Below are 72,089 nucleotides of genomic sequence, written 5' to 3'. Positions count from 1 at the left end.
TAGTCTGGGGAGGGCAATCCAGTTAATGGTTTGGTATTCCATTTCCTAACCAACCGCTCCTGGCTGATCTTTTTGAATTGGATGCTACACTTCTTAATTACTAAATTTTAATGGGTGTTCACATCCACTGCCAGGAATCTGTTTTAATTGGTCCACTATTCCTGAATCTGTGTCTAAGGCTAATTTAATCTAACTGATACCGTTCTGAGTCCTCTGGCATTTTCCATGTATACCTGCGTCTTTTGTGGTGTCTAAACCAAGTGTTGGTGATGGCTAACCCCTGTCTCCTGCAGAACTCAACTGCTTTCTCCCCATAGTCATACCTCATACCTAAGCAGTAGTCCCCCATCTCAATACCATCTATTCCTTTGCCTACCATTGCGTGCCAATCCCTAATCACTATCAAACATTTCCCTGCAGGAACAAATGCGATTATGTCCTTGAACTGATCGTATATCCTATCGGAAATCCTATCAGCATATTCCTATTTATGATTGCGCCATGGCATGTTTACCTTAATAATGACCAAGTTCATCGGTTCTGCTTTTACCTCTATTAGTAATATTTTATCCGTTGCTTGTTCTATGTTTACTACGCTTCTTCCTACCTCTTTATTCAATATTATGGTAACCCATTGTTCACTATCTTCACTTCCACTTGTACATGTATTCTGTAGCGTAGGCATAAGTCGTAAGCAGGGTACACAGTGCATCTGGGCCTTGAGGTCCAAGAACTGAGGTGACTGGGGATTTTCAAATTTACCAAAACTTGTTCAGCAGTTTATTATTTATGTTATTTAGTTGTCTCCACTGAAAAGAGGTATGAAGTATTTGTGGCTTCCCAAGGTACTCAGCAAAGAAGAATTAAATCCCCTCGCAGAGGTGGTCATTGTGGATCTGCTGTCTGTTTACAGAAGTGTCATTGGATTTATCAGTCTTGCATGGTAGAATTATTCCCGGTCGCAGAAATGACGTGTTTGCGTTGGCAGAGTGTCTGTAGAAGAATGTACCCATCAATGCTATGGCAATTGAGGGAAAAAATGTAATAATAATAATGAGTCAATCGTACAAAAAACATTATGGCTTTTCAATGCAATAATTTCAGAGTGTAAAAGTCATTCGCCTTGACTCTCTGAAATTGTTGCATTGAATTGCAAATTAGCGGATGACTCCGTTAAAAGTTACTGTTGCGGCTTCTCCCGCAGTTTCTTTGGAATTATGAATATTGAAAAGGATGTTCCTGACCAAAGGGTGTGGTGAAGCCCATTGGTCAGGATATCACCGAGGCTATAATGCAGTGGCATACATTGGTTTATAAGCCAATCCAAGAACCAGAAAGGCATTCAATACAATCCTCCATGCTTGATTCATTAAAAAACTACATAGAATGAATTTAGACATTTAGGTTTAATAGTGAATTAACAACCTTAGAGCCTTAAAGCAAAATAAGTGACATATTCAATGAAAAGGTAGGAGTGACCTTGGGAGTTTCCCACTGTTGAGACAAAGTTGATCCAGGTGATGATTGGAGAAAAGTATAATGGAAAAGTGAAATACCTTATAATAATCATCGTGAAATCTCTAGAGTAATCGTTGTAAAGGTCAGTTTGATAGGCAGTGGAAATCCTCGTATGCAATTTGAGAATGGGAGGACACCATGCCAGAGATGGCCAAACTGCAAAACCTTTCTCCAGCTAATGTGGTGGCTAATGAACCTGTCTATTCTGAGAAATTAAGATGATTTATTTATGGAATGTAAATAATATATTTTTATTCTTTTAGAATGCAATACAATACATAGGTGTTGCTATGGAAGATAGTGTAGATTCACGCTGTATGAAATGTTAATAGTATACACAATGTGCACATTGCCAGTAACTTGGAGAAAATGCATTAGCCTCATAAAAATGTATAAAATATGTATTTGCAATCTCTTTAATGCCTCACATCTCCTTCCTTTGAGTCATTTAAGAACTTTGAATTCGCGGGCAGTAGGTCCAATCTGACAATCTACTTTATGGACATAATGTGGAAGATAAAGCATGATCATTTATAGCATTATTGATGTATCAACCAAAAAATTAAAATTCTCTAAATAATAATAAAATGTGAGGAACAGGGCAATGTTTTAAGAAACCTTTGCCAAATGCTCCTCCGAAATGTGCTTACAAATGAACCTTGTGGAAGAGGACTGGAGAATAATCCTAAGTATTATTAATAAAGGCAATTAACTGGTTTTAATAAAGCAAGATAAATACTTTTTCCAAGGCCCTCATGCTGTACTACTGGATATAATTTCAACAAATGCTTATGAGTCAACATGGATAACAACTGATCAAATTTGGCACTCATAGAATGTAAATTGTTTGAGGAGAATGTATTTATTACTTAAAGATAAGAGCCTTATATCACTATGGAACTACTACTCCAGTAATCCCTGCTATCCTTCCATCACATCTCGCTCAGTCTGAAAACATTTCTATTTCCTCTCTATCTCTCTCGATCTGCCACTCTGTAGTTTCTAATTTTACTGCTCTTATTATCATCCTAACATTTCAAGTTCCTATTCTAACTAATTTGGTCTTCTTCTCCGCATCTTCTGACCTGCTGCTATCATTTTACCCTTGCAAGAGTTTCATGGGATTTCAACCGCATTAGCCTTGCCCCTCCCGCTACTGGACACAGCCAATTGGGCCAAGTCCCGTAGTTACCAGGACTCATATTCTCTATATTGTCCATCATTATGTTCGTGGTAATGATAATTGAGGTTGTTTCCAGTTGCCTTCCTCAATAGTGTTTTTAACGTGACACCATCACTCAATGGCCAACTCACTGAGGAACAGACACTGTGTAGACTACCTTTCGTCTGGGTCCTACCTTTTGACCTATGTATCTGGCATGGGTGACCCTAACAGGAGCAATTATCATTACTCTTGCCAGCACAGAACTAGGGGTCACCCCCAGTTAAGTCTGTAATCCATGAGAATGGTTCCTGCATTAAATTATCTTATTTATTTGTAACCAAAATAAATATATAAATCCAAACACTTCAAGTCTTTGAAGGATTCTGCATTCTCGGGTTTCAGCATGTTGTTGTTTAATGCTAACAACAGTTTCGCCAAAGTTGCATTCAGCGTCTTCAGGTCAAAGATGAGGGACTCAGATTTTTGTTATCCAAGTAATCTGAGTCCCTCATCTTTGACCTGAAGATGCCGAATGCAACTTTGGCAACTTGTCAGCATTAAACAACAATGCAGTGAAACCCGAGAATGCAGAATCCTTGAAACCACCACCGCGAAAACCTATGCAGCCATATACTTCCAAGTTTTTATTTTACCAGTATAAGCCCTTGTTTTGTCTTTTGTGCTGCTGCTGCTATCTAATCACACTTGCTAGGTTTTGGTGATGAGATATCCATGGAAGCTTTGTCTTTCCTGCTTCCAGGCACAGCACATGACACATTGGGCCTAGGCCTGTGGTTGCCAGGATTCACATCTTTGCTTATGCCCTGCAAAAATTCATGGGATAATTATTTAAGTGTTGCCTTCCTCAATGGTGTTTCCATTGTGACATCATCACTCAAACGGCCACCACACTGGGCTCAGAGGCCTTGACGGCCACCCCACTGAGCAAATATTACCTTTTTCCAGTCCTATTAGTGCAGGATGAATGCAGTCCATGAACCCTCCCCGACACACTGCGCACACCCCCACCCTATCCTCTTCCCACCCCTCAGAACTCCTCTTGAGTGCCTCACGTACATGCACAATACCATGAATGGCATTCATTAATATTTAATGGCCTACAGTTTAAGGCTGGTTTTGGATATACATGTTGACTGAACACCATTTAATTTTTTAGTTTTGCCGATCAAGACACAATCTGATACCCCATACCACACTTATTCCAAAATGTTCTGCTTTCTCTCCCAAAGCAGTAACATTGGGAGAAGTGCACTTGCATATGCTGCCAGTTTTTCTACTTTAAACAACACACCCATTATTTAATATAAGCAATTAATAACCATTTCTGCCTGAATTCACTAATCTGCCTTATTCAACTGATGGCCACCATAGGGATATACAATTTGAAAAATGAGCTTGATATTGACCGTATAAGTGGTGCAAGTGGGCCTCCACTCTAGGCAAAAGATGCTGCATTGGTGACTGACCAAATTCTCTGATGGCTCTAACTTGGATAATAGAAAAAGTATGGTTTGCTTGCCTGAGTCTGACCCTGCAGGATATTTAAATAAATAACTTCAACGTTTTTCTGGAAACGGAAATGAAAACTATTCCAATACCTCTTTTTAGCCGAAACACTCAATGGATGATGTGTCACCTAAAGTGGTAATGTGGGGGGTTATGGCAATGCTCGAGGAAATAGTTGTATCATCCACTTCTGGATTCATATTCACATTTTTCCTTAAAATTGGCTGCAGGATTGGCTCAGCATATTATTTAAATGTTTATGTTTGTAATATTTGGTCATCACCAGTCAGCAGATGACATTTAAAAAGTACTTAAGTTTTCTGTCCAATGGCATTAATGATGAATATATCAAACTGTGGTCAAGGTCTTGAATGATTGAAATGTTTTGGCCCTTGCCATTGGCTGCTCTTAACTTCGTTCTTTCTGCATTTTGCATGTTAACAAAAGTTTCCCATGGCTGTTATATTTAAGTCACATTAGGAAATGTAAATGGTAGGTAATTTTTGACTTAAAATGTGGCTAGATGTATGTCAACATAACTTCCATCCGATAAGAAATATTCAGAGAGTTTTTCCAAATAAAAAAGGCAGGTATGAAAAATTTTAGTCTTTGAATTAATAAAGAACCTTCTCTACCCATTCCAAAGATGCTATGTGTGTAATACTTTTAGCAAATGATCCTCTGTGTTTGTGATTTCCTGCTGGTGTAGTTGTTGGGATCAGCCACTGAAAAATTTTATACATATTATTGTAATAGGGAAATGCATGCTATGAAAATCCTGCATATTCATAAAAATGAATGATAAATAATTATTAATAAAATCATGGTCAATATCCTTATGAATATGGCATAAAATGCTGACATTGATGGGAAAATCTTTTAAAAATCTGGAATTAGCCTAATATGTGATAGTTAAATCATTGGTAATAATGAGAACTCAGTAAGGCAAGTGATTTGCAGGAATCATGAGCTCTTATTGTATCCAGATTCCACTTTTCTTTTGTATTGGATGCATTTGATCTTAAAATTATGAGCAATTAATTTAGATTTATTTGTTAGTGTCAATTAGCTTTGAATTCACTTGGAATGACGTATCCTTTTCCCCAGCTCCATTTGGGAAGAGGGGATGGAAAATGTTCTACTGCACCCTAAGGGACTTGGTCCTCTACCTGCACAAGGATGAGCATGGTTTCCGTCGTGGGAGGGAAGGTTCAGCCATGTATGAGAGCTTCCACAATGCTGTTCGCGTGCATCATGCACTGGCAACAAAGGCAGCTGACTACACAAAAAAACAGCATGTTTTTCGGCTGCAAACAGCAGATCAAGCAGAGTACCTCTTTCAGACAAGGTGAATCCACGACAAAAACAATGTGCCTAATCATGATATTTAATTAATATGTGTGACATTTATTTATGTCCTTGTAAATATAATGAGTCTCATCCAATTGAGAATTATATCATAAACTCACTAGAAATTACTTTGAAAGATCAAATAAATGTCTTTATCATGCAAAATATGATTGGTCGTATACATTCAGTCCTAAAGTGAGGTCGCATTACTTCCACTCTGTTTTTAGGTTGCAGAGATGGACTGATGAGTATCTCTGATCAGCAATTCTGGGTGCATGTCACGAGTATCCCTTTGCGCCTTGATTGCACAATATCAGCTCTCGGGGTGTGTGAGCAATTTCATTACGCTTCCAGACTTTGTTGTGTTAAAAAAATGTGCTCTTTCTTATTAAGCGTGACATACTGAATAGCCATGTCATACTCAAAACAATGCCAAACTCCTTCCCACCCATGCCTCACTTCAACATTTTTACTTCAAGAGCACTCCAACAGCATGTGAGCACATTTGCATGATGTGATAATGCCATTCGTATGATTATAGGGTTTCAAAAGGGCGTTTTACTTTGTAGTAGTAGTGTTTAGGGGAGGCAACCGAGTGCTGAGGTCATTTGCACCATAGGGGATGGACAGGAAAGGATGAAGGGCGGAGAGAAACCCGGCGTTGGCATTAGCCTACTCTTTACGAAAGGCGCCAAGGGGTCCGCAGCTTAATGTCCCATCCGACGGACAGCGTACTCATTCAAAGTGCCTTCCACAAAGCACACCTCAAATAGGGATCGAGATACCTCTGGAAAATATTCAACACCGCCGGGATTGGAACCCGAGCCCTCTGGGTGGGAAGCCAGTACGTTAGCCACCGCACCATCTCGATCCCCGCATTTTACTTTGTTTATGGGGATGACAAAGAGAGACACTTGGGTGGAGAATGTTGAAATCACTCACTTTTTGTGTGCAATGGGGAACTGTGACCACCCAAGTCTTCCCTCTCGCAACCATGGCCTAGACTAATGATTCTTGGGTGCCGAAAACATAGGGGAAAGGCATGATATCATCAATTTGAGTGCTCACCCTGAGGAAAATGGATGGTAACCGCCTAATGTGTGTATTGCAGATGATAGGGTGCTTCACATTAATATAATTGGGAGAGCAAATTGTGCTCAAGGAGAAATGAGTAATTCAATCAAAAACTGAAGCTACATTTCTCTTTTTCTCTTCTAATCGTGTAAATCCATTGCTGTTGTGTGGAATCTTAATAATTTGTACTTTGTCGTAAACTTGAGTGTTTTTTACCTCTCTACAAGCACTCGCTCTATTTGACACCGGTGAAGTTACAATCCCTCTTAATTTCCTTATTTATAAAAGATGGTTCCTTCCTTCATCACAACACTTCTCACATTGACTGCAGTCTCCACACCCTCCGCAAAGCAATGTAATCATGGCACAACCTCCCTGTGCACCTCCATGACCCATAGTGAAGGCCTTGCTGGACTTATGCATTCCCTTCTCAGCATCCAACTCCCCACGTTCCCTCCTCCAATTTCGTCCTCATCATTGCTCAAAAGTCACATTGGGCCAGGTCTGGTGAGTTGGGTAGGTAGAGAAGCAGAGCGGTTTTGTTTTTGGCTCAAAACTAATGAGTTATGAGAGACAAATGAGCCGGCACGTTGTCATTCTGGGAAAACCACTCACCGGTCCTGCAAAGTTCAGGCCATTTTTGCTTGATCCTCTTTATTAGGTGTTTTGTAACCCCCAGGTAATACTCCATCTTAATTGTCTGGCTTTTAGGTTAGTATCTGTGATGGACAACCCCTTTGGCATAGGGAAAAACACTCGGCATCACCTTGACATTCTACTGAACTTCTCAAGCATTTTTTGGGGTGGGGGGATGTTTCACCAATCCATTGCACTTTTGTTTCGATTTCATGACCATAAACCCCTGGCTCATCTCTTGTTATGATCCTCTACAAGAAGATTTCATCCTCTTCAGCTTAATCAAACAGTTCCAAACAGACTTTAACCCAGATGTTGTTTCTGATCTGCTGTCATCAGGCGAGGCATGAATTTGGCAGTGACCCAATGCATCCTCAATTTATTCTGTCAGGATTTCATAGCACAAACCAATCGAGATGCCACACTCCTCTGCTAATTCCCTGACAGTCAAAGGTCGATTTGCACAAACGAGATCATTCACTTTCTGGATGTGAGGGTCATCAGTTGACTTTGATGGTCTACTGAAATGCTAGTCGTCCTCCGCTGATTGCTGCCCCTTTTTGAACCGGGTAAACCACTCATAACATGCAGTTCGTTTCATAGCATCCTCACCACAAGCTTTGGTAATCAACTCAAAAGTTTCCGTGAATGATTTGCAGAGTTTCAAAGAACAACCCTGCTCCTTTGGAGAGCTCATTTCCGTTGATCTGATTTTTTGCCGTGCCCCACAAAAACCCCTTCACATAAATGGCCGTAACTAATCAACAAAATAGGATATCAAGGAAGTGGTTGGTGAGGGCTATTCTGGAGGTTTCCTCCAAGCAGATTAAAAAAAATAGCCAACTAGAGGCACACTATTCAAAGTTTGGGAACTTTTTAAAAAGAGGTAATAGTTTGCATTTCAGCTTTCAATAGCCCTTTTATGAAATATTTCTATTCTTCCTCCTTAGATTCATGTCCAATCCCCGACGCATTCTTTTCTGTACAGACTGCTGATTTTCCTTTCTTGTCAATCCACTTAATGCATCTTCCATCCATTTCATGACCTGCTGCCCCTGCCTTATCTTTTCAATCAGACACTGCACTTCATAACTGCTAAATTGTGGTCGGAGTCTGCATCTGCTCCTGGGAATCTGTGTGAATTGACCACGCTCTTCCTAAATCTGTGCGTAATCATAATATAATCTAACTAATGCCTTTCTGAGTCACCTGGCATTTTCCATATATATGTATGGCTTTTGTGGTGTCTTAAGTCAAGTTTTGGTGATAACTAAACCCTGTCTCATGCAAAACTCCATTGCTCTACCCCCATGGTCATTCCTCATACCTAAGCAGTAGTCCCCCACATCATTACCATCTATTCCTTTGCCTACCGTTGCATTCCAATCCTCATCACTTTCAAATGTTTCCCTGCAGGAGCGCACACGATTATTTCCTCTTACTGATCGTATATTCTATTGACCTCTTCCTCCGTATGGTTGCTCAGTGACATGTATACCTGAACAATGACCAAGTTTGTTGGTTCTGCTTTTATCTCTACTAGTGACATTCTATCTGATGCTTATACTCTGTTGACTACGCTTCTTCCTTCCTCTTTATTCAATATTATCTCAACTCCTCATTGAAGCTCGTCCCCGTTTCTGTTTATTACTCTATAACTATCTCTCCAGTATTTCCCGTTATCCTTCCATTTCACTTCGCACAGCCCCAAAATATCTGTATTTCCTCTCACCGTCTCTTGCTTAATATTCTCTAATTTTCCATTCTTCAGCGTTGTCCTCACATTCCAAGTTCCTTTTCTAACTAATTTGGTATTCTTCTTCTGTGTCTTCTGTGCTGCTGCTGTAGGTTTTGCTTTGTAAGGGTTTCTTGAGATGCTGACCGCGGAAGCCTTGTCTCTTCTGCTGCTGGGCTTGACTCTCAGCCGATTGGGCGTAGTCCGTAGTTGCCAGGATTCATTTTGTCTACACTGGCCATCATAGAAAACTTTGGATTAATAAAAGAGGTAGTTTCCCATTGCCTTCCTCAGTAGTTAATCGTTGCAGGCATAATGTCAAAATAAATCTAAGTAAATCCGCATAAAAAATAAACTTAAATGTGACCCAGGTTTCACTTCAGCATCAGTGAGGTGTTGGTCATAGCAGTGAGAAATAGAACACTGCCTTGCTTGTGGCTTTATCTTGACTTTTCTGCACACAACAGTGATCCTTGCCTGAGCTTGCTGTACAAATTCTTGCATCGGTGAGAATGAAGGTGTTGGACAAGAAGTGTGTGTGCATTGAATCTTATGTAAACTCAAGAAAAGTGCAACTGAAACTAATGCAATGATTCAAGAGGTATTCGGCAATGACACCATGAGTGGGACACAGTGTTCTGGTTGGTAAAACCACTTCCAGTCTGGACAAATCTCAACCGATGAAGAACGGAGAAGGACAACTGTCAGCATCAACAAATAATACCCACATCAAGTATGAATGATTTAGTGCATGCCAACCGTAGGTTATCTGTCAGGGCAATTACCAATGAAGTTGACATTAGCATTGGATTTAGTAACCATTTTGGCAAATTTTGGGCACGCAAAGTGTTGCGTCCAAATTGGTGTCACGAGTGCTATCAAATGAACAGAGGCAAAAACATCTTGACATCAACCAGGAACTGCCCGATCATTGAAACAGCAGCCGAAACTTCTTAAAAACAATAGTCGCAGGTGATGAAACTGGGATTTATGGCTATGATGTTGAAATCAAAGCCCAATCTTCACAGTGTCAGGGGCTATTTCCTTATGACCCAAAATAGCTCAGATGTCGGGACAAACCTGAAGGTGATGTTGCTCGTTTACTTCAATTGGGAAGAGATTATTCATTATAAATATGTCTCCAAAGGACAAACAGTGAATGGGCAGCACTATTTAGAGATTATGAGAAGATTTAGACATGCCATGTTGCTCTTGTTGGTTGCGCTTCAAACGGGTCAAACGTTGTTCATGCATTTCCATTCCGCTGTGTTTGTGATCCTGCATTAAAAGTTGCGGCACCCATCTTGGAGATAATTTTCTCATAACCAATTCCACTGTCAAAATGTGATAAGCTCATTCAGCTGACATCCCTATAGCTTGAGTGATTTCTTGCACTTTCATTAGGCAATCCTCAGTGAGCATTTTATGCATTTTTGCAATAATTTTTGGGATAGCAGCACATTTTGGCTGACCACTGAGCGGATCATCATTGAAGCTATTGTGACCAAACTCAATCTCATTTGTCCTCTTGGTCGCCGTTGAACATGAAGGAGCAGAGTCTTCCAGAGTGTTCTGAGAGTCAGCATTAATTTCCTTTGCTTTCATACCTCTCTTCACGAAGTATTTAATCACTGTTTGAATCTCAATTTTTTTGATCCATGCAAATCACTCCATGGGAGCAATAACAAGGAGGCGTCCATACCACAGATCTCTTCCTAGAACACAGACACGTTACATGTTTACTCATATAGGGTTTCCTATTATCACAGGGGAAACTCATTGTGCTAGCACTGACCATTGATTGTGATTCCAAGAACCTTTCAAACTACCCCCGTATGTCCTTAAGAGTCCTAATTCATGTACAAATATTTAAGCATCTATCTCTATCAAGACTACCACACAGGTTTTTAAAGGTGTGTCTGTTATGCATAACTCTGTCAATTTGTGCTCATGAATCCCCCTCATTTATGGTGAATGTTTCTTTGCAGTGATTCTAAGGAGCTTCAGTCTTGGATTGACACAATAAACTTTGTGGCTGCAAGTTTCTCTGCACAACCTCTGGCCAGTGCCGTGGGATCTCAGCGGAAGTTTCAGCGTCCCCTGCTCCCCTGCAGTCACACTAAACTCAATCTGGTGAGCATGGAGACATTTTGTTTTTTCTATCACAAACTCCACTGCAAAATTGTGGTGGGATATTCTTTACAATTTTGCATATGAATGTGTTTCATTCACTCCGTTTAATTTGAACAGTGTAACACTCACTTGAGATAAGAGACATGTTCGCAATGCTTAATTCATAGTTTAAATTGAATTATTTTCCAATTCTCTTTTAATTCAACCAGTTCACCAAAAAATATCATTTGTAACGCAAAATAAAAGGGTCATATTTATGCATATGCTTCTAAATTTTCACTGCTACAGAAATGGCTGAAGGTATTATCCCAAGTATGCAACTTTGTTAATTACATTTGGCCATTTTATGTACGTAGAAATTGAAAATTGATTTTCAAGTTAATATATACCATATTTCACAGCTCATAAGGTGCACCATGATTTTTCAGGTTAAAATCAACAAAAAATACTTGAATCAGACAGAAAAGATCAAAATATGTTGACATTTAATTCAAAGAAAATTGAATTGTTACTTTAAAAAGTTAGCACCTACACAAATCTGCATGACAATATTTATTCATCATGGAATCCTGGAAATCAATTTTCACTGGGCCAACATGTCTTTCAACTGCCTTGTTTTCGTGTCCTGAAACATAGTTTACAAATTCAAGTTTAAATGCAACTTTATGAGAATATGCCAGGACAGTTACTGGCCCCGATGTCGGCAGGGTAACGTCCTCCCCTACTAACTCAGAGGATGTGGGGTTGATTCCAGCCTAGGTGGATTTCTCTCCATGTAGGGCTGGGTTGTATGTAAATGTCTTCAACGTAATGTCTGTAATGTAAGGGATAGGTGGAAGAAGAGACTCTCAACCTTGCCCAATTAAGTCAATAAATAAATAAATAAAAACTGACACATCCCATTTTTATTCATGCCAGCAGCATTATCAGATAGGAAAATTCGGTTGTGCTCCAACCTTCACCAGCAATGTGCGCTTTGGGATTGGACCCACTACTGATGTGGTGCTGCACCATTGTATTCATGAAAGTATATCTTACTGCATCCTCAAATATACCTGTTTTTATATAGTTTAAGATGCATAAAGTTGGTGGTTTCATTTGTGCTCTCCTACTGGGAATATTCTGAATTTCTTTCATCACTGTCTGACTTTCTTCTTTCTAGCGTGAGCAGTTGAGAGATCATGAGGACCGGGTTCAGAGGCTGGAAGCAGAGTTGGATGAGCATCGAAGGCACCCACCAGATAGAGGCACCAAGTCCCTTAGTGTACAGAATTACAGAGAAAAGGATGCATTCCTGCATTTTGAGGTAAACAGGATATTATCTTAGTCCCATATTTTATGACTGTAAGAAGCAATCATTAAAACTTGTTTTTCTTGTGCCATATCTTTCCCAAAATAAGCTGATGTTCATGCCACCTGCATTGAAAATATTACCAAATGATTTCAACCCACATTAAGATCCATAATTTGATAATACAAATGAATTTGTATAGATACCACGTGCGCCGGGCTTCATAGTTATCTTGAATGTGTATAGATGCTGCTCATCTGTATATATATAATTATATATATATATATATATATATATATATATATATACATACAGTATACATATATACAATATTATATATTGTGTATATTATATATATATATATATATATATATATATATATATATATATATATATATATATATATATATATATATATATATATTATGTATGTTTATTATTATTTGGTAATCTACTGCTTAAGGTAGGTTTTTGGATGGACGTAATTACTAATTAAATAATTAGTGGCCCCTAGCAAAACACAACACCCTACTCTACATCAGGTCCCTCTTCAGCTCTGAGTACTTTCTTCCTCCCTTCATCCCGTCCAACATCCCTATCCTGTTCCTTCCCTTTCCTCGTTTGCCTAACATTCTCCTGTCAAATACACTCTTCAACATCCTGCTGCCGGTCAATACCCCCTTCAGCCACTTTTCCTGCCTCCATAGGATTGCTCCCAAAAAACCCCTCTCTTCACCCACCATACCAAGTACTTCCTCGTTTGTTTTCTTCTCTGTCCATTTCACTTTCTCCATTCTTCTCCACACCCACATTTCAAAAGCCTCCAGTCTACGTCTATCCCCCTGCTTCAATGACCACGTTTCCGCACCGTACATAGCTATGCTCCATATCAAAGTCTTAACAACTCTTTTCTTAATATCCTTACTCAACGTCATCAACTCCCTCCTCCTTGTGGAAACATCTTTGCCTAGCAGAATTCTTCTCCTTAATTCCCTACTATTTTGACCGCGTTGGTCCAAAACACTACTGAGATACGTAAACTGTTCTACCTGCTCCAGTTTTTGCCCTCCTATATTTATGTTTAGCTTAGCCTTTTTCTTTCTAGAAAATCGCATAACCTTTGTTTTATTAATATTGATTCTCATCCCATACCTGTCGCACTGAATTTCCAATTCACTAAGCAATGCTTGCAGCCCCTTGGCTGACTGACAAACTAAAGCTTGGTCATCAGCAAACCTAACTGATTTTATGAATTCCCCGCCCACTTTCATTCCTACCTCCAGTTCTTCCCATGCCTCTTTAATCATTTCCTCTGCATACAGGTTGAACAGCAATGGTGATAATGGGCAACCCTGCCTTACACCTCTTCCTAACACTGCCCAACCTGACACCCCGTTTCCCACTCGCACCTGAGCAGTCTGAGACGTGTACAGGTTGCGGATTAGCCTCCTTTCCCTCCAATCTATTCCTATTTTCTGCAATATACTCATTAGTTATTTCCCAATTAAATCTATCAAACGCTTTTTTGAAATCTACGAAACAGGCAAATACCTCCTGGTTGTATTCTATATTCCTCTCAATTAATAATCTCATTACTGCAATGGCATCACGCGTACCTCTCCCCTTCCTAACCCAAACTGATCATCCCCTAAGTAAACATTTGCCCTACTCTCTATCCTTTTGTTTATGATCCTGGGAACAACTTTAGCTGCATGGGATATCAAACTTATCGTCCTGTAATCCTCACATGATGTAGCCTTTACCTTTTTCGGAATAGGAACTAAAACTGATCTCACAAAGTCTTCCGGCCAGATTCCTTCCTCATAAATACTACGGATCAGCCCATATAGCCTATTCCTCCCACATTTTCCTAAGCCTTTTAAAATTTCCATGGGAATGTTATCCACCCCCATGGCCTTATTTAGCTTCATCTCCCTTAATGCCCTTTCTATCTAATCGTCGAGTATGCCTGGACCTATGCTATCTTCCTCTGCGTCATGTTCCTTTTCTATGTCTAACTTTGTTGGCCTAAATTCATTACTATACAGTTCTTCTATATATTCCTTACCTCTCTCTTGGATCTTTCCTTTGTCAACTATTATCTTATCCGCCTTATCTCAAACTGTTGGCATAGATCTTCCTTTCTTACTTCCCGTTAAAGATTTAACTTTGCTGTACAGCACACCAATGTCAGCCTTCCTCTGCAGACTTTCCATATCCTTGCTCTGCGTCTTCCACCATGCTTCTTTTGCTTTATTGGTTGCCGCCTCAATTTATTATTTAATTCTTTGTACTTCATTTTGCCCAATTCTGTATTTACATTCTTCCATTTTCGCCGCTCATCCATCTTTGTAATCATCTCATCTGTGATCCATGGTTTCCTAGTCCTTTTAGCGTTAACGGTTCCAATAGTGTCTTTTGCGGCTCTAGACAACCCATTCTTAATACTTTCCCATTTTTCTTCGAAATGCCATATTTTGATTTTGCCGATTTTTACACTCTGAAATTGTCGCATTGAAATGCACATTAGCGAATGACTCCGTTAAAAGTTACTGTTGCAGCATCTCCCGCAGTTTCTTTGGAATTTGTCAAAGGATAAACACCATAAGTGTTTAAAGTTGGCTTTAACCTCAGGGACTGTGGCGCGTCGCGCACGACCACGAATGCCTGTGACATTGTATGCACATATGACATTTCGTCACAACATCTAGTTCCTTTAAAAGCCCCAAAATTTCAGAGTTTAAGAGGATGCCTCGGTAGCTTAAGTGGCTAAAGCACTCGACCGGATATTGAGGGATCTGGGTTCGAGCAAGTTTGCGTAATTACTTTACGAAGACCACTTCACAGTATTCTCAACATAATTTTTGGAATTTAATACTCTTTTTTCTAGGTTTCGTTGGTTTAAATTAAATAAATGCCATCACGTTTTCTGGAGAGTCTGAAAATTAATCAGATTGACAAGAAAATGCAGCAAGACAATTGATGACACAGGTGATTCAAATAAGGAACAACTAAATTTAAATGGAGTAAATAATTAGAAGAAAAGCCATTTGGAGCATTTCATGTACAGAGAAGCCCATAATCCTGCATGAGTGTATTGGATGTACACACCATGGATATGCTAGATCAGCTTCAACAATAGGCTTTAGGTAAAGAATACTAAAAAAATCAACCAATAAAAAAACTTAAAAGGATGACAATGTTTATCTCTCTTATGTATAAAATACATGGATATTATAAGCAAATTTTTCTGTTTAATTAGGAAAAGCTAGGCGCGAATTACATACCGCGTCAATCCCGCAAATAAAGAAGATACTTGCATATAGTGTCCAAACAATACGAGGCAATGTTCATTTATGTAAAAATCAGCTTTCGAGGTAGTTTTATACAACCCAATGAAAGTATTGTGCAATATTATCCAACGAAATTAACCGTGCTTTAGTATTTCTGCAGATTATACATCGATATAATTATCTTTAGTGTGGTTATTCATTTTAATTCGATAGAATTCCGACCAAAACAGCTATTTAGACTGATAAAAACTGGTATAACTGTAACTGAAAACTTTTCAGTAAAATTCCATCAACTCCCAGGGTAAGTTTTACAGTTCATATTGCATGATGTAGCTATTCTTTATTTTGATAAAAGTTTAATTTTTTGGTACGGATGTGAATTAAAATCCCGTTCTCAAGCTACAATTTCTCTTGAACTTCATCGAAATGCTCCCAACATTCCCAATTTGGTTTCCTCATAGAAATTTGTGAATTCATTTAGACCATTGCAACGTGTGGCATGTGATTAAAAATAGATATTTCCTACCATACCTATTGTTAATATTCTTGGTTATTTAACAGAGATGTGTAGACAAAATTGAAATCTGCATAGCTGAATGAATAACTGATCGTAACACCTTTCCACTTGATAAAATGTTTATTTTACAACCGGGTTACGGTGAGGCCTGATGATGATGTAATATATCGTAACCCGGTCGTAAAATAAAAAATTAATCTAGTGGAAAAGTCCTACGCTCAGTTACCCATTATGTTCAACCTCCACCACATCACGCCTGAAGCTACTCAATTTGTACATAGCTGAAATTTCATCGTAAAAACTACTTCATTTCAATTTCCTTATGAACCCTTAATTCCACTAGAAGTTAACATAGACATATATATACATATATATCTTCGAAATACAGAGACACAAATAGGACAATTGACTCTCTGTATATATATATATATATATATATATATATATATATATATATATATATATATATATATATATATATATATATATATATATATATATATATATATATATATACATTCAAACACGAAATCCCGCCAAACGGCGAATAAATACTCATATATACAGAAACAGATATAAGGAAAAGGGATAGGAACACATATAAAGGACGAACACAATAGAGGTGGGGAAGGCGGAATCGAACGGATCACAAGAGTAAAAATATTTCCTCAACCGGGACTCGAACACCGGATCTTTCCACTTGCCGGGCGGATGCTCTTAACCACTTGAGCTATCGAGGATAGTCAATTTACCCTGAGATCCGTGGGTCTAATATGTCGCCAAGCGCCCCGATTCTTTCAGCCAAGAGATGGCGTCAGGGGGCAGTTTCACCCACCAAAGGAGAAATAGACAATACACAAGGAAAGGAAAGGACAGTGGGTTAGAATTCATACAACATCATACAGGAAAGGAACAGTGCGTTTCGTGGCACGCATAGCCAGAAGAAAGAGATGAGCCACATTGGCCAAATACACATTCAAACACGAAATCCCCAACCCGTTCCAAAATCACTCCCATGCCATGCAATAAACCCAGATGTAAAACATGCCCTATTTTCAAAACCAAAATCCCATCCCTCTCCCACCCGCTTTTTAACTCTGTCCCACCAATTCCCTTCTCGTAGTAGTAGTATTTAGGGGAGGCAACCGACAGCTGAGGTCATTTGCGTCATAGGGGATGGATAGGGAAGGATAAAGGATGGAGAGAAACCTGGCATCGGCATTAGCCTACTCTTTACGAAAGGCACCAAGGGGTCTGCAGCTTAACGTCCCATCCGACGGACGGCGTACTCACTCGAAGTGCCCTCCACAAAGCACCTCAAGTAGGGATCGAGATACCTCTTACTTGCACATCTAGCAATGTAGTGTACCTCCTGAAGGACCAACTTTGCCCTGACTATTACATTGGGCAGTGCACCACACCCCTCAATATCAGAATTAACGAGAGAAACATACATATATTCATATATCCTTAATTGATATGCTCCCAATCCCCAAACACGCCTCCGAACACAACACTCCCTTTGATAAATGCTATAGTGTATCCATCATAGCATCCCTCCCACCCTCTGATCCTCCACTGAAACTGAAAATATTAGAGCAATCCTTCATCTGGCTCTTGGAGTCCTGGAATTGGCCAGGCATCAATATTAGGCATTAATTACCCTGCTCCAAATATATTTTCATCCCCTTTCCACCCCATCACCTTCTACATTTCCCCCACCCTTCTAACGCTGCCCCTCCAAACCCGTCCCTTCGGAATTCTCTCCCCACCTTCCCCTTCTATATATATATATATATATATATATATATATATATATATATATATACACACAATATACATATATACAATATTATATATTGTATATGTATATACAAATTCAAATACGAAATCCTGCCAAATGGCGAACAAATACTTATTTATATAGAAACAGACATAAGGAAAAGGGATAGGAACGCACATAAAGGATGAACACAGGAGAGGTGGGGAATCCAGCAGATTACCACTGTAAAAATATTTCATTGCCCGGGATTTGGACTCCTGATCTTTCCAGTTGCCGGGCGGAGGTTCTTAACCACTTGAGCTATCCAGGAAATGTAAGTTACACTGAGATCTGCGATCCTTTATGCAACCAAGTGCCCTGATTGTTTGGCCAAGAGATGGCGTTAGGGAGCTGTTTCACCTACCAAAGGATGTACATATATATGCACGTAAAAATTATATATAGTGTGTGTAAAAATATGTCTGTTTTAATTTTTTCAATTTGTATTACATAATGTGTTTCATCATTTTATCGATCATCTGAACATTTTTGTATAGATAATGCACGTGCGTTATTGATTGGGAAAATACGGTAATACTCACCATTCACACCCTCTCCCAAAACTATCTTCTGGATCCTCTTCCCATCCCTTCCCACCACCTCATCTTTCACATCCAGTAATGTCATACATTTCCTCAAATTTCCCTTCTCGTTGAACCCCACTTCAGCAATAACCCAAATATGCATAAACTCTGATTGAACATTTCTCTAAACACAGAGAAAGGACACTTGCATGTGTATTTGACATTTTTTTGATGGCAAGGCCACCATCGACAGAATGTCACTCCCTGGAGAAGAGCGCAGAGGAACTGTGGTGTTGGGGGAAGGAGGCAAAGGGTGAATGAAGAAGGTGGTGAGAGGGCATGGTTGACCATTGGATGATTTCAGTCTGCTGAGCTCAGACGAGGAGGGTTGAGCAGGGTAAGGACCCGAGGATTAGCGGGCCATCGCTCGTGTTCTCGCCTCTAATATACTGCCTGCGGATTCAGGAAGGGTTTCAATCACTGAAACAGAGAAGCAGTCATCAAAGGATTGATCGTGTGTAGCTGTGTGGGTAGGGATGGGATACTTCAGGGAGTTGGGAGATTTGGTGGAGTAGGTTTACAGGATTGAGTGAAAGTGGTGCAAATCTTTGATGTTAGAGGGGAGGGAATTAACTTTGGTGGGTTGAAGAGAGTGGTCCATAAATGTGGAGATTTGTTAAAACTGAGTGTCCTTGGTTAATTGTGGTGTGTATTTAGGTTAGCCAATATTAGTGGGGGTCTTGATATTGTTGGAGAAGGAATGGCTATGTATGTGGATGGGAGGCATTGATGATAAGACCCAACCTTTTATATTGGCCAATGCACAACTACGCCTCCTCCCGCCTCCTGCCCAGACACCCCGCTACCCACCAAGAAAATTTCAACAATAACTACCAAGTATTCATGATTTCTCGCCAGCGGCGACTCAATCCAATTAAGGACTCTTTAAGAGTTTGCTTGTATCTTTCTTTTTAAATCCTGCCACCCCCCCACTCGGGCTTAATTGTTCCCTTCGACCAACACCTTCCTCTTAACAACCAATCACCAATTGCGTATGCCCTTCTGTTTAGGAAATGTAATTGATAACCTAATTGAGGTAAGTAAAGGGAGAGCATGCTCATTTTGATGGAGCTGGCTACCTGTATTACCCTAATACCTAAATTCAATTAGGGCTCCTGGTACTGGGAGAGCTCTACCCTCACTTAAGACAGATTTCCTGGTTGATAATTGTGGTTTCTTGTTTGGGGGTCATTCTAGATAGTGAGGCTGCGCTGTGGCTGCATTTTGTTACTAGGATTGTCAAGTCACAGCAGTGTGTCACAATAAAGGCATTTTGTCTACTCTCCTCTCATTCTTTTCAGCTGAAGCGATACAAGACTTATGCTTACTTGCTTCGATCAAAGATGGCGCAGTACCCTGAGCTGGAGCCATCGCTGGTGGAAGGCAGCATTGGGGAAGGTGATGAGAGGGTGAGCGATTTGGTGGTGGGGGGAGGAGGTGCCATCTCGGAAGCCATGTCATCAGTGGGGGCGGGGCCTGGGTCGGTGGGAGTGGCTCTGGTCCCGCCCCCCATCCCAGACCGGCGCAGCCCTCCAGCGACAAATAGGTACAGTTACCGAGCGGCCATATACAATAACCGTGGGGAGGACATTGGGTGACGGGTGATGGGGGTCTTTTCAGCATGCGTGCTCTGAAAGTGCCCTCTCTCTCTCTCTATGTCTCTCTCTCTCTCTCTCTCTTGTGTCCGTCTTTCCTTCGTTGTGTACCAATGAAACTTTCTTCATCCCCCCCCAACAATCTCTCTCCCTCCCTCCAAGACCCTGACTCAGGGTTGTCCCCTTGGAGGGCTGACTTCTCGTGATGGAGCATATTGGAAGGCCACTGGCCCTGTTCCTTGCCATTCTTATTTTCATGTGCATGGGTTGATTTTGGGATGAGCATCTGAAACTTCATCAAGGATTTGATTTCTCTGAAACCTCAAGTGGAGTTTTCTGAGTCTGCAAGCTCAAATTCTCCTTCTTTGGTTCCAAAGTGGTGTCATGCCATCACAAAAATAATGAGAGGTAATTTTGGGATAAACTTCTGTAAAGGGGAAGTACCTGAGGTTCTTGGACACTGTTTTGAATGGTGCATAACATCTTTACACTTTGACTCTGTCACAACACCAAAAGTGGCTGCTTTGTTGTGGCCAAATGATTTGGTTGGGTTGGATTTAAAAAATGGTGCGGCATTTTCTTAAAAATGATGCAGTGTTTGCTCTTCCTGTTGCTGGCTGACGTGGCAAGTCCATCATTTTCCTTGTTAACAACTCGGTTTATGAAAAACCGCTGGAATGTACAGCGCCCAGTGAGATGTTTTTGTGTGGTGGGTGGGGATCTGTGCCCCATGACCCCTCTTGTCTGGCCGGGAAGGAAGTGGGAGTGCTTTGGTCACAGGTGGTTGGACTCAGAGAATCTCTTGAAGGCACCAATGAAATTGTGCTGCTCATCTCAGAATGACTCTGAATATGCTCTCCACTCTTTTGAGACCCCTGACTCACGCAGACTCACACCCTGGTTGCAGCTTCCTAATTTGCATTATTTTTTAGTGTTGCTTTGTTGGGTGTTGTTATTGCTTGCATTCTTGGCTGTTTCTCTCTCCCCTCTCTCTCTTTCTCTCTCCCTCTCACCTTAATCAAATGGAGGAATGGTGGCACAGCCAAACGTTTTTTTTTTGAACCCATGGTGTTGGTTTCATTCTTGGTGATGCTCAAATAACAGTAAGTGTCGCAAGTTCTCTTTCTAAAATTCCAAAGTAGGCATAAGTTTGTGTGGTTTGCTGCCTGATTACTCGTTGAGGAAAATTAATGTTTTGTGAGGAATTAAATCTTTGAGCACCCACAGATGTCTGTATTTGTTGTTGCAATGATGTTATCCATCCTCACCTGGCATCGGTGTGTGTGTACTACAATGTGCACTTGGAAAGAAATGAGGAAAGTGCCCCCCTCAGTAACCTCTCTTGATCCCCAATGATCGGGATGTGTCTGCTGCCAACAGAGTTGGTAAGGTGCTTCAAAATGTGTTGTGAATGGTCCAGAGGAGTTTGCCATTCTGACATTAATAAAAGAATAACTGAAAATATAGGATTAGCACTGTATATGTGTAAAGTTGAAAGAAACTCAAAAACTCCCATCTGGAAGAAAAAATGCATCGGTGAATGTGTATAGAAAGATCTGTTGAGGGAGCATTTTCACTATCACAATAAGACTCCAATTTATAAAAAGTGGATCCATAAAAGACTTCAGAGATGTGGCTTTCTTAAGTGCTGTGAATAAGTAGTACGTGCTTTGGTGTGTTTTATTTTGAGAACCATGAAAGAGAAAGTTGTTAGGGAAGGTCATTCTCGCTGAAACTGCTGTCGAGCTCAATTAAGAAAAGGATCCACGAGAAAGCGCTATATTGTGTAAGATATTCTTCTATTAGCAAAACTGCCTGCTTCATGAAGCAGCTGTTGACTGACTGATTGTACTTCTTCCTGAAAGCACTCATGAAAGAATTATCTTTCTTACAAAAAATGTTGTGATATCTTACTACAGTTGATATTATGACAAAAATATCTGGGTTAGAAACCATTGAGATCACATGACTGTAATGTTTACCTGAATATAAAAAATGAAACAGCAAAACTTTGAATTGAAAGGTTATTTCACATGCTGTAAATTGGGTGAACATTTTTGTATGGCATTTTAAATACCTAGATAATGTGGTGATGTAACAATGGATATTAATTCATTAAAATTTGGAGTTGGAAATGTTTAATAAGTTGTTAAAAGAGAAATAACATGAAGAATAATTGTTGTTATATTCTGGAGCCAAGTTAATCTGTTAATATGTGTGCATAAACCTAGAAAGATTGTGGTAGCAACTACTTGCATGTACTACATCATAAAAAAGGGAAGTCTTTCTTTTTGGGTCATAGTTGACCATAGTTGAAATTGAAATGAAATGAGTTCATTTATATTATCGTGAAAGATTTTTTCACAACAGTATGAGCCAAACCAAAAGCCTTTGGAGGAATGATATTGGTTTGCCATATCTTCCATTAAGTATGTACTTATTTCTAAATTCCTAGTGTAACAGAAACATTATCAATTGCAGCTGGAGAGTACTTATAGGGAGTCATCTAATAGTGTTTTGAGCCGTCAGTGAACTGACAGTTAATTTTACAATGATCCAAAGGCTTACCATAGGATGCGATCATTTTCACTGTTGAGTTTGGTGGATACAAAATTTGCAAGTGTTCTTGGCTGTGATTTTTGTATTCAATACTCATTGAAATGTGAAAGGATAAGACATTCATTTGTTGATTTTCTGAGATCAGTAAACCTCCATGCATGACATAGCTTGTAGCATTATTCTTCTTTGCCTCAAACTCTTTATTGTTTAGCTGTACATAGTTTACTTTTGATAAATATTACTAATTTTATTTTTCCATTAACTACTCTTGTATTAGCTATTAGCATTATATTTATAATATCCTTCCATTGTTGCATGAATTTGCAATGCAAGAGATGTACTGTACTGTAGTGGTTGTTAGGGTGTGTAACAATCTATTTTTATAGTTATTAATTCAAAAGTGTAAATTTGTTATGTTCCTTAAGTTTTTCATATTTTTGTATTCTTTAATGCTTTTACAGTCAGAGTATATGCTGCCTTTTGTGTCTTTTTATTATCATTTACCATGATTGCATTTTATATATATATACACCCTGGATGATCAAGTGCTTTCAGTGAAGCACTTAAGAGCTCTCTACTTGCTCTGTTGCATTTAAATTCAGTGGTGACTATTTTCCTGGCAGATTTCTCATTTACATAACTGCAGTCTCATTTCATTTTCCTCATTGTTTCTTGACTATTTGTGGTCAACACATTGTCCGTGCATATGTTTTCCCAAACAAATTGTCTTCCGTTTCTCATTTGACAAAGATGGAAACTATTGAAGTCTGGTATATTTTATATGAGAATCAGAAAGTTAATGTCATTTATGCTGTCATTTAAGTCTGATTTATATAAATAAAACACTTGGAATGTGTAACAGGAGCCATTCATTTCAATCATTGCTTCCAAGCATTCATGTATTGATCAGTTTGTTTCTGACATTCCTTCCCTCGAGTCTAAATGCTCCTATTTATAGATTAGCTGGGAAACCTTTCCTCCATCTTTTCCTTCTCACAGCCCTTTTGTGATGAGATGCTTCATAAATGATGCCAAATGAAGATTTTGGAATTTGGGTCAGCTCTTGGAAAATTTAAGTTCATGAAAAAGTCTTAAAATGTGGTGATTTTGTTGGATTCAACTTATGTCATTTTAAAAGAATGGCATATGTGTGGAAACTTTACATTAAGTTGGACTTCCATTTGACCACGACTAAGCTAATTGTGAAAAATATGGCTTTTACTTTTACCTTGTCATAAAAAAATACAAATATTAGAATGGAGTTGGTCATTATCTGTTCGTTATCTATCGCAGGAATTTTTAATGAGTCATTGTTTATTCCATTTTTCTTTATTGTTGGTGATGCATCACCATTTTTGGAGAGATTAAAGATTCGTCTTGGAGGTGGGCAAAAATTCCATTTCCTCTTTCCTAATACTGGCATCATTCATGAAATCTCTGTTTGTAAATTGAGTGTCTGAACTGTTTTTGACTATGACCCGTGTGTTCTTTTGGTTTTTGTTTGTGTGCAGGGAGAAGACAGTGGATTAGGGTCACCTTCTGTCAGGTCAATGGATGATGGAAGATGGTGTTTTCATTTTTGCAAACGTCTTCTCAGCATTGATGAAGCATGGCATGATGCATTTCATACTTTTAATGAATAGCATGGATGAATGGAAATTATGTATAAATGTTCCTTTTCTAGGCAATAAGTGGAAATTGAATTGTCCCACTCGTTTATTTTTTCCAATTTTTGATGTGATTTACAATGGTGAATAAAGTATGTAAAGTAATAAATTATTTTGATTGTAGACTTTGGAGATGCTTGACATGCTTAAAACACACTCCATTGAGCATTTCATCAGAAGTATTGCATTTAACTGAGGCTTGTCATCTTCCTTTTATCAACTGGTCACTTAAGACGTTATTTTCAATAATGGAAATTGTTCATTCTGAGATGTCTAATTCTATACTTTGCTGAGATGTCCCAGTGAAATGTATATTGTTCTTTTCTTTAATGACTCATATGACATGATTTATATGAAAATGTATCACCAGGAAATGGATATTTGTTTTAGAAAAGCATTAAGTTTGTATTATGGCATTAAAATTGAAATGATACACAATGTCGGAATGACTCTGTTATACTGCCTATCTTATAAGTGGAAAGGATTAAGAAACTTATTGCAGAGCCCTGTTAAGGTGAATGGCAATTGAATATTTAAATTCTAAATTTCATACAGCTCTCTCCTCCAGTTTTGGCTTAATAGCAGTGCAGGTGAAACCTCATTTACTCAATTGACTCATTGGTGCAGTCCACAATCCCGAATTAATTAAAATGTACTCGTAGTTCGGTTCTCGTACTTTTACAATTGAGCCAAATCTTTAACTATAAATTTCAGATTCAGGTGTGATGTGGTGGAACCATTTCAATAATAAAGACAAGAACTCTTGCAGTTTTCCAACTTGATAGCGATTTAATTTTGACTAGTTTTCATAGGCTCCATCATTTATGAGTCTTGAAACTTAAAAATGATGTGGTACATCCAAACTAGTCGAAAATAAAATGTTTACTAAGTGGAAAATTGCAAGACTTTCTGTCTCTGTTATTATGAGTCACTGCTTCTCAAAAAGATGAAAGGCGTGCATTATTATACATCCTCATCCCTATTATGATGTTGAATGGATCTTGTTAAGGTGAGCATTTGTCGTCTTTCCAAACATTGTGAAAGTTGTGGATATTTACTAGTGAATTGATTGCAATGCATTCACAGACAATGGCAGCAATAGTCATTGGTTGTCAGAGTCTTCTGCCACATTAAATATTGACGCAAATAGAGACAAGATGTTCATAGTACAAATAAAGACAAAGCTTTTCATTTGACAATCTCGTGAAATCTAGTGAAGTTACCAAGAGATCAACTTTCCCTGTCAATTTTTGTGGGCTGTTGTGTGATGAGAGGGGATCAATCATCAAGAAACCATTTCTGGAGAGGTCTGATCAAATAGAAAAAAGTTTTTAGTTTACAGACATTGATTTAGTCCAAAACGTTTTCAAAATGAATCATTGTTCTCACTTCTGAGCTATACTTATAACTTACTGTTAATTGCTATTAATTTTACCCTGTCATATCTGAGTTACCCTGAAATCGCCAAGTAATGATACCTTTTGATATTCTTTGATGACCATGGGCTATTTTTCAAAGTATTCTTTAGATCACATTTTGATCAAGTCCACACTGGATTACTTACTTAAATTACAGGTTTCAAAGAATCACTTAATTTGCATATGCTAATTTGCCAATTTTGTGTGCATATTTCTAGGCAAAATTTGCCTTTCTAGAACAGCCGCTGAGTTTTATCTGGTATTCCTCCAGATCTTTTGCAGGGAACTGGTTGTTAAAGAAAGTTTTATAAATTTCCCAGCTTTCTCTTTTTTAATAATTTTATGTAATTATATTTCATTGGTTTTAATACCAGAGTAATGCAAGTTATGAGATGTGTTTGATTCAATTTTTGAAATAGAAATGATACAGCAAGTTCATGTGACTGGCTATTTTACTACATGTAAAGGTCTAAAGGTGATGGACGATTTTGAAGAATCTTAAGTGTGTGTAATTATTTTCTTTCATACACTAGTAAGCACATTTTTTGTAGCAATGCGTAACCTAGCCTTTGTTTGATCTTATGTTTTAAGGTGAAGTTCATATTGTTAAAATCATGAAGAAATTGGAAATGCAGACTGAGTATGCGTAGAATGAAAATTTTTTGTAGAAGTTAAACAAAAAGTAAAAAATTTGTACTTTTGATTGTAAATAATGGAGTCCTGTTTGATAGTGTGTGTTAATGTTAAAAATGGGGTACACAAATTGATGGTGCCATTGGAAGAAGAGTGGAAGTTAAACTTGTGATGCCAAAGTTCAGGAGAATCTCAAGACTGTCTTTAAAAAAAATATTTGGAGTTTTTCCTTGATGCAAGAGATGTCAGGATGAATTTCTAAAATCTAATAAAATTATACTACTTGTGAAATGTTCACCAAATTTACATGTATGAAAGTAATTATGCATGTACTATAATGAATTTTTGAAGATCATTTTCCTTGGATGATTTTGGAAGGCAATGATAAAACTTGTAGGTTTATTTGCTCATGGCTCTAAATATTTTAAGAGCTGAATTATTTTTTTTATCTCCTAAAATACTCTTGAATGTGCCAGTTGTATTGAAATGTGGACATTTTTCATTCATTCCAGTTTAAGCTGAATAGAAATGGATTCAGTGGAAAACTTTTCACAATAACTGTAAATAAACTTAGATTAATCCTCTTTTTTATATTTTCATTTACACCAGCAGTGATAAAACTGCACATTATTGTGTCTCTGTTTCTTAGTGTATGTTAAGAGTCCATCTTGCTTCCAAAGACCAATCTTTATTTTATTCAGCTCTTGAAAAATTGATAACCTGAAAAATTGTTCCAAAATATTATGTGAAGTGCTGTTCTAAGTGGTGGTGATACAAAAGGTATTTTTAATACATGAATCAATGTTACTAACAATTACAGGTATATCCCTCTTCATTACCTTATAAAACCTTTTGTTAAACTGAAGAGACAATCATGACTCACAGAACTTTCAAGGGTTGTGCCCAGCTGTGAATCTGAGACCTCTTGAGCGTGTAAGCCAATGGGATCCTTACTAATGGGATACAAATGCCCGTGCATCCCTGATATTGCGTGTTGACTGTATTATTTGCATTTTTGCTTGCCTCTATTGCAAGCTCATTGTGTACAAAAAATGACATCACTGACCAAGGCAGCCATTAATTATGATTACTGATCAAGAGGGGGCATTTAATGTTATTGCATGTCTACATTTCATTGACCCTGAGTTACTTATTGGTTGGATAGAGGGAGAATGCATGGTTTTTTCTCATTTTGCATCAGTATTGTTCAGGCAAATGTGCCATACTTTAATTCTGCATTTTTACATGCCTTCCTAAATTTCAGATAACAAATATTTGATTTGTGAGTTCATATTTTTGCTGTAAATAAATGATTGAAGTTTCCTTCAATGAACATGCAAAAACTCTATTACTCTCACATTATGATGAGGTTGTTGCTCACTCTCTCCATAGTCATGCCTCATTGAGAAAACTTCTGTTGAACTTATGCTGTATGATATTGAACTGAGGTGAGTTTTAATGTCCAGATAAACCTGAAATATGTTGCTCTCTTTTGTTCCAAAAGCCTATGTAGGTGCTATATGATGCTATTATATATTATTTATTCTTAATAAACTATGTTAAAGAACTGATATGTGTTAACAGAATACTTGGTTCTCATGTTTTTTTGCTATCCATCCCCAAAAGCTGTTGCTGCTGTAAGGATGTGTGGTGGGAGATGAACCAGCCATTCATTAATAATTATAAACTATATACAGGGTGGGACAATATAACTTCCTTTGTCGATTGAAAAAAGGAAGTCATGTTGCCACGTCCTGTATTATACATGAAAGGACTGGCCCCCCTTCCCTTGCGTATGAATTTCACATGCCATTAGGCTAACTGTTGAGTGTACTCTAAAATCACCTATCAAACCAACAATTGAGCTGACAACTGTGTTTATAGTTTTTTTTAAACACTATATTTCCTTGTCCATGAGATGCACCCTGATTTTTCAACATAGAATTTACAAAATATACTTGGATCAGACAGAAAAGAATAAAAGTTAATTAAAAATAGCAATTTTCCGCAAAAATAAACTTTAATGCGACCGGTTTGAATGTTACTACATCATCATCAGGTGACAGTTAAACCTCTGAGTCCAGTACATATATGATTAAAGGCAAGTAAGGGGAGGGTGGAGGGGAAGAGGGGGGAAGGTGGAAGGCAGCATGGGTGACTATGTGAGTGGGGGGGAAGGGTTGGAGAAGACAAGGTGCAAAGACCCTAGGAGTCCGGAGAGCGCGTCATGGCCGAATGGAGGGGGGTGTCTCGTTGAGGGTGTCCCACGGAGCGGCGCAAAGCTCTTCGGGCCGTGGAGGAAGAAGACGGGATCGGGGGTTTTTCCCCATGGTCGTGGTCTGGGAACAAGGTATCAATACACAAATAAGCACTGAGTTAAAGGGTAAAGATTGGGATCACTGTATAGTTTTAAGGGGGCGCCCTAGCGAGGTTTTAGGAAAAGGGTGTAGGAGGGAATGTTATCACTTGCACATGCCGATTGGGGGGCGGGTTGGTTTGTCCCGCAGCGGTGAACCTTCCCTCCTCTTCCGTGAGGAAAGGGGGTGGGGACTCGGGGTTTCCCACTTTGTCCGGGAAAACATGGTCTCCGTGTGCAGAGGGGGGGAAAGGAAGGAAATATCCAAAGAGTAGGGGGCAAGGGATCACTGTTCACATGTACGTCGTGGGAAGGTGATGCAGAGGAGGGTGAAGATAAAAATTGGACTTCGTTGATCAGCTCCAAGTCCTTGCGATGTAAGATTTCCAGCTGTTCCATGGCATCCAGCTTGCTTCCTTTTTCCAAGTCGTGAAGCACTTTGAACTCGAAATTGCAGAAATGGTTAGAATCAAGGAGATGTTTGGCAAATAAAGAGTTGGTATGACCTGTAATGTAGCCTTTCCTATGTTCCCCGATACGTGTCGAAAAACTCCTGCCTGTCTGACCAATGTAAATGGCTCCACACTCGCACCGAATTTCATATACACCACTTTTGGTGTTGCAGTCTATAGGATCTTTGTTTGAACATAGGGCTTTGTATAGAGTATTGGGGGTATAAAAAGAAATGCGGAATTCGTCTTTGGGAAACCTGTTAGCGATTTTGTATGACACAGAGTTATGGAATGGAAGTTTGCACCATTTGCGCTCAGAGATGTAGTGACTGCAAGGGAGATGTTTAATTTCACGGCCTGTTTCTTAAGTTTTTTCTTCAGTATATTATCTATTATGCGGACATGGTAACCGTTCTTAAAGGCTATATGCTTGATCGTATTGAGCTCTCGTTCGAAGTTGGATTTGGACAAGGGGATACTGATTAATCTGTGGATCATGGAATTGAAGCTGGATAGTTTGTGGGTGAAGGGATGGCAGGAGTCTGAGGGTATCACTTGGTCTGTATACGTGGGTTTCCGAAATATTGTAAAATTATGTGTGTTTCTTTTTATTTCAATTGTGAGATCCAGGAAATTGATTTTATGGTCCACTGCCGATTCCATGGTGAAAGTTTTAGATGGGTGGATGGAGTTTATGAAATGTAAGAAAAGGTCTAGCTGTTTATCACTGCCTGTCCAGCAGCATAAGATATCATCCACATATCTATACCAGTATAAAATGTTATTATTGAATTTATTTTCACTTAGGATCTTGTCCTCTAAATTATCCATAAAAACTTCTGTGAGGAGAGGGGAAAGGGGTGACCCCATAGCCATAGACCATCCTTTTGTTTATAGTAGGTGCCACAGAATAAAAAATAATTTTGGTCTACACAAATTTTGAGAAGTGAACTTAATTCATTAATGAGGTGTTGGTTCAAATTGGCGTTGATTAATATATTTTGAGCGTAAATTAAAGTTTCATGCGTCGGAATGGAAGTAAAGAGACTACACACCTCAAACGATACTAGCTTAGCTTTGGGTGGTAAGGTGAAGGGCAGAAGACGTTCAGTTATGGAAATGGAGTTTTCTATTGAGAATCTGGGTTTGCAGCCTGAGAGTTGTCGATAGATCGAGTTTAATTTTGTTGCTAATTTTTGCACTGGAGCACTGACACTTGATACGACTGGTCTAATGGGTACGTATTTTTTATGTAGTTTAGGTAGACCATAAAGTCTTGGGGGTAAAGGGTTCATGGTTGTCAAGAAGAATTTTTCTTTATCGTTGAATATGTGGACGCAGGAAGCGATGGTCTCTTTTGGATGACACGCTTTTGATAATTGAGAGTAGGATCTTTCGGGAGTACATCAAAGGCGTTGGCGGATATGAACTTTAGGCACTTACTGGTATAATGGTCCCTATCTAGGATGACAGTGCAGTTTCCCTTGTCAGCTTTACTGAGCACTTGTTGGTTTTCTGCCTTCAAATCTCAGAGTGACTTTAAAATCTCACCTTCAGATGATCTTCGGGAAGGGATGGAATGGTTCTTCATGTCTGTTATTATGGTATCGGCGACCAGATGCTTGATACCACGGGGTTGATTGGATAGAGCAACTTCGCAGTCCGTTGCCAAGTTTTTATAACCTTTGGAAGAAATAGGGATGGCCGGTGCAAATTTCAGTCCCTTATTAAGGAGTGAAAGAGCGTCCGGGGAAATTTCACACTTGGATAAATTTACAACTCTCCTGGCGAATTGGTGTTCACAATGAATTTCCTCACGGATGAGGAGGGAAGGTTCACCGCTGCAGGACAAACCACCCCCCCCCCCCATTCGGCATGTGCAAGTGATAACATTCCCTCCTACACCCTTTTCCTAAAACCTTGCTAGGGCGCCCCCTTAAAACTATACAGTGATCCCAATCTTTACCCTTTAACTCAGTGCTTATTTGTGTATTGATACCTTGTTCCCAGACAACGACCATGGGGAAAAACCCCCGATCCCGTCTTCTTCCTCCGCGGCCCGAAGAGCTTTGCGCCGCTCCGTGGGACACCCTCAACGAGACACCCCCCTCCATTCGGCCACGACGCGCTCTCCGAACTCCTAGGGTCTTTGCACCTTGTCTTCTCCAACCCTTCCCCCCTCACTCACATAGTCACCCATGCTGCCTTCCACCTTCCCCCCTCTTCCCCTCCACCCTCCCCTTACTTGCCTTTAATCATATATGTACTGGAGGTTTAACTGTCACCTGATGATGATGTACGAGGGTCATCCGGAAAGTAGTACCCGTTCGTGAAATAAAAAGACAAAAGTAAATATTAACAAACATAAAAAATTTTATTTGAAAGAGGATACTTTAAACTACTTCTCAACATAATCTCCAAGCAAATTAAGGCATTTGTCATAACGTGTGACAAGTTTCTGTATTCCTGCTGCATAGTCCTTCGCCGCCAGCTCATTGAGATACGCGAGGGACCCATCTTGCACAAATTTTTGCATAATGCAGATGGTGTTTAACAATTTCATGAACAATTGTTCGAGAAACATTGGGAAAATGCTCACAGATGTCATCAATTGTGACGCGCCGATCGTTCCTCACGAATTCGTCAACTGAGCTCACCAGTTGGTCTGTAATGACAGACGGTCTCTCCGAACGCTCATCGTCGTGTGTGTTCCCCCTCCCCATGTTGAAGTTGCGACACCACCGCCGAACAGACGACTCGTCCATTACATTGTCTCCATACAACTCCTTTAATTGGCGATGAATATCACATGGGCGAACGTTTCTTGCATTGAGGAATTTAATCACTGCCCTCACTTCACAACTGGCGGCGTTCTCAATTTTTTTAAACATTGTAAACAATCACAGAAACAACACAGGCAATGCTAGCGTCACGCAACTTGGCTCAGAGAAGGCAGACAAGCCACTGAAGCTATCTGACCTCGTCCAGCGGCTACTCGCGTCGTCAGCACTTCATGCGGCACGAACGGGTACTACTTTACGGATGACCCTCGTAGTAACATTCAAACCGGTCGCATTAAATTTTATTTTTGTGGAAAATTGCTATTTTTAATTAATCATGATATTCCACCATATCACGCCTGAAACGTCTCTTTTTAAGAATAAAAGTATTTTGATGTTAGCTCTTAATGGGAAGAAAAATGTATAGTTAAAATTTAAAAATTAGAAGTTACAACAATATCAATGGTCATCCATCATAGAATCCCAGAAAGTTGTCATCTCTGCTGCTAAATCTTTTGTGCAATTATTTTCACTGGGGTTGTCACTTTCCTCTAGCACAATTTCAACACTCTTCAATTCCATGTATTGAACTTCTAATGTGGCATTTTTAAAAAGATGATAATTTTTAATTCTAATAATGTGTATTATGGTACGCGGTAGTCCAGGGGTAGAGCATTGGATAACTAGCAGAAGGGCCTGGGTTCGATTCCCAGGCAAGCCTCTCTCGGCACCTGTAGCTTCACCCAAGCCGTGTGATTTTTTAGGTACCAGATCTTCCTGGAAAGCCATAACCAACACAGGGAAAGGAAGTGGCCCCCTACCCTGATGTGTGAATACTGTACGCCGTCACGTTTACTCATTGTCTTAAAGGACTTTTATAAATCCCGAACGCTAGAGATCGACGTCTTTTTCATTTTTCCCGTCGGTGTGCCGCCATGAGTTGGGGCCTTATAACATTTCTCTCGCAATCAAGTGGCAGTTTGATTGGAAGCATTGACCATTTTGGAGCACACGAACATAAATTTTGTTTCCTCATGTCTTCTGCATTCACTAAATGCACCTTCTGCTCCCTCTATTCTTGTATTATCCTCTCAGTTGGAGGTGGACCGAAATGCCCTTCAGCTGCCTTGTTTGCTTGTCCTGAAGCATCAATTACGCACTCACATTTAAAAGCAATAAATATGCAATATTCTCTCTTAACATTCTGTGAGGTTCTTATCATTTTAAATTTTATGATAATGCATATTTTCTGTCATTATTTTGATATTATTAAAAATTGTATTAAAAACAACCATATTCTATGGCTTTACTACTTAAGATTGGATGCCTGTTGACTCAAGAGTCTACATGTACCCAACATTCACTCTATCAAATTATCACAACATCAATAGTGGTGTTTTAACCAAGTGTTAATTATGATGAGACCATTTTTCCTGCTGCATTCTACCGCTTTCTCTCCATGGTTATGCCTTGTTCCTAAGCAGTTGCCCCTTACCAAAATCATATTTCTCCTTTCTCCCACTGCTGGCTTTCAATCCCCCATCACTATGAAATGTTTCGTCCTAGGAACACCCACAATTTTTACCTCAAATTGATAATTCAGCTTCATTCTTCCTAGGACTGCTTATTGGCATGTAGACCTGAATAATGGCCAAGGTAGTTGGTTCAGCATTTGCTTCTACTTCTGATATTCTATCACTCCCCTGCTCTATGTTTACCATGGTTATTCCTACTGTTTTACCGTAGTACTGTCACAAATCACTGGATCTCCTCTTCTCCACTGTATATAACTTTTCAATACCTCACTCCATCAATCCCAGCTTTCCTTTCATTGCACCTCACACAGCCCTAAAATATGTACATTGACTTTCTCAATCTCTCACTCTGTATTTTCTAATTTCCTTGCCATCAGCAACAACCTCACAATCAAATCTCATTATTATATTATTTCATCTCGTCATTATAAATAATAATACATGGGAAGGCCCAGAAGTACCCAGCCTGACCTACAGATGGCGGTAGCTGTTTGAAAAAAATCGCTGTATTAGAAAGTATGCAATCTATAAAGCATGTTTCAAGTTTGAAGACGCCACATTGTTTAGCATTTGTTTGGCAGCCATCAATAGTTAAGATTTTCAGTGAATTTGTGAAAATAGAGAAAATTGGTCATCGTTAAGTGAAACAATACTTCTATTTGAAAGGCCTCAGCCCAACCAATATCAAAGCTGAACTGGATTCTACTCTGGGTGTGTCTGCTCCTTTGTGTACAACAGTGAAATATTGGGTAGCAGAATTTAAACAAGGCCATATGAGCTGTTAAGACCAGTATCGCATCGGTCGACCAAATGAGGTGACAGCTACAGAAACGGTGAAGAAAATCGACTAAGTGGTACTGGATGATCATCACCTGAAAGTGCAGGTGCTAGCAGACATAGTAGGCATTTCAAAAAGTGCGGTACATTGTATATTAACTGAAACTTTGGACATGAGAAAGCTGTGTGCAAGATGGGTGCCATGTTTGCTCTAACTCGAGTAAAACCAGTGAAGTGAAGATGTTTCAAGAGTGTTCAGAAACGTTTCACAGCAACAAAGCAGAATTTTGTGCCGTTTCATAATTATTGGTCCATTACTTCACACCCGATTCAATAGTGAGAACTGACTTCAAAGAAGGCGAAGACCGTTTCATCTGCAGGCAAGGTCATCTGAGCATAGAAATTAAGCTAAAGCGGCCGCATTTGGCTAAGGAGAAAGTGTTGTTTCATCAAGACAATACACCAGCTCAAAAATCCATTATTGCAATGGCCACAATTCGTGAATTTAAGTTTAAATTGCTACCTCATGCACCCTATTTGCCAGATTTAGCCCCCTCGGATTATTATCTGTTCGCAAAATTGACCTAATGCCTTGGTGGTCAAAGACTTTCCAACCGTGAAGAAGTGATATTGGCAGTTAATGGCTATTTTGAGGAGCAAGACAGATCTTATTATAAAATGGGTATGTAACTAATTGAACATTGCTGGAAAAAGTGTATAGAGCTGAAAAGAGATTATGTTGCAAAATAAATACATTTTTTTCCAAAATTTGTATGTTTTCTTTGTTGGGTCGGGTTCTTCTGGGACTACTCTTGTAAAACATACTTTATATATTTTGAAAAATGGTACAATCAGATTAAATTTCTTAAATGTATAAAATACTTAATGTATAAATATAAGTCCTAAAATGTGACGAAGATTGTCACAAAAGAATTCATCCAAGGAGTACAATAAAGTGGGTAGCAAGTAACCAGGTATATACCCTAATAATCTTGAAACTCTGGATACAGTCCAATTTCAGCCAAATAGGCGAATAGTTATACAGTCGAATGTTCATGTTATGAAATGAGTTGTAAGTTCAGGGCAGTCTACAATAAGTAGTATTTAGATTCGCTCTTGTGGTGTAGTTATAAATGCGAAACCTTAAGTGGTAAGTTTCTAGATTCACTTTCACATGAATCAGAGCCTTAAAGATGTATAAACTATATGCAGTCTAGATTCCATTTGTAATAAAAAAAGGTTTGCAGGAATCATGTGGTGGTGTATTTGCAGGAGGGTGAATAGCTCTCTTTTGTAATTACAAAATTTGTTTTAACACGTGGGGAATGACCCCATAACTCAACACCATTATTCAAATGACGTTGAAAGAAGGCATGTTAAAGTTTTAAATCATACTCATTGGAAATGAGAAAGTTGAGCTTTCTTCACAAATAAACAAATAGCTTAATTCAGTTTATTACAGTTCTGACTAATGTGGGTCTCCGAGTTAAGTTTTGTATCAATATAAATTCCTAGTGTTCGTTCGAAGGTTTCCGCGGCGATGAGTAGGTGATTTCCACATTTTTCGGGCTGCGTCCGCGTATGTCGTTTAAATGTACAACAGTTTCGCCAGCTATCCTGCTGGCGTCCTCAGGTCAAGGATGAAAAGAAGCTTGTTGTCCCGTCTTATATAGGAAAAATCCGGCGCCAATACCGGGAAATTTCTTGGCCAATCAGGGAACGTCCTCATATTTGCGCGGAATTATTCGTTTCCACGCACTGTGGAGTGGATATCCATCCTCTCTGTTAAAATTTTTTGGCCTTTTAACGATTTCAATGGCCTCCCTGATTATTCTCTGGAAGTATTTTCCTTCTTTCGCTATTATTTTAGCGTCGTCGAAGAGAATAGTGTCCAGGTTCACTCCAGGCGTGCTCAGCGATGGCCGATGCTCTAAACTGTTTGGCCTTGGTTGCCCTCTGGTGTTCACTCATGCGTGTTTTCAGCGCTCTGCACGTTTCACCGATGTACCATTTGCCACAGGAGCATGGCACTTGGTACACGCCTTCTGATATTAACGGTGAAATTCCATCCTTGGGTCCGGGTAGGGTGTCAGCTATCTTGGTGACGCAGTTGAATCTGGTCACCACATCATGTTTCCTTAAAGCCCTCGCGATTCTTTCCGAAGTCCCTGCGATGAAGGGGATGGTGACGTAAGCCTTCGGACGTGGTCTGGAGTCTTCCTCCCTGTCAGGAACAGCGGTGGTTTGTCTCTTCTTTTCTTCCTTCTCGGCCCTTTTTTGGATCATATGAGCGCTGTATCCATTCCTTTGCAGGGCATTTGTCAAGTGTTTCTTCTCGTTGGCAATAGAATCGGAGTCACATATTTTATATGCTCGGTTGACAAGTGTGTCTACCAGTGAGGTCTTCTGACTGGGATGGTGGTGCGATGCAGCATTAAGGTAGCGGTCGGTGTGAGTAGGCTTCCTGTATACTCTGTGTCCAAGCCTCCCATTCCCTGTATTTCTCTTCACCATGACGTCCAAGAAGGGCAGTTGATGATCCTTTTCCACCTCCATAGTGAAGTGGATGGCTTGATGCTGTGAGTTCAGATGTTTCAGGAACTTTTTTAATTCTTCCTCTCCGTGTGACCAAATGACAAAAGTGTCGTCGACATATCTTAGCCACAGTGAGGGCCGCTTGTCGCAGGATTCCAGTGCTTTCTTTTCGAAGCTCTCCATGTAGAGGTTGGCCACAACCGGGGAGAGGGGTGAGCCCATTGCAGCTCCTTCCATCTGCTCGTAATGGTCACCATTCCATAGGAAGAAGGAATTGCGGAGGCAATGCTCCACCAATCCTGGAAAGTCCTTAGGGATTCCGCGGGAGGTGAGTTCCTAGTATATTAGCAGTTTCAATATTAGTTATTTTTTATTTAAGACTGCATACAACATGCTGAGTTTTTTAGTATTTAAATGTAAATGATTAATACTAAACCATTCCTTAGCCTGTCTTTGGGTAGTGCGAGATCATACCTTTGCGTCATCTAAATGTTGACATTTTTGCATAAAAGTATTTTAGTGTCATCAGAATATGAAACAGATGTAGGTTTCATATTACGAGGCTTATTATTAATCATGATGAAGAAAGGTTCTGGGCCAAGCACAGGGATCTGTGGTACACCACATTTTACTTTAAAGAGCTGCAGATCGATAGCCATCAAGTTCAGCCAATTGGTGGCGATCATCCAAATACGAGTATTACAGAGACTATTTCCACTCTTCAAATGTATAAAAGACATAATTAACTATGGACTCTAGAGCCAAAATTGTAGATTTCCCAAATCAAAAGCCATACTGTGATTTGGAAAACATGATTTGACTAAAAAAATCACATATTTTCTCTTTCATGATAGTTACAAAAATTTCACCAAAAACAGGGACTATGGAAATGGGGCAGTAGTTAGCTAAATCATCTTTATCATCTTTCTTATAGACAGGTACTGTTTTGGAATATTTTAGAGCTGTTGGGAAATTTCCTGTCTCAAAACATAAGTTGAGTAACATGGCTAATGGTTCCGCAATGAACCCAATCATGTCCTTGATTAAGGAATTAGACAGACCATAAATATCCTTACAGTTGGATTTTTTAAAAATTATTAAAAGTCGATATAATATCAAATGGAGTAACAAATATTCCTTTTAAAATAAAAAGTATTTGGAGGAAGATTTTGAAACATATTGCAAATATTGGCGGCATCAACGTTTCGAGAGAACAAATTGCCTTCAGCAGCTATGAAGAAAAAATTATTTACAGCATCTGGGGTGAAAGGAAGATTTTCTTTTGCATTACCATGTCCGACTTCTTGATTGATTACTCTCCATGCTGCCTTTTGTTAATTTTTTGCATTGAATAAAATATCCTTATAAGCTTTATTTTTTGTACACCTAATTGAATTTTAATAATCTCTCTTGTATTTCAAGCAAGCCTCTTTGTCATGCAGGCTTCCTCTGGTTTTGTAAGAGTGGTAGTAACTAAGTAAATCATTTCTAAGAGCTAATAACTCCCCAGTATACCAGAGATTTTTTTTTATTTTTAGTGGGGATAGAGTTTAGAATTTTTTTAGGAAAGCATTGCTCAAAAATGCCTAGGAAATTACCTAAAAAACTTGAAAAACATGTTTGTTCTACAGAGTCTGTGCAAAAACCATGCCAATCAATACAAGATAGAAGCAGTTGGAAACTCTCTAAACCTTCTATTGTTATGGGCCTCACGATTATGGTTTTACCTCTATTTGGATATATCTTTTGAGTTATTTGAGTATTAAAAGTGAAGCTTATACCTTGATGGTCCGATAGGAGATAGTCAATAACACTTATACTGTACAGTTCAGGACCATAAGTGGTAGTATTGATGATAATACTGCATTTATTTTTCTGGAGATTTGTTGCAATTTCATACATATACAAACATTAGAAAAGTCAGATATCAATTTCACAATTTTTGAAGAAATACAATATATATATATATATATATATATATATATGTATATATTTTTTTTTCGAATTTTCGGTGGTCGTGACCACCTTTATCAAGGAAGAGAGGGACAGAACTGAAGGGAATACGATGGCTGGAGCGATGGATGGAAGGGGAAGGTGGGGAGAGAATTCCGAAGGGATGGATTTGGAGGGGCAGCGTTAGAAGGGTGGGGAAAATGTAGAAGGTGATGGGGTGGAAGGGGGATGAAAATATAATTGGAGCAGGGTAATTAATGCCTAATATTGATTCCTGGCCAATTCCAGGACTCCAAGAGCCAGATGAAGGATTGCTCTAATGTTTTCAGTTTCAGTGGAGGATCAGAGGGTGGGAGGGATGCTATGATGGATACACTATAGCATTTATCAAAGGGAGTGTTGTGTTCGGAGGCGTGTTTGGGGATAGGGAGCATATCAATTAAGGAAGAGTTTTTGCATGAGGCTCGGTGGTTTTTGATTCTGATATTGAGGGGTGTGGTGACTGCCCAATATAATAGGCAGGACAAAGTTGGCACTTCAGAAGGTACGCTACATTGCTAGATGTGCAAGTAGAGGAGGGAATTGGTGGGAGAGAGTTTCGAAAAATAGTGAGTCTCTTTTTTGTGTGTCCCGAGGAGACTGTAAAAGGCAGGGAATGCGACCCAACGTTGCAGGTAGCAGGAATTTCCCCCCGCAGAGACAGACGAGGGATTGAAAGGGAGACTTAATTATGTATAAATAAAAATATCTTTGAAATGGAATTCTCTTCGGCGAAGCACAAATATATAAAAACACAGATGTAGAATTTTAAACCATAGAGACACAAAGAAAAGACATTCATAATATGTTGTTTTGATGTTTCGAGGGGGATCGAGATGGTGCGGGGGCTAACGTACTGGCTTCCCACCCAGAGGGCGCGGGTTCCAATCCCGGCGGTGTTGAATATTTTTCAGGGGTATCTCGATCCCTACTTGAGGTGTTTTGGGTAGGGCACTTTGGGTGAGTACGCCGTCCGTCGGATGGGACGTTAAACTGCAGACCCCTTGACGCCTTTCGTAAAGAGTAGGCTAATGCCGATGCCGGGTTTTTCTCCACCCTTCATCCTTTCCTGTCCATCCCCTATGGCGCAAATGACCTCAGTTGTCGGTTGCCTCCCCTAAAAACTACTGTTACTTGATGTTTCGACGGCTTGGCCGTCGTCTCCAGAATGGCATTCTTGGGGAAGAGCGGAGAGGACATGTGCTGCGGAGAGGTGAAGGAAGGAGAGGTAAGGGACGAATAGGAAATGAACAAGGGGTGGGAGGGAATATGTAGGCAGCCATATGATGCGTTCATTGGGCTTGGTTCAGCCCGCGCGGTTTGAATGATTGGGTCACCCAGATATGTGCCATCTCACAGGTTCTCACCTCTATTATACTAGCAGATTTGGGGAGGGTTTCAATCACCGAAATGGAGAAGAAGTCTTCAAAAGATTGGTTGTGGGAACCAGTGTGAGTAGGGATGGGATGGTTAGGGAATGTCGGAGATTTGGTGGAATGTCGGTGGTTATTCATGCGGAGGGAAAGTGTGGTTGTGCATTCGCCCACGTGGAAGGCAGGGTCAGAAGTTACAGGAGAGGCGATATATAATATTTTTTGAGGTTCAGGTGGCGATGGGTTGGGAGTTGGTATTAAGGGAGGTGGAGGGTCTTAGAAGATGGCAGCATTTGCAGCGTGGACGGTTGCATGGTGTGAATAGGGGTGGGGGAGAGACGGGGATGGTTGCAGTTGGTTTTGTTGCGAGGAAGATATCTCGCAAGTTCGACAGGCGTTTAAACAAAACAGAGGGACATTGTCAGAATAAAAGTGATGTGGACTTAGTGTTATTAATAATTGGGAAGAGGTCACCGATTAAATGTTTAATTTTGTGTGTTCCAGGGAAGAAAGTGGTGATAAGATTAGGGCATTTTGGGCCATTTGGTTAGGGGAGGGGATTGTATTGGGTTGACGGTTTGAGGATTTTACTGTTCAGTAGTTTTTCAGGGTACCCACATTTTCTGAGAGAGTCATGTAGCTGGTCCAAGTATTTCTGTTGGGAGGGTTTGTCGTGCAGAGACGGAAGCCACGGACTGAGAGTGAGAATGGGATTGAGCGCTTTGTATGAGGTGGATGGCAGCTATCGAAATGAAGATATGTTTGCTTATTGGTTGGTTTAATGTGGACTGAGATGTAAAATGTATTGTTTTGGAGGTCAATATCTAGGAAAGTGAAATTCAAGTCGGATATAGAAGAAGTGGAAGATACTGAGGAGGAGTTGAGAGAGGAAATAAAAGAGGATAAAGTTCCGCGTCCTTGGGAACAAAGGAGGAAAATATAATCGATATAGCAGGCCCAGAAGAGTGGTTTGAGGGTTTGTTGTTGCAGAAAGTCATGATCTAGTTTATCCATAAAAAGGTTGACGTATGCAGGAGCCATACGCGTGCCCATTGCAGTGCCTTTTATTTGCAAATATATTTTGTCGTTGAATTGAAAAGCATTTTTGCTGAGAACGATTTGACTGAGTTCGATGGGGAAATCTGTGGATGGGGTGTATGGTGTGGATCGTAGGGAGAGGTAATGTTTCAGGGCTTCTAAGCCTTCTTTGTGGGGAATGGAGGTTTACAGAGGTGTAACGTCTATCGTGGCCATGGGAATGGTCGTGTTGTGCGGCATTGGGATTGAGTGTAGACATTCCAGAAAGTGGTGCGAATCTTTGATGTAAGAAGGGAGTGAAGTGCTATTGGTTGAAGGTGATGGTCTATTAATGCGGAGATTCATTCAGTGGGTGAGTTGATGCTGGAGACAATAGGGCCACCAGGGTCATTGGTTTTTTTGGATTTTGGGTAGCAAATAGAATTGGGTGATCTTAGGATTACCTGGCGAAAGAATGGATATATCTTTGGGAGAGAGACCTTCTTTGGGACCAAAATTGGATAGAAAAGAGAGATTATCCTCTTGATATGAAGGGTTGGAATCTAGGAGGAGGGGGGCATATCAAGAAAGGTTGTTTCATTGGTGAAAAGCCTCAGTGTCGTAGTCTTTTTTGTTTAGCACGACAATGGATGACCTTTTGTCTGCCATCATGATTATTATGTTTTGTTTTGTTGCAAAATATCTGACAGCTTATCTCTGAGAGGGGGAAAGTTTATCTGGTGGCTTTAGGGAATATATGAATTTTTAATCAGAAATCTTTGTCAGAAGGAGATTGAGAAAGATTTCAATTGGGTGGTTTGATAGGAGTGGTTTTGGTTCGTTTTCTGAGGCTGGACAGAATCGGGTAAGAGCTGGGATAATGGTGGAAGAGTTCAGAGTGAAAGGCTGTAATTTCCAATAGGCATGCCAGCGTAAATTCCAGCAGAAGTTTTACTGTCGCGTGGTTCTCGGCCGCGACATCATTGGTGAGAGCGTAGCACAGAATGAGCGAGTAGTATTCGGTTAATGAGTCTTTTATTTAACCCTTATCAAGCAATGGGGCTCAGGCACCGGGGAGTAGGGACGAGCGAGCGGGGCAAGGCTGGGCATCTCTGGTGTGGTCGTAGGAGCCTACCACCGAGCGACAGGTTAGCAGGTGAGGAATGGGGAAGGGAATGGGTTGTCTCAGATGTGGTCATAGGCTCGACCGACAGACTCCGAGGCAGGGTATTGGGTGGGGAATCAGAAAGGGAATGGGGTCCTGCTCCAGGAGTGTCTCACTTTATATAGCATCGTGCATTTGGGGGGAGGGACTGCAAAGTAGCTACATAATAGCTACATTGTAGCATCAAGAGAATTGGGTAGCGGACATTGTCTTGTTTTGGTTTCCGAGAGAAACCCGCACTACATCACCCTCGCAGTACATTAGGCTCGGGGGTGGGGTGTGCGTGCCGTGCCATATTTTGTCACCACCAAGCGACAATACAGAAATAAAAATATAGAAGTAAGAAGATATAGAAGTAAGCATTACGATAAGAGATAAGGCGGGTAAGGCAATGTTGACACAGGAAAGATTCAAGAGAGATGGAAGGAGCATATGGAAGAACTCTATAGTAAAGAACTCAGACCAACAAAGTTAGACATTGAAAAAGAAAATGACGTAGAGGAAGACAGCTTAGGTCCAGGCATACTAGACAATGAGATAGAAAGGACATTAAGGGAGATGAAACTAAATAAGGCCATGGGGGTGGATAACATTCCCGCGGAACTTTTAAAAGGCTTAGGAAAATGTGGGAGGAAGAGGCTGTATAAGAGGAGATCCGTAGTATCTATGAGGAAGGAATCTGGCCGGAAGACTTTGTGAGATCAGTTTTAGTTCCTATTCCGAAAAAGGTAAAGGCTACATCATGTGAGGACTACAGGACGATAAGTTTGATATCCCACGCAGCTAAAGTCGTTATCAGGATCATAAACAAAAGGATAGAGAGTAGGGCAAATGATTACTTAGGGGATGATCAGTTTGGGTTTAGGAAGGGGAGAGGTACGCGTGATGCCATTGAATTAATGAGATTATTAATCGAAAGGAATTTAAAACACAACCAGGTGGTATTTGCCTGTTTCGTAGATTTCAAAAAAGCTTTTGATAGAGTGAATTGGGAAAAACTAATGAGTATTCTGCAGAAAATAGGAATAGATTGGAGGGAAAGGAGGCTAATCCGCAACCTGTACATGTCTTAGACTGCTCAGGTACGAGTGGGGAACGGGGAGTCCGGTTGGGCAGTGTTAGGAAGAGCTACGCTCCATATCAAAGTTTTCACGAGTTTTTTCTGAACATCCTTACTCAACGTCCCTGTCATCAACTCCCTCCTCCTTGTGAAAGCCTCTTTGCATAGTGCAATTCTTCTCCTTACGTCCCTACTACTTTGACCGTGTTTGTCCAAAACACTTCCGAGATACGTGAACTGTTCTACTTGCTCCATGCCATACCATGTCAATTGATACAAGATGGAAGCAGTTTTGAACTCATACACCAGAGATTATTTTTACTGGGCATAGATTTTATCATTTTTTGGAAAGCATTGTTCAAAAATGACCAGGAAATTACCTAAAAAACTTGAAATATACGTTTGCTTTACAGTCTGCGCAAATACCATGCCAATTGATACAAGATAGAAGGAGTTGGAAACTATCTAAACCTTCTCCTGTCATGGACCTAATGATTATGGTGTTACCTCTATTTGAAAATATCTTTGGAAATGTTTGAGCCTTAAAAGTGAAATTTATACCTTGATGGTCATTTAGGAGATAGTCAATAACACTTATACTGTACAGTTCAGGATCTCAATTGGTAATTACATAATCTAAGCAAGCAGAAAATCGAGTAGGTTGTTTGTCTTCCCAGTATAAATCATAAGAATGCAAAAGATTTCCAGGAACCTGACAATCGCTTGTTTTACATGTAATATCATCATTTATTCACAAATATCAATGTTGAGATCTCCATAAATTATTATATTGGCTTTCAGGGTCAAGAAAAGAGACAGTACAAGTTCCAATTGATTGCAGAAATGTTCAAATACACCATTAAGGGTTGCCATAAACAGAGGTAATGGGCAGATATAGGTCCTTCATCATGACAGCAGAAAGCAAAGTGCAATTCCATGTAGAATTGGTCGAAGTCAATTATTCTGCAGGGCACACCTTGTGGCGGTTACACACATTTCATCAGTCAACTTAGGAGTCTTCCTATTCTTCCCACCAGAGGACAGCACTGGAGAGCGAAGACAAAGACGCGTTCACCAATTAGCCAGAAGTCCGCAGCAAGATCTATCGCGACGAGCAACACCTTGCTCCGCCCGCACCTACGCACCCTTTTTAATTGAGCAGTGTGGCAATAATTCTTCCGCAGTTTTCTTTCACTAGCTTTTTATTTTTGTAGTCGCTTCAGCTTCTTCCTTCGGACTCGATAACCTTTCAAGATATAATAATAATTTATTTCCCCGATTAAAAAAAACATAGTATGGTACAGAATATCTTGCATAATGTAATCGTATGGAGTACGTCAAGAAGTACAGTAACTTAATAAGTACTATCCAGAAAAAATAAAATTACACCTGTGTGCATAATTATGATTACTATATTTATTACAAAAGGATGATTTTCTTTTGCATTACCATGACCGACTTCTCGATGGATTACACTCCACGCTGCCTTTTGTAATTTATTCATTTTTGGCTTTGAACATAAAATCCTTCCAAGCTTTATTTTTTGCACAGCTAATTGATTTCTAATAATCTCTTTTGTATTTCAAGTAAGCCTCTTCGTCATGCAGGCTTCCACTGGTCTCGTAATAGTGGTAGTAAGTAAATAATTTCTAAGAGCTAATAACCGGGTTCCAATCCTGGACACAACAAATATTTTTCAGCGATATCCTGATCCCAACTCCAGATGATCTGCGGAGAACATTTTGAGTGAGTACGACGTCCGTCGGATGGGATGGATTAAATTTCGGACCCCTTGGCGCCTATCGCCGAGAGTAGGCTAATGCCGACGCCGGGTATCTCTCCAACCTTCCTTTCCCATCCATCCCTAATGGCGCAAATGACCTTAGCTGTCGGTCGCCTTCCATAAAAACTACACTACTATATTAGTAGAGTGGATGCCCACATTAAAGTTTGTGGAAAATTACAAACTTTTTTTAATATGGACATTCCTAAGATTATTCCGCTATGAAGTGCTCGCAACATTATATTCATTATGCTCCCTCTCCTCCCCTTCTTAGATGAGACGATGAAATGCTGGTCAGAATTTCACTTCAGTTAACAAGCATTAGAATATTCTATATGTTTCACGATCTATTTTTTGGATTATTTACTCATATTGCTCCTTGGAACTTAACAGAAATGTCACTGACAGCAAAAACAGTTGCAGCGGTTGTAACAATCAGCTAAGTCCACCGAAACTATTACTACCATTTCTAATTTATGCTGATGCACAGCCGTTGATGAAATTCCAGTTTTCAAAAAATTACCAAAGACGTCAAACGGGCTTGTTTTGTCATGCTATGTTCGGCTTCTTTGGATAGTTAGAGAGCCCTCTTGTAGATGGCCCAGAGTAAGGTTAAAGAAAGGGCGGACCAATAATATTGGCCTGGAATGAATACCTCTTTCCTTTGGTAATTCATCATAGAAATAAGAATATGAACGGAAGGAATTTTAAAAATGTTGCACCCTTGACCCTCGATTCTTCTGGCAAGCAAATTGCAAAAGTTGAGGGTTATTCCGAATTATTCGTAGATGCCGACGTCATAGAATTCGAAATATTAGTTCAAAGGACCAAGTCATCAGTGGAAGAAGTAAAACGTAGTGTTTTTAAAAGGATTGAATATGTTCTATATGTTGTTAAAACTTGCGGCATCAAGGTATGAAACTTCATCAAAATGAATGTTTGCACTGTAGTCAGCTTGAGTAATTACATACCTACTTGTGATAGGATGAAAACGATGTCAAGACTCGGCAGATGCTTGGTAAAGATGGCACTGATTTTCGGCTAAGCGAAGAGGTTTTCGTAGTGTGTTCAGACTTGAAGATGTACGAGAACATATCAAATAAGCTGACTGAGAAGCTGGACGAATCGGTCAGAATTAGTGCTCCAAAGCAGAGCCATTCCTCGGATTGTTTGCAAAATGCAAGGTGAAAATAGTAGGATCGTTTTGTTGCGAATTCATAGTAACCTGACAATATCCCCATCATCTAACTAAAAACACATCACCGTTTTCCAATATTTCGCATTTTGAGGCAAAATAGCTTTGGCCTTTGCATGTTTAGCAATTTTTTCTTTGAAAATATTTTGGGCCACTCTTGTGCCAAGGGGTAAAGTGCACCCATTCATGAATTCATTTACCACTCAACCCGCACATCACAGTTTCATTCCATCATTGCCATTTCCTTTTTGAATTTTGTCTCTTCGTGATAATTCGCCCCAGTTATGTTTATAGTAGATCGAGATACAAATGGTGGCTGCGTTCCTTCCTTGAAGTGGCTAGAGTGATTTTAACTTATTCCCATTTATCTTGTAGGGATTATTAATGTTCCTGGTCTTTGCAAATAGCATTTTTTCTCCCTCATGTTTCATATTAATCATGTGCATTTTCGTAATTATTGTAATATTTTTTAGCAGAAGATTGGGTCAAAGCTTGCTTATCAATCCATTTAACATCACGGTCATTGCCCAATAACTTTCAACGCGGGGATTTTTTTCCATTATGAAAGTACTGAATATAAAACTTGGCAGCGTGCAATATAAACAGGTATAAAACTGTCAATTTGGAATAATAACTTCAGATTACTCCATGGTATCCATAACAGTAAATGAGAATTGTTTTGTTGTGAGTGTTAATATGACCACTGTTGTTATGAAATATGTCATTTCCGTCAAATGCACTCAATACTAAGTATGATCGTCTAGTAAAACAATGTGGGTTATGGAAAGCAATTAGTTTAGTAATTCTCGGCAGTAAATGTAGTTGTGTTACAATTCGCATAAAAACATCTTCAAATATTTCTTCTGAGTTTTCATAGTAATCAAATTAATAAGTCCTTTAATTGTTGCTGGATGTTTGCGAATGGTTCTCACTAATAGATCAAGTACATTATTTCCTCTGGTGGGTGTCAGTACTAATTGATTGAATGAGTGTGATGTGGAAACATGAAGCAGCAACTCGCATGACTCCTTGTCCTTACTTCCTGTTAAGAAACTAAAGTTTTTCCAGTCTATGGATGGAAGGTTAAAGTACCCTCTGAATATAACTTTCCTGTTGTGCAAATTGAAATGCAAACTGGAGATGTCTCTCTCTAGTTCTAAAATTCTTGTATCTCCTGAATCGTTAGGTCTGTACTATGCACAAATGTGGACCCTTCTCGACCTAGAGCTTTTTATGGAGCACCAAATGCTTTCTAGGTTACTATTAAATAAAGACTTACTTCTGCTTTTGTGAATATCTTTAACAGCTATAAACACTCGCCCCAATCCTTTTTTTCTCTGTTCCTTTTGTAAATCATGAAGCTTTTTGGAAGAATCTCCTAATCTCCAATGTCTTGCAATAACCAGCTCTTGTTTCATACAAGTATATTGGTGTTGGTTCTTCTTATCATATGGTAATATTTGGCTCTTTTGTTTTTCAAATTTCGGCAGTTGATTGCCATTACAGAGATAGCTCTATCCTTGAACAATTCATTTTAATTTCCCTACTGATGCTGCTTACTCCAGGAATCATTTTTGCCAACTCATTCTCATGCGCTAAGTCTAATCTTTCATTGCATATTCTGTGATTCTTGTTGAAATTATTATGTGAACGACCTGTGTAATGCTTTACAAGAAAATTCCCACTAACTCATCAACTATCTAACCTACCAAATATGCTAAATTCTCTTTATAAGTTCCTGAATCCTACATGATACAAAGTATAGAAACAAAAAGTGGTGTGCTCTTATGAGGCATTGCTTTTTATGTAGTTTTGATGGCAATTAAGATATATGTATATTATAACGGTCACTATTCCTGCAGAAACCAATAGTTTCTCTCATTGATTAGTGCATAGGTAGGTAAAAAGAATAGCTGTTCTTTAAATAGTGGATAAAAAACAGTTTTGAACTTAGTTTTCTTTTGACTTTTGTTGACAAAAACAAATATTAAAAAATTGCTTCCCTCTAGCTTCAAGAGTGGTTAAGCTGAGACAATTAATGCATTCACCGCTCTCCCTGGCTATCAAGAACTTCTTAGCAGCAAAGTTAAAAAATCTGCATTGCACTCCCTTCAGGGAGAAAATATATTTAGTGTAGAATGGACTTCACAGCAGTATTCCCAATATACGGGGTCCTTACAACAAGTGTCGTGACTGGTTCCCTTTAGCCTCAACTGAGTGGTGGATGGGAGTCCAACCGGTCGGGTCGGTAGAGGGGTCCTCCACCACTCAGGCGCACTTTAGCTCAGTTGCCTCTGGGCATGCGTTGAGACAAGAGGTGGATTTTTGCGATGTGTGATTGTTTGTGGTGTCGCTGTGCCAGCTTGCAGCGCACCTTCGAGCAATGCTACGCTGTGAAGTTTTGCGCTAAACTCTGGAAATCCACGTCGGGTGGACTCTGACAGGCGTTTAGCCATCGCCCTTATCAGTGAAGAGACCTGCCTTTCAGTCGGAACCGTCCACACCATTGTAACAGAGGATCTTACAATGAGGAAGGTGTGCACCAAGCTGGTGCCAGAAGTCTTGAACGGACTGCGTCCAGGAAGATGAAGATGTTCTGGACAGCGTTATTATCTCAAAGGATAGCTCAAAAGGAGCTCAAAGGATAGCAGTTCAACTTAATCGAAGTGGTTCAAGCAGCGACGATAAAGGCTCTCAACAGTATTCTGGAAACGAACTTCCAGTGGGCTTTTGACGAGTGGCAGACATGCCAAACTAAGTGTATCAATGCAGGAGGAATGTATTTTTAAGATTATTAACTAATGGTAATGGTAACTGTAATAACTTTTGATTTTTGGAACCAGTCGCGATACTTATTGTACGGACCCTGTATGTTTCACCAGTGAGACATAAAATAATTGAAGGCAGTGAATGTTCTTGAAGCTTTTGAGGCACAGCATGTTCCGCCCCTATTCACACCATGCAACCGCCCACGCTGCAAATGCTGCCATCTTCTAAGACCCTCCACCTCCCTAACTCCCAACCTGACGCCACCCACACCTCAGAAAACATTATCTATCGCCTCTCCAGTAACTTCTGCCCCTGCCTTCTATGTGGGCGAATGCACGACCACCCTATATGGGTTGATTCGTAGTATCTATGAGGAAGGAATCTGGCTGGAAGACTGTGAAATCAGTTTTAGTTCCTATTCCGAAAAAGGTAAAGGCTATGCTAAAGTTGTTCTCAGGATCATCAACAAAAGGATAGAGAATAGGGCAAGTGATTACTTAGGGGATGATCAGTTTAAATTTAGGAAGGGGAGAGGCACGCGTGATGCCATTGCAGTAATGAGATTATTAAGTGAGAGGAACAGAATAAAACCAGGAGGTATTTGCCTGTTTCGTAGATTTCGAAAAAGCGTTTGATAGAGTGAATTGGGAATAACTAATGAGTATATTGCAGAAAATAGGAATAGATTGGAGGGACAGGAGACTAATCCGCAATCTGTACATGTCTCAGACTGCTCAGGTGTGAGTTGGGAACAGGGAGTCAGGATGTTAGGGAGAGGTGTAAGGCAGGGTTGTCCATTATCACCATTGCTTCTCAACCTGTATGTAGAGGAAATCATTAAAGAGGCACGGGAAGAACTGGAGGTAGGAATGAAAGTGGGTGGGGAATTCGTAAAATCTGTTAGGTTTGCTGATGACTGAGCTTTAGTGTGTCAGTCAGCCCAGGGGTTGCAAGCATTGCTGAGTGAATTGGAAATTCAATGCGACAGGTATGGCATGAAATCAATATTAATGAAACAAAGGTTATGCAATTTTCTAGATAGAAAAGGGCTAAGCTAAACATTAAAATAGGAGGGCAAAAACTAGAGCAGATAGAACAGTTTACGTATCTCGGAAGTGTTTTGGACCAACATGGTCAAAGTAGGATAGGGATGTTGGATGGGATGAAGGGAGGAAGAAAGTACTCAGAGATGAAGAGAGACCTGATGTAGAGTAGGATACTGGATTTTGTGTTTTGTTAGGAGTCACAAAATATTTATTTAGTAGCTGTGTCCATCCAAAAACCTACCTTAACCAGTAGATTACCTAATAATAATAAATAATATATATATATATATATATATATATATATATATATATATATATATATATATATATATATATAGAAAATATATGTATACACACACACACATATATATATAGACACACATACATATACATATATATGTATATGTATTTTTTTTCAGATCATTTTATTTATCCCACTACATAGACTGCAACTTTATCATGATAAGAGGACATGAATGTTTCTGGTTGGAGCAATATTATTTGCTCAAAGTTTGGGAACCCATAGTGATCATTTTAATCAGAACTGGTCTAAGGATAGGAACCAGATGCAAGGTCATCCATGTACCATCTCTTTCTAAGCGATTCAGCTGCGCATGAGTCTAGGTCCGAGTGCATATTGCCATTTCAGCATTGTACCATATAAAACACATTGTGGAAGGAAGCAATGGGAAACCATTTCATTGTTGATCCTAAGGTAATATGAAATAACCTATGTAAAATTGAGTCCTGGCAACAGCAAGACTCTGCCCACAGGGCTGCTTGATGTGCTCGGCGGAGGGGCTCTGCCATCACATGAGGTCCCTCATACAGTCAAGTGGGTGGTGGCAGAAAGGGAGACAGCTGCCACTATTCCAAGAATGGAGATTCAGAAGGTCAGGATGATGACAGAGAAGTTGGAGTGAATCTGATGAGAGAAAAAGGAATCAAATCTTCAGTGTATGGTGAGGTGGGAATATAATAATGGGCATTATTGGAGTAATAAAGCCGAGAGCCAAGGCTGCATATTGTCTGGCTCCTGCCCTTTGACCTGGGGGGCATGGGTCAACACACCAGGAGAAATCATCGTTTCCCCCATTAGCATATCTACAGATTACACCATTGATGAATTCATTCTTCTTTCGAGAATTTTCATCGCCTCGCTGAGGTGATGGACAACTGTTTTGCCCCCAGTCTTGAAGGCGTCTACAGGTCAAAGTGATTTGCATTGCAATTAGGCCGCTATATATAGGAGACGCTGGCAGGCTTGGAGCTCTCTGATTGGCTCTCTCTTGATGGCCAATGGGAATCAACCTTTTCCATGTGGGAGCCAGGGTGTAACCGTCCTAATGGTTGCAATTATTGTGATTCTTCATTATTTCAACTGCTTCTCTTATCGGTCTCGGGAAATAATGCCCTTCTTTTGTCAGCACTCTTGCTTGATCGAACTTGATCGTGTGCCCGGAGTCCGGGAAATCCTATGGTAATCCTTCCGATGTGAGTTCTTTGATGAGTTGCATTGAGTCATCGATGGGAGTATTCGTGAAGAGAGAGATAACATTTAAGCTCAATAGCACATCTCGCTCCTTAACTTCTATATTCTTGATGGTGCGAATAAATTCCGTGGAGTTTTTCACGGACGAAGTGGTTCTTCCAGCAAAGGGTTGGAGAGATTGAGCGATGTACTGTGCCAGCTCGCATCGCTCGTTCTCTCCAACCCTTTACAGAATTCTGCCTTAAGAACTCATACTTCCTTTGGAATGACAAGTACTTCCAGCAGATAGAACGTGCGGCCATGGGATCACCTTTATCCCCTATAGTAGCTGACATTTTCATGGAGGATTTTGAGAAGAAGGCAGTAAAGGCTAACACAAAAAAACCATCTCTTTGGATCCGGTATGTCGACGACACCTTAATCATCTGGCCACATGGGAAGAAAGAACTAGATCTGTTCCTAAAACACCTTAATCAGCAACATCCTGCCATAAAATTCACCATGGAAATTGAGCAGAATGGTGTCCTGCCCTTTTTAGATGTGTTAGTCACCAGGAAACCTAATGGCAGCCTGGGACATTCGGTATACCGCAAAAAAACTCACACCGACCAGTATTTGAATGCACAATCACACCACCATCCCGCCCAGAATTGTTCGCTGGTAAATACACGAGATCATCGCGCCTATACCATCTCAGATGCCGATTCGATCCCGTCGGAAAAGAGATACCTCATTTCAGTGCTGGGGAAAAACAGATACCCTGAACAATTGGTCCTAAATAGGACCACCAAAAAAGAAATGGAGTTGACGCAAGACGTGATTCTGCCCGAGAAACAGAGCAAGGAGAAGCCTGTAAAAGAAAAACCAATGACATATGCTACCATTCCGTCCATGTCGCCGGAACGGCCAAAAAGATAAGTAGGCTACTAAGAAAGCATAACGTAACAACTAGGTTCTCCACGGGAAGAAAAATCAGCGATACGATACATAAGCCACCCCCGCCACCCGCCCCCGCCACACGCCCTTGCGGCGGCTTGCGGGGTATTATGTAGAAAAAGCCGAAGGACCGTATCCCCGATCTCATGCACGAAGGTATATATGAGATAAAGTGCATGTGTGGGAAGTCCTATATTGGCCAGACAGGATGGTCCATCAGATGCAGGATCAAAGAACACCTGAGGGCCACAGATAAAAAACAGTTCCGACTCTCGGCAATTGCCAAACATACATGGTCGGAACCCGGGTACACGATCAAGTTCGATCAAACAAGAGCGCTGGCAAAAGAAGGGCATTATTTCGCGAGACTCGCAAGAGAAGCGGTAGAAATAATGAAGAATCACAATAATTGCAACCATTAGGACGGCTACACCCTGGCTCGCACGTGGAAAAGGTTGATTCCCATTGGCCATCAAGAGAGAGCCAATCAGAGAGCTCCAAGCCTGCCAGCGTCTCCTATATATAGCGGCCTAATTGCAATGCAAATCACTACGACCTGAAGACGCCTCCAGGACCGGGGGCGAAACAGTTGTCCATCAACCCACTGATGCGATGGAAATTCCCGAAAGAAGAATGAATTCATCAAATAGACGTCGCGGAAGCCTTAGGATTAATTTCAGATTACAACATTATTGTGGTCTTAATGTATATGGTTTGGATTGTGAATAATGATTTTCATATATATTCAAATACTGTTGTTTTCAAATTTACATTTAGCTTTTATATAATTTTGTATTCTAATTATGAATGCATTGTTTGCACTGTTATATTTTTAATACTTGTCATGGAATTGAAGGTGAGCGAGTAGTGAGCACTTTTTTCTTATTTTATTATTTTTTAAATGCAGTGTTGAGGCTCTTCAGTCAGTGTAAGGGCAAAAAAATATATACCCTTCCAATTTATGCAACAGATTTAATATGTTATTTAACCTTCGCCCCGTGAGTAATTCCCAGGGGGATTGGAACAGTGCGATGGCTGACATACTGGCTTACCAACCAGAGGGCCCGGGTTCGACTCCTAGAGGCAACACATATTTTTCATTGGTAACCCAATCCTTACTTGAGGTGCTTTGTGGAGCACTTGGAGTGAGCACGCTGACTGTCGGATGGGACTTTAAACTACGGACCACTTGGCGCCTTTTGTTAAGAGTAGGCTTATGCCAATGCACGGTTTCTCTCCTCCCTTCCTCCTTTCCCGTCCATCCCCTATGGTGCAAAGGACCTCGGCTGTAGGTCGCCTCACCGAATTACTGCTACTAGTGATTCCCAGCCTAGCTGCTTTAATATTTTGGGTCCGTTACTAAGTTCATCATCAATTACGTTTCACAAATCTTGCTCCTCTACGCTGCACATGATCAAATATGGCAATTAATCCATCTTTGTGAGGATCCCATGTACTTGCTGCCTATTCTAAACGAGGGCTAATCAGCAAAAGATTACACTTCTCTTTGACCTTTTCATCACATTTACTCAGTAGTCTTCTAATAAATCCTAATTTTTTGTTAGCTTGTCCTATTCCGCATACGAGTGTTTCACACTGGGGAGGTCGTGAAGTTGAAATGCCCCTTTTCTGTAAATTTATCTCTATGCACTTTGTTTAGTTTAATTCTGATTACCATGTCTTGCACCAACTTTGAATGGCATTTAGGTCATCTGCTAAAGCTGCTTTATCCTCCTGATGAAGGAAATTCTGTCAATCAGTTCAGTATTAATTGGTGCCAGTTTTAGTTTCTTACTTTCCGTTTCCCTGATCCACAAAAGAGAGAGGGCACGTTAGTCAAGGGGAAATGCTCTCACTCGGAAGGATTTTGATTACAAAGGTCAGCAATGAAGAAGTTGAACAAATAATTACCGTAAAAAGACAAGGGCTAACGTCCCAAATGTAAGACATCAGATTGAAAAAAGCTATGAATTAAATCACTGAATATTGGTCGTCTAATGTTCTTGAAGTAACATTTACTCATCCACTTATGTGCTACAATTTAAAAATTATGACTTAAATATGAATTTTAAGCTTTTTAATCTGTTATAGATACATGTCTATTAATTGGCATGTAAATAATTTGAAATCAGAGAATCTACAATTGTAATTTGTGTTTCAATTTTTTGCCCACCTTGTTTATGATTAACTGACATGTTTACTTTTCAAAACGAATGTTGAAATAAAAGTCATGGAAATCAACCGTGCCTCCCCTTTTTTGCAATACTTTCCCTCTGACTCCCTTTGACAATGATGTTACCCTAGACCATCTTGTTCCACCTAACTTGTGAAATTAGGGATGCGAAAATCAAATGATTACACCTAAAAGTAACATTCTAGTTGTTGTAACATGTTCAAACCAAGTGGTGCCATAATCAGTCTTAAGTGAAATGAATGCCAAGTTAATTTTAGCCAATATTTTCCCATTTTCCTCCATGTGAGGGTCATATTTGTCACGTTTTAAAACCTTGATATTTGTTTTCTCAGGCGTAGCTATATGGTATTTACATAACATATTGAAATGAAAGAAGTAACATTGTAATTCCACACACACCTTTTTAAAAACACGTCTAACTTCGAAATCTTGGATTGTGTTTTAAATTAAGTGTGAGTGGAGTTACTTATTTCATTTCAATGTGTTGTAAAATCATGCACAAATATATGCTAAGTGTGTGATTGTAGAATCACCAATGCACCATTGAGAAGTTTATACACAAAAACATTTTGCTCCCAGATAATATTAAGAATGCATCCTCTCACTGGGTGAGCTCTACCCTTGCCTATCAAACCAACCTTTGTGTTGAAAACTGTAGTTAATGGTTGATCCCCATCTTTCACTAGGGAGAGAGCAGTGCAGTTGTCAGTGGCGAATGCCTTTGGGAAGGCCTCCCAGATGGCAAGGGTTTCGGCACAGGAGGTTAGGATGGCTCTGTACCTTGAGGAGATTGAGAGCAGGCAGGAAGATGGCAGCCAAAGTGCTGTTGAATTCAGTGCAGATGTGCATCACAAGCTCACCACTAAATTAGTCAGCAGAGTTTTTGCAGTTTATGAATTGCTGAATATCTTTGAACGGTGAAGTGATTCGTTTGGTTTCAGTTAACTTTGGCATGGCTCTGTAATATTTTTGGCCAAACTTTTATTCGGACTGAACATTTTCATGACTTTTTTTTCTCCCTTTGTTTGGCATTATTGACCGATTTTGAATTCATTACATTCACTCGGGAAAATGTAATGAGTTTTCATTGATTTGGACTGAGTTGTTAACTTAAGATATTTCTGGGGTGCTGTCGGGTGCCTTGACCTCAATGCTGTGAATACAGTGCTGTGTAAAGGGTCAAGCGAGTCTTGGAATGCAGTCAGTGCCATTATTCAAAACTTCCAGATCATATGCCTAATCTCCAACCCCCCAGTTTGGAATTAGTCATCAAAAATCCAAGAATTACATATGACTTTTCAGATTATTATTTGATTTAACAAAAATAGGTTGTTTGTAACTTTGACTGTGTAGCAGCAGATATATTTGAAAGTGTTGATTGTTAGAATGAAATCTGTCCATCAGGTTCACTGGCAGCTAACAGTTGTAGCCAACAATGGAATGGATGTTGCATTTCACTTTTCTAAAAACTAGAGCAGCTGTGTGTGTGTATTATCATTATTGTAATTTGACCATGTCTCTTAATATATGTTTCTAGTAAAAAGGGAAGTTTGCCCCTTGGATGCATCTTTACATGCAAGAAGGATTCTTCCCTTTATAATTTGTTAAATTGTTATCTACATTAACTCAAATCACCCAATCCCTGATGATTCAGTTAAGATTAATTATGCTTTTCCCCTACCGCAAATGTGGTTTAGTGTTTTAATGAAATGTGATCAAATTAAAAATGGTACAAATAATAATAATAATAATTTTTATTTGTCCAGGGACTGCATCATACAAAAAAATAGTACACATAGTATAGGACACGTCAATACATACAATAATACACAATGTAATACATATACCTATTCTAAGTTTCATGTTCCATGAAATTCCTAATAGAATAGAACAAATTCCTTTGAAGAAAAGCTCTCAATTTCCTTTTAAATAGACAAATGTTTGTGCTGGATTTCAGGTCCTCATTTAGCTTATTAAACATAAGGAGACCCATAGATTTAGGGCCTAGTGCGGTGGTTCTAGTTCTTAACGTAAGTTCGGTGCAGATCATTTTTAGACCTGGTCCCATAGTGGTGAATACCACAGTTTGTGTCATACATTGAAAGGTTTACAAAGGTGTACACCAGTAATACATAGATATAAATACAAGGCAAAGGTAGAATGTTCAATTTATGGAATAATGGACGACAAGGAGCATTATGCTCTGCTCTGACAATTAGCCGTACGGCTCGCTTTTGAATTTTAAATATATATACTATATATACAAATTAAAGTTATCTGATTCGAAGTCCCAGAAATTTGAGGAAAATTGTCTCCTCTTGGATGAGGAGAAATATCATGAAAATTTGTTGTATCAAAAGTCACTTTTGAAACATTCTGAATTATAGGAAATATACAAGGGTACCCCTCCTCGGACTACAACCTTGACATGGTGGAAGGGCTTGTGCGTTCCTATGACCCCTAGAGCTGTGCTGGCGGGAGTAATAAAAATTGCTCCTGGTAGGGTCACCCATGCCAGATAGGTCGAAGGTTAGGAGCCAGACGAAAGGTAGTCCACGGAACTTCTGTTCCTCAGTGAGGCGGCTGCAATGGCGTCTGACCCCAGAGGGGCGGCCAGTAAGTGATGGTGTCACCTTAAAAACACTATTGAGGGAGGCTATGGGAAACCACCTCAATTATCATTCCCAAGATTAACATGATGGACTATACAGCGATTTTGAGTCCTGGAAACTACGGGACTTGGCCCAATCGGCCATGTGTCGTGCCCGGCAGCGGGGGAGGCAAGGCTTCCGCGGTCGTCATCCCACCAAACCCATGCAAGGGAAAACCAGCAGCAGCAGGACAGAAGACGCAGGAGAAGAAGACCAAATTAGTTAGAATAGGAACGTGGAATGTTAGGACAATGATGAGGACAGGGAAATTGGAGAATGTTAAGCGAGAGATGGAAAGGGGAAATATAGATATTTTAGGTCTATGCGAGGTGAGATGGAAGGATAGCGGGGATTACTGGAGTGATAATTATAGAAAAATATACAGCAGCGGGGACAAGAGCCAAAGAAGGGCTGCTATAGTATTAAACAAAGAGGTAGGAAGGAGCGTAATCAACATAGAACAGGGAACGGATAGATCATTACAAGTAGAGATAAAAGCAGATCTGACGAACTTTGTTGTTGTTCAGGTATAGATACCACCGAGCAACCATATGGAGGAAGAGGTCAATTGGATATACGATCAGTTAGAGCACATAATTGAGTGTGTTCCTCCTGGGAAACATTTGATAGCGATGGGGGATGGGGGGCTATGCGAGGTGACATGGAAAGATAGCGGGGATTACTGGTGTGATAAGTAAAGAATAATATACAGTGGTGGGGATGAGAGCCAACGATGGGTTGCCATAGTATTAAATGAAGAGGTAGGAAGAAGCGTAGTCAACATAGAGCAGGTAACGGATAGAATACTACTAGTAGAGATAAAAGCAGAACCGACGAGCTTGGTTATTATTCAGGTATACATGCCACCGAGTAACCATAAGGAAGAAGAGGTCGATAGGATATACGATCAGTTAGAGGACATAATCGCGTGTGTTCCTGCAGGGAAACATTTGATAGTGATGGGGGATTGGAATGCGACGGTAGGCAAAGGAACAGATGGTGACAAGGTCGGGGACTACGGTTTACACACGAGGAATGGCCACGGGGAGAAAGCAGTTGAGTTCTACAGGAGACAGGGGTTAGTCATCACCAACACATGGTTTAGACACCACAAAAGATGCAGGTATACATGGAAAATGCCAGGTGACTCAGGAAGGTATCAACTTCATTATATCCTGGTTAGACACAGGTTTAGGAACAGTGTGATATATACGCACAGCTTCCCGGGAGCGGATGCGGAATCTGACCACAATTTAGTTTTTATGAAATGTAGCGTCCGTTTCAAAAAGATAAGGCAGGGGCGGCGTGTCAGAAAATGGAATGTAGAAGCATTAAATGGTTTGAAAAGGAAGGAATACAAACAGGCGGTAGAGCAAATAATGGAGGATGGTAAAGAGCTTAGTACTATCGAAGAAAAATGGGAAAGTATCAAGAAAGGGTTGTCTAAAGCCACAAAAGACACTATTGGAACCATTAACACTAAAAGGACTAGGAAACTATGGATCACAGATGAGATGATTACAAAGATGGATGAGCGGCGAAAATGGAAGAATGTAAATACAGAAATAGGCAAAATGAAGTACAAAGAATTAAATAATAAATTGAGGCAGGCAACCAATAAAGCAAAAGAAGCATGGTGGAAGACGCAGTAAAAGGATATGGAAAGTCTGCAGAGGAAGGGTGAAATTGGTGTGCTGTACAGCAAAGTTAAATCTTTATCGGGAAGTAAGAAAGGGAGATCAACGATAGCAGTTAGAGCTAAGGCGGGTAAGGTAATAGTTGACGCAGGAAAGATCCAAGAGAGATGGAAGGAATATATAGAAGAACTGTATAGTAAAGAGCTTAGACCAACAAAGTTAGACATAGAAAAGGAACATGATATAGAGGAAGATAGCTTAGGTCCAGGCATACTAGACAATGAGATAGAAAGGACATTAAGGGAGATGAAACTAAATAAGGCCGTGGGGGTGGATAACATTCCTGCGGAACTTTTAAAAGGCTTAGGAAAATGTGGGAGGAAGAGGCTATATGGGCTGATCCGTAGTATCTATGAGGAAGGAATCTGGCCGGAAGACTTTGTGAGATCAGTTTTAGTTCCTATTCTGAAAAAGGTAAAGGCTACATCATGTGATGACTATAGGACAATAAGTTTTATATCCCACGCAGCTTAAGTTGTTCTAAGGATCATTAACAAAAGGATAGAGAGTAGGGCAAATGTTTACTTAGGGGATGATCAGTGTGGGTTTAGGAAGGGGAGAGGTACGCGTGATGCCATTGCAGTAATGAGATTATTAATCGATAGGAATATAGAACACAACCAGGAGGTATTTGCCTGTTTCGTAGATTTCGAAAAAGCGTTTGATAGATTGAATTGGGAAAAACTAATGAGTATATTGCAGAAAATAGGAATAGATTGGAGGGAAAGGAGGCTAATCTGCAACCTGTACATGTCTCAGACTGCTCAGGTGCCGGTTGGAAACGGGGAGTCCGGATGGGCAGTGTTAAGAAGAGGTGTAAGGCAGGGTTGCCCATTATCACCGTTGCTGGTCAACCTGTATGCAGAGGAAATGATTAAAGAGGCATGGGAAGAACTGGAGGTAGGAATGAAAGTGGGCGGGGAATTCGTAAAATCAGTTAGGTTTGCTGATGACCAAACTTTAGTTTGTCAGTCAGCCAAGGGGCTGCATGCATTGCTTAATGAATTGGAAATTCAGTGCAACAGGTATGGGATGAGAATCAATATTAATAAAACAAAGGTTATGCGATTTTCTAGAAAGAAAATGGCTTAGCTAAACATTAAAATAGGAGGGCAAAAACTAGAACAGGTAGAACAGTTTACGTATCACGGTAGTGTTTTGGACCAACACGGTCAAAGTAGTAAGGACGTAAGGAGAAGAATTGTGCTAGGCAAAGAGGTTTTCACAAGGAGGAGGGAGTTGATGACAGGGACGTTGAGTAAGGATGTTAAGAAAAGGCTCGCAAAAACTTTGATATGGAGCGTAGCTATGTACGTTGTGGAAACGTGGTCATTGAAGCAGGAGGATTGACGTAGATTGGAGGCTTTTGAAATGTGGGTGTGGAGAAGAATAGAGAAGGTGAAATGGGCAGAGAAGAAAACAAACGAGGAAGTACTTGGTATGGTGGGCGAAGAGAGGGATTTGTTGGGAGAAATTCTATGGAGGCAGGGAAAGTGGATGAAGGGGGTATTGACCGGCAGTGGGATGTTGAAGACTGTGATTGAGGGGAGAATGTTGGGCAAACGAGGAAAGGGAAGGAACAGGATAGGGTTGTTGGACGGGATGAAGGAAAGAAGGAAGTACACAGAGATGAAGAGGGACCTGATGTAGAGTAGGATGTTGTGTTTTGCTAGGGGCCTCAAATTATTTAATTAGTAATGACATCCATCCAAAAACCTACCTTAACCGGTAGATTACCTAATAAAAAATAATAATAATTCAAGGGTAGTGTGAAAGATTCCCAGAATCACCACAGGGATCGAGATGGTATGATGACTATCGTGCTGACTTCCAACCCAGAGGGCCCGGTAGTGTAGAATAATTTTCAGTGGTATCTTGATCCCTACTTGGGATGCATTGTGTAGGGCACTTTGAGGGAATTTGCTGTCTGTCAGATGGGACGTTAAGTTTCGGACTCCTTGGTACCTTTTGTTAAGAGTAGACTAATGCTAGTGCCCGATTTCTCTCTTCACCTTTCCTCCCTTCCTAATGGTGCAAATGACCTCACCTGTCAGTCCCCCCCGCCCCCCCTAAATACTACTCGGAATCAACACCAGATCTCAGTGCTAGCGCAATGAGTTTCACGCGTAGTAATAGGTAATCCTTTAAGAGTGAACACGTAACCAATCAGTGCTCTGGGAAGAGATCTCTGGTGCAGAATCCTCTCTGTTGTTGTTCCCGCTTAGTTATATCACATTTTAATTGTTGAAGTGCATATGAGAAAATTATCTATGAGAGACTCTTGACCCAGGATTAAAAACGCATCAGAATGGAAATTTCCGAACTATGTTTGACCCATTTCAAGAGCAACCAACAAGATTTTCTGTTCTGACTTGTGACCACAGATGAAAAACTTGGAGACAGAAAGAACAGCAGTCAAAGCAGTGGAAACATGTTGATTCACCACCACTAAAGAAAGCAAAGGCAATATGGTCAAGTAGAAAGGTGATGGCTTCAGTTTTCTGGGATGTAAAAGGGATTCGGCTGATAGATTATCTTCCCACTGGTCAAAAAATCACTGGAGAATGGCACCTCCTGGACCAACTAAAAATACATGATAAAAGGATAGGTTTGGCGAGGAAGAAAGCCATCTTTTATCAAGACAATGCACACCCACACACAAGTGTCATTGCCATGGTAAAAATACTTGAACTAAGATATGAATCATTGCTACACATGCCTTATTTGCCTGATTTTATTCCATCAGATTTCCATCTCTTCCCCAAGCTCAATATTTTCTAGGTGTGTGAAGATTCTCTTCAAACAAAGAATTAACAGCTGAAGTAGGTGGTTTACTTGCAAGCTTGAAGGAATCTAATTTTCCAGATGGGATCAAGACATCGGAACATCGCTGGACCAATTGCGTTTGTGTACAGGGAGACTATATTGAAAAATAAAAAGTTTCACTGAGGTAAGTAATTTACACCTATTCCATTTTTGTAACTTTTCAAATTACCTTGGTCTGTCAGATATTATAGCCATTTATCCTGGAGTATATAATCAAAAAATTTTGTGGATCTAAAAAAGTATCCACTATAGAACACTATGATCATTTTTATCCACACTAAAACCATTTACAAAATCAGAATTTTGCTGGTCACACCTTTTGACAAATGGAATGGAACAAACCCAATTGTAAGAGAGAATCTTATGAAATTAACAGATGATAATGTGTCATTCGGGCATTAAATTCTAGCATTGCAATAAACGTGTCCATCACATTTACCTCAGGAACTAACTCTAAATTTTCATAGCATAAATAGGATCTTAAGTGGCATGTATTCCGGCAAACTTTGTACAACTAAATTGATAAAATTGTGTGCAATTTTATACAGATGAATGGAAATTTTCAATGGAGTCTGCACTTAAAATGTCATGTAATAATTGCATTCATACAAAAGGCCACCATTTTAGCAATTGGTAAAACTAGTGTTGGGGCAGTTCAATTGTATGATTTGTCAATTCTAGTCTAAACTCAGAAGGTAATCGAAATATATTTTTGATTTTGGGATGCATTTGAAATCTTGATGGATGGATTCTGATCTGGTTTTGACGTAAATGTTGTTCAAATCCCTCTAGGGTTGGTCCCCAAAACAAGCATCCTAAAAATCCATCAAATGCAGCGAATCAAAGAAGTTGAAACTGCACCACAAACGGGAGGCAGGCTCTGGGGTGCATGCAGATAGGTTCTTGTCTCTAGAGCGTTAATGTGCACTCGTACACAGAGCGAGCATGCAGAAATGGAATTGCATCATTGCCATTCCATTTTGGCATGCTCGCTTTGAGGCATTTAGTGACATGCTTTGGCTTTTCAGCGTAATAGCCAGGTGATGCAATGGTGCACACCTATTGCAGGGCCTTGCACTTGCATTAAGAGAGCATTGGAATGAGCCTCTGAAGATTTAAACCTCTTATACTTTACAACAAGCACTCACATTTGTGCCACTGTAAAAACAACAAAAAACATCCAAGTTGTCTGTGTTGCATACCTGAAGATAAAGAAGTTATGGCGGTAAGGAGGTGGAATATTATTAATTGGTACTCCATGGTTGAAATTAGGTTTCAGATGGACACTAATGCATTTCTTAGCCTCTCCAAACAAAATGTCTTCAATCTAATAATGATCCCCTTTTTAATATTGCATACTCTCTTTATGCCGTCCAACATCCCTATCCTACAGGGTGCGTTCCAAAAGTAATGCAATTCAATTTTCTGCGCCACTTCTATTGGTTGGAGTGGGATCAAACCACTTGGAGTAGATGGGGGGGATGCTAAGCTTTGCCGCAAAACTAATCTCGGTGCTCTCCAAGGTGTGGAAGTGGAAGTGGCAGGACATCGGTTATTGTAAACTTCTGCGTGCTGAGCATGTCACGAAAAAAATGGAATCGACGATCAAGCATCATCAGGCGATCACTAAATTTTGTGCTAAACTGAAAATATCTCTCAAGGAGACTAACAAAATGATTTATGAGGTTACAGGTACTGTGCTCTGTCCTACTCACAAGTTTCGAGATGGTTAAAAGCCTTTGAGGAGGGCCGAGAAGAGGTTCATGATGAACAACGCTCTGGGCAGCCATCAACCAGCAAAACCGACAACAATGTGGCTCGTGTTCGACAACTGTTGGACTCTGATCATTGATTGAGTGTCAATATGGTTGCCAATGAACTGAAATTGTCGTCTATTGTTGTGTTTTGCATTGTTACTGAAAATTTAGCGATGAGGGAAGTGTGCGCCAAGCTCATGCCAAAGCTGTTGTCAGACGACCAAACAACCAACCGAGCGGAAATTTTAAGTGAATGTTTGCAACATATTGAAAATGAACCTGATTAATTTGGACAGCTTCATCACTGGTGATGAAACCTTTGTTTTTTAATGCAACCCTGATACAAAATGCCAAAGCTCCGAGTGGCACACCGATGAGTCCTCCCAGCCCAAAAAGGCAAGAATGAGCAAATCAGAAGTGAAATCAGTGCTTATTGTCTTTTTTGATAGTATAGGTGTGGTCCATAATGAGTTTGTTGGTCAAGGACAGACATTTAATGCTGCCTACTACGTGGATGTGCTGGAAATACTCCGGAAAAGGGTCATCAGGACGAGAAAAGACATCTCCACTTCCTGGCAACTCCATCATGACAACGCATCTTGTCACAGCATGCTACGAGTCCTCCGTAGTTCCTGGCCAAAAACCAGTTGCCAACGCTGCCACACCCCCCTCCGTATAGTCCTGGCATCACCCCAGCAGACATCTTTTTGTTCCCTTGGATTAAGGCAGCCCTTTTTTCATTCTTAGAAGAGATCCAATCAGTCATGATGAAGACCTTCCAAGGGGTTCCTGAAGACACCTTTCAGAGTGTGTACTGGTCATGGCAGAGTCGCTGGAAAAAATGTGCAGAGGCCCAAGGACAGTACTTTGAGTATTTGTACAAATCTGTTCAGTAAATTACTTAAAAAACAATTGTATTACTTTCGGAACGCACACTGTATAATCAATCAATTAAGAAACTGGTGTTAAAGAGGTTTTCAAGTCGTAGTTATATATTGTGATTTTGATACCTTAAGTTTCTGTTTCATTCTTTTAGTATATTGTGCAGAATGATTGAAGTGCAATTAATCTTTCAGAAGAATTATTAAAATTATTCTTTAAATGAAGCGTGGCCTATGGAATTTTCATAATTTACTGTCACCTTAAAAAGATAATTCATAAATCCGATTATGGGTCGAGTGGCTTTGGTCATTCCTACGTTATCCATTCGATGTCTGGCTGACCACGGATGGCCCTTGTTCGAACCCCCCTTGATGCAATGATAATTCCCCCACCCACAAACGCGGAGGCCGCTCCACTGGCCACCCCCGCCCCCCCTCAACCTCTGCTCACACTTTGCAGGGGAGAATGTCAGGTATCTCTGCCATGTGCTCCCCCTTCCCCACCTGCCCCCAACTCCCCCACATCGCAAATGCACCCATCATCCCTCTCCGACATAACCTTCTACCCTCCCCCTTCGTCCCGGTTTTGATTTTATCCCTCCACCCTCCTCAAACAGACAACACATGCCCGCCCCCACATATGCGGCGGCAAGATTTGAAACAACGATATGAACATGATTTTTTCCGTGGCAGACATGATCATCTGCACTGAGGAAGGATGTTGAGTCACCTTTCGGGGCTTGAGGACTGGACGTTGGTGAGACGGCATGTTATAGATATCCATGATGTCTCAGCTCACTCAACCGCTCTGTGACGATTACGCGACCATATTGCAACGTAATGTGGCGTCTCATTGTCTCCAGTGGACCAGGGATTGCTACGTCGAGCACATCACCAATTCCAGATGGTGGATTATGAATATGAAGTGGGAGTCAGGTGTGTCAGATCAAGGCATTAAGTGCTCAATCTTTTTGACTGGTTTCCAGGCCTGAATTGGACCATTTATTGGCTTCCTTCCTTTTCTTTTCCGCTTTCACCTGAACTCTTTTTCCTGTCCCCTTCCCTCCCAGTATTGAATTATTAGATATATATAATAATAATAATACTTTATTCATTTTGAAAAATGATACAACCATATTAAATGTCATCAATATAAATATTATTAACATATAAACATAAGTTCTTAAATGTGATGTAGATTGTAACAAAAGAATTCATCCAATGAGTAAAGTGGGTGAACCAGGTATATACTTGGTTACTTGCTCATCCACTTTACAGTATTTAGATTCACTTTACCTATTGTGGAGTAGTTATGGATGTTAGATCTTAATTGGTAAGTTTCTAGAGTAACTTTCGCATGAATCAGAGCCTTAAAGATATACATACAGTCATGATTCCATACCTAATTAGAAAAGGTTTGCAGGAATCATGTGGTCGTATATTAACAAGAGAGCAAATAGCTCTCTTTTGTAGCAGCAACATTTGTTTAACATGTGGGGTATGACCCTATAACTCAACACCATTATTCAAATGATATTGAAAGAAGGAATTGTAAAGTGTTAAACAATACTCATTTGAAATGAGAAAGTTGAGCTTTCTTAACCTATAAACAAATAGCTTTATTCAGTTTATTACAGATCTGGTTTTGTATCAATATAAATTCCTAGTATATTAGCAGTTTCAATATCAGTTATTTTTTATTTAAGACTGCATACAACATGCTGAGTTTTTTAGTATTTAAATGTAAATGATTAATACCTAACCATTCCTAAGCCTGTCTTCAGGTAGCGCTAGATCATATCTTTGCATCTTCTAGATCTTGGCATTTTTGCACAAAACAAGTGCCATCAGATGTAGGTTTCATATAACAGGGCAAACCATAACCATGATGATGAAAAGTATTGGGCCAAGAACAGAGCCATGTGGTACACCGCATTTTACTTTCAGAGCTGCAGATCGACAGCCATCAAGTTCAATCAATTGGTGGCGATCATCCAAACATGACTTCATTAGATTCAGTGCAACTCACTTTATAGCATAATATTCTAGCTTTGTTAGTAATAATGAATGATTAACACAGTCGGAAGCCTTATAAGATCACAGAGACTGACTCCTCTTCAAATGCATTAATGATATAATTAACTATGGACTCTAATGCCAAAACTGTAGATTTCCCAGATCGAAAGCCATACTGTGATTTGTAAAAGAGATTATTTGACTCAAAAAAATTACATATTTGATCTTTTATAATAGCTTCAAAAATTTCACCAAAAACAGGGACTATGGAAATGGGGCAGTAGTTAGCTAAATCATCTTTATCACCTTTCTTATAGACAGGTACTGTTTTGGAATATTTTAGAGCTGTTGGGAAATTTCCTGTCTCAAAACATAAGTTGAGTAACATGGCTAATGGTTCCGCAATGAACCCAATCATGTCCTTGATTAAGGAATTAGACAGACCATAAATATCCTTACAGTTGGATTTTTTAAAAATTATTAAAAGTCGATATAATATCAAATGGAGTAACAAATATTCCTTTTAAAATAAAAAGTATTTGGAGGAAGATTTTGAAATATATTGCAAATATTGGCGGCATCAACGTTTCGAGAGAACAAATTGCCTTCAGCAGCTTTGAAGAAAAAATTATTTACAGCATCTGGGGTGAAAGGAAGATTTTCTTTTGCATTACCATGTCCGACTTCTTGATTGATTACTCTCCATGCTGCCTTTTGTTAATTTTTTGCATTGAATAAAATATCCTTATAAGCTTTATTTTTTGTACACCTAATTGAATTTTAATAATCTCTCTTGTATTTCAAGCAAGCCTCTTTGTCATGCAGGCTTCCTCTGGTTTTGTAAGAGTGGTAGTGGCTAAGTAAATCATTTCTAAGAGCTAATAATTCCCCAGTATGCCAGATATTATTTTTAGTGGGCATAGAGTTTAGTATTTTTTTATGGAAAGCAATGTTCAAAAATGACCAGGAAATCACCTGAAAAACTTGAAAAATACGTTTGCTTTACAGAATCTGAGCAAATACCATGCCAATTGATGCAAGAGAGAAGGAGTTGGAAACTATCTAAACCTTCTCTTGTTATGGGCCTTATGATAATGGTTTTACCTCTATTTGAGAATATCTTTTGGGTTATTCGAGTATTAAGTGAAGCTTATACCTTGATGGTCCGAAAGGAGATAGTCAATAACACTTATACTGTACAGTTCAGGACCATAATTTGTAATTACATTATCTAGGTAGGCAGAAAATCGAGTAGGCTGTCTGTTTGCTTAGGGTAAATTACATGAGAGCAAAAGATTAAGAACCTGACAATCGCTAGTTTTTAGTGTTATTTCAATGTTGAGATCTCCACAAATTATGATTTATGGCTTTCAGAGTCCAGAATAGGGATATTACTAGTTCCAGTTGATTGCAGAAATGTTCAAATACACCATTAGGGTAGTGATACACAGAAGCAATGATCGGATTCAGGTCCTTCAACATGATCGCAGATATTTCAAAGTGCGATTCCAGACAGAATTCCACGTTTATTATGGCCACAGTGTATAAGTGGCATACATGTTATTACAACCACAGTGTATGAGTGGCATATATGCAGAGTATAAGTGGTCATCCAAACTTAAAAACGATCCAGGGAAGCGATTATGTAAACTCAATCTTAGTCTCCCCACCCATCACTTGGAGGAGCAGGAGCTTGTATTAACCCAGGCCGCTGTCTCTATTATATTTATTTAGGATGCACGTGCAGAGCTAAACTCTGTATTAAGAAAGTTTTAAATGAAAATATTAATAAGAAGTCTTCGTTTGGTATCCACTCGCAGTGCTCCCAAGGTGACTCACTCAAGCGAATGAGTCATTGAAGTGAGTCGATTCTATTGACTCGAGTCAGTAAATTGAATCATTCGGCCCACCTCTAATGCCCCGGAGTACGAAAACCGTTCTAGCACGTCTATTGCCCTCTATTGGGATTCAGTGTAACTTGATGGTAAACCTTTCCTCGAGTCTGATGCGCATCGCGATCGTGTGATGTTCGTTCGTGGTAGACCGGTGTCCATGTGCGCTTGCCAATATTCTTGATCAATTTGTTGGAGGTTAAAAATTCGGCAAATATTTCTAATGATAAATTCTATATCGTTTGGAACGTACTTATTTTTTATTTGAGTACGTTTCAAATTTTAGAGTAATGTTAGTTCCTTAATTTGTGGGTAGGAAGATTGGACTCTGGAATTACACCGTGTTAATAACCATTCGTTTCAGATAAAATGGAGAAGGTAGCTGAAACTATTAACTTCCCGGATGAAGAAGAGAAAATACTAAAATTTTGGAAAAAAATAGATGTTTTCAACTCGTGCCTCAAGCAGTCAAAAGGAAAACCAAGGTGGCTTTTGATTTTGCGCAATCTCTTAGTCATGTATACATATTTACCAGCCTTCTGATGATGATTTATTGCTATGATTTTCGTCCGCAGTTTTTCATTAATCATAATTCTCAATAAAAAAATGACTTAAAAGGTGTCGTACTGTAAATCTTGAAGATATGAGCTAGTCCTACGTTTGTGTTAATTTACATTGCAGGTATTCCTTCTATGATGGGCCTCCATTTGCCACAGGACTTCCACACTATGGTCACCTCTTAGCCGGTACAATCAAAGACATTGTCACACGATATGCACATCAAAGGGGTTTTCACGTCGAGAGGAGGTTCGGTTGGGATTGTCATGGTTTACCAGTGGTAGGTACAATTAACTTCTGGTGAAAAACCCAACATAGTTTCGTCATCCTTGCTGCTAGGCAATCTTGCTCAGCCTGCGACTCTTAATCAGTTGGAGTGGTTTTGCACCATTGGAGAAATAGGAATGTTTATACTATCCATAACTACTCTATTAATATCCTTATGTTTGTATTATGCTTAAGTAATATTTTTAAAATATCCGAATTGCCCTTTGTAACAAATCAAATTGGCTTGAGGGGAAGTAGTGAATTTGTAAGTTTGAATTCCAAATGACTAGAAAACTCTTTAAAAGATTAGGGACTAAAAGCTGTAGTAAAGTCAACCACAGTATAATACTTTTCCAACCATGGGTTGGAAAAATAGACTTTAAATTTTCCACTAGACTAAGATGCCAACATGATTATTTCTATCCGATTTGAGTAATAATATGTCACAGCTGCGTAAATCTTCCCAACACAGTCCAGTCCGGCAATGACAAACTCCTCAAAAGGAATTTCGGGTGTTTCATGCACAGTCTCATGCTCGTGCATGTTTCATGCTCTTTCACATTTGTGGGTCTAGTCTCTTCACAGACTCTACATTGAGATATGTATATCTCTTTATTTCCGTTTGTTAGGACTACCCACTTATAATGATGTTTGGGAGCACTCACTGTTACACTGGACTCTTCTTTGTCCACGTATACAGAGTTGATCACATGAATACTGACATTATGAAATAGACTCATTGAGTAAATCTGCTTTGGAGGAACCATGAGTCTTAGGCAATTGAAGAGGTAATGTTCCATGGTTGGTAGAAGTATACATTGGGGTTTTAAAAATTAATGACAGCTTAATATTCCATGAAATAATAAAAAACTACATGTAATAGTATAATGTTACATTATATTTAAAAACTATTTATTCCTTCTACTGCCAACTTCTTTCATTGAATACCCTGAGAAATGATAATGGGGGTCGTTTAGTAAAATATATCGTATTAAGGAAAATAATTTTATGAAGTTTTGCTTAAGATATTGATGTTGTTTTTTGTAATTGCATATTAATTGAATTATTTAATAATATTAATACTTTGTTGCATCGTCTGAAAAATATGAATTTATTTCAAAGTTCAGCGGTATTATTTGGCAATAATATCATGACTTTCCGACACATAGTAATATAATCTGTTAGCATTTTACGATATAACTTTTATTTTTACAGTAAATAAATACCCATAAAGAAATATGAAAGGAAAAACTAGTAAATGGCATAAATTTTTGATGACCCCTGCGTACTCCCACTTTGCATAAGTATTTAGTTTACCATTGTGTATGTATGCGATGGTTTCTGGCTCAACCTTGTGGAAGTTTGTATTAGTTAAATGAAGAACACAATGTATTTCCACTGTTCTTCATTTTGGTACTTCTAGTTTCAATGCTTAGGCATCATCATCAGGTACAAATAACTCAAGTTGCGGTCCATATATATTCCATTCGTGAAGGAGAGGAGGGATGGGTGAGAGAGGGGGGTGGAAAGAGGAGGGGTTATGATTGGCGATGATGGGTAGGAGGAGAGGATTGTTAAGCGTCAGGAAAGGAAGGTTCACTGTGGGGGAAGGGTGGTTAGGTCTTTTGGTGAAGGAAAGGGGTGCTTTCAGGATTGGGGAGAGGTATTCAAGCAATAATTCGTTGACCAAATGACCTGTTTTTCTATTCTTCCTGATTTCCAACTCTTCCCACTTGTCCACCCTCCTTCCTTTGTCCATTTGGTGTATCGGTTCCAGGTTGAAATCGCTCCCATGATATTCTTCCCAACATTGTTCGGTGAAGTGAGATTGCACGAGGTCACATTTCCTAAAGCAGTGTTAATGTTCCTTCGCTTGTGTTTTTAATGATCTCCCCGTTTGGCCTGTATGTATATAGCACTGCAGTCCTTACGAGTTAACTTATAAATGCCACTTTTATTTAGTTTTTCAACTTTGTCTTTTGTAGTATTCAAGAATGATTTTAAGTTGTTTGCATTGTAAAAAGCTATCCAAAATTCTTCCCTAGGGAAGAGGTTGGCTATCTTTTGTGAAATCAATCCATAATAAGGGAGTCTGCACCATTTGTAATCTACATCTATATTAACAGGTTTCAACAAAAGATTGTTCTAAGGGAACGTTTTTGGTGTAGTAATTTTTCTATTAAATCTTTTATTTTACCCATTTTTCACTGCAATACCTCTTATCATCTTCAGTTCTTGCACAAAATTACTTCTATAGATAGGAATGTCCAACAATCTGTTTAGCATGAAATGAAAAGTGGATAACTTTTGAGGTATGTGATGGCGGAAGTTGAAGAGGATGATGTGGTTTGTAGCGGTACTTGTACACAAAATTGCAAATTCCAAACCCCGTCCCTTTTTCGACGCTTCTGATGTCTAGAAAATTGAGTTTCCCATTATGTTCCTTCTCACATGTGAAATTGATTTCTTGGCATTGGAAATTTAAGGCGTTCACAAAATTGTCCAATTGTCTTCCAGTGCCTGTCCGTATTGCAAATATATCGTCTACGTAACAAAACCAACAGTGAATG

General features: G+C 39.6%; 2 protein-coding genes and 1 long non-coding RNA gene across 3 annotated transcripts in view; all 3 read left to right on the top strand.

The window, feature by feature from the left end:
• The window catches only part of Efa6 (Exchange factor for Arf 6), a 211,216-nt gene extending 182,863 nt beyond the window's left edge, over window positions 1-28,353 (top strand). Inside the window, exons 9-13 of the mRNA XM_071586938.1 lie at window positions 5,318-5,558; window positions 10,994-11,138; window positions 12,301-12,444; window positions 19,947-20,191; window positions 24,311-28,353. Coding sequence (XP_071443039.1) covers window positions 5,318-5,558; window positions 10,994-11,138; window positions 12,301-12,444; window positions 19,947-20,191; window positions 24,311-24,329 — 794 coding nt within the window. The 3' untranslated portion in view covers window positions 24,330-28,353. The remainder of the gene's footprint in view (window positions 1-5,317; window positions 5,559-10,993; window positions 11,139-12,300; window positions 12,445-19,946; window positions 20,192-24,310) is intronic.
• A 17,640-nt stretch (window positions 28,354-45,993) lies between these two features.
• On the top strand, window positions 45,994-56,682 carry LOC139689861 (interleukin-1 receptor-associated kinase 1-binding protein 1 homolog). Its single transcript, XM_071586959.1, has 3 exons — window positions 45,994-46,255; window positions 46,327-46,526; window positions 55,661-56,682. Exons 1-3 carry the CDS (start codon window positions 46,034-46,036, stop codon window positions 55,893-55,895), a joined length of 657 nt encoding a protein of 218 aa, XP_071443060.1. The 5' UTR covers window positions 45,994-46,033; the 3' UTR covers window positions 55,896-56,682.
• A 12,149-nt stretch (window positions 56,683-68,831) lies between these two features.
• LOC139689866 (uncharacterized) lies at window positions 68,832-69,744 on the top strand. Its single transcript, XR_011701437.1, has 3 exons — window positions 68,832-68,962; window positions 69,059-69,179; window positions 69,376-69,744. It is a non-coding gene; the product is annotated as an uncharacterized lncRNA (long non-coding RNA).
• The last annotated feature ends 2,345 nt before the right edge of the window (window positions 69,745-72,089 follow it).

Source organism: Hetaerina americana, unplaced genomic scaffold (assembly GCF_022747635.1).
Source record: "Hetaerina americana unplaced genomic scaffold, ioHetAmer1.1.p SCAF_28, whole genome shotgun sequence".
Lineage (NCBI taxonomy): Eukaryota > Metazoa > Arthropoda > Insecta > Odonata > Calopterygidae > Hetaerina > Hetaerina americana.
The sequence above is the reverse complement of the archived record's forward strand: the minus strand, read 5'-3'. Positions and strand labels throughout refer to the sequence as shown.

What these genes read in the sequence shown, in the direction of transcription:
- LOC139689861 (XM_071586959.1), top strand. Translation starts at nt 46,034, where the DNA reads ATGAACGGAAGGAATTTTAAAAATGTTGCACCCTTGACCCTCGATTCT. An exon ending in TTAAAACTTGCGGCATCAAG is followed by an intron (nt 46,256 to 46,326) that starts GTATGAAACTTC and finishes TACTTGTGATAG; the next exon opens with GATGAAAACGATGTCAAGAC. An exon ending in GATTGTTTGCAAAATGCAAG is followed by an intron (nt 46,527 to 55,660) that starts GTGAAAATAGTA and finishes ATCTTTCACTAG; the next exon opens with GGAGAGAGCAGTGCAGTTGT.